At 29.6% G+C, this 71,318-nt stretch overlaps 6 protein-coding genes, 12 non-coding genes and 2 pseudogenes across 21 annotated transcripts in view; 3 read left to right on the top strand and 17 right to left on the bottom strand.

The window, feature by feature from the left end:
- Nucleotides 1-25,440: 25,440 nt before the first annotated feature.
- Nucleotides 25,441-30,601, bottom strand: LOC111309267 (Tetratricopeptide repeat (TPR)-like superfamily protein). 2 transcript variants are annotated; one of them, XM_022908283.2, is made up of 2 exons: nucleotides 26,726-30,601; nucleotides 25,441-26,133 (listed from the first exon to the last, which is right to left on the bottom strand). In XM_022908283.2, the coding sequence occupies exon 1, from the start codon at nucleotides 28,053-28,055 to the stop codon at nucleotides 26,769-26,771; it is 1,287 nt and encodes a 428-aa protein (XP_022764018.1). In that variant the 5' UTR covers nucleotides 28,056-30,601; the 3' UTR covers nucleotides 25,441-26,133; nucleotides 26,726-26,768. The 2 variants fall into 2 exon arrangements, with proteins under 2 accessions (XP_022764018.1, XP_022764019.1); XM_022908284.2 differs by lacking the exon at nucleotides 25,441-26,133 and having other exon boundaries at nucleotides 26,408-28,824; nucleotides 30,177-30,601.
- LOC149519981 (uncharacterized) lies at nucleotides 25,442-26,408 on the bottom strand (annotated as a pseudogene).
- On the bottom strand, nucleotides 28,845-28,951 carry LOC149519982 (small nucleolar RNA snoR97). The gene has a single exon (XR_016335381.1). It is a non-coding gene; the product is annotated as a small nucleolar RNA snoR97 (small nucleolar RNA).
- LOC149519983 (small nucleolar RNA Z278) lies at nucleotides 29,030-29,147 on the bottom strand. The gene has a single exon (XR_016335278.1). It is a non-coding gene; the product is annotated as a small nucleolar RNA Z278 (small nucleolar RNA).
- LOC149519984 (small nucleolar RNA Z278) lies at nucleotides 29,275-29,387 on the bottom strand. The gene has a single exon (XR_016335281.1). It is a non-coding gene; the product is annotated as a small nucleolar RNA Z278 (small nucleolar RNA).
- On the bottom strand, nucleotides 29,473-29,564 carry LOC149519985 (small nucleolar RNA Z223). Its single transcript, XR_016335512.1, has one exon. It is a non-coding gene; the product is annotated as a small nucleolar RNA Z223 (small nucleolar RNA).
- Nucleotides 29,610-29,701, bottom strand: LOC149519986 (small nucleolar RNA U36a). Its single transcript, XR_016335362.1, has one exon. It is a non-coding gene; the product is annotated as a small nucleolar RNA U36a (small nucleolar RNA).
- On the bottom strand, nucleotides 29,932-30,078 carry LOC149519987 (small nucleolar RNA snoR134). Its single transcript, XR_016335321.1, has one exon. It is a non-coding gene; the product is annotated as a small nucleolar RNA snoR134 (small nucleolar RNA).
- Nucleotides 30,602-30,743: 142 nt separating the features above from the next.
- On the bottom strand, nucleotides 30,744-34,142 carry LOC111309268 (uncharacterized). 2 transcript variants are annotated; one of them, XM_022908286.2, is made up of 3 exons: nucleotides 34,103-34,142; nucleotides 32,408-32,793; nucleotides 30,744-31,555 (listed from the first exon to the last, which is right to left on the bottom strand). In XM_022908286.2, the coding sequence occupies exons 2-3, from the start codon at nucleotides 32,766-32,768 to the stop codon at nucleotides 30,858-30,860; spliced, it is 1,059 nt and encodes a 352-aa protein (XP_022764021.2). In that variant the 5' UTR covers nucleotides 32,769-32,793; nucleotides 34,103-34,142; the 3' UTR covers nucleotides 30,744-30,857. The 2 variants fall into 2 exon arrangements, with proteins under 2 accessions (XP_022764021.2, XP_022764020.2); XM_022908285.2 differs by having other exon boundaries at nucleotides 33,859-34,142.
- On the bottom strand, nucleotides 32,814-32,922 carry LOC149519988 (small nucleolar RNA snoR97). The gene has a single exon (XR_016335181.1). It is a non-coding gene; the product is annotated as a small nucleolar RNA snoR97 (small nucleolar RNA).
- Nucleotides 32,997-33,114, bottom strand: LOC149519989 (small nucleolar RNA Z278). Its single transcript, XR_016335280.1, has one exon. It is a non-coding gene; the product is annotated as a small nucleolar RNA Z278 (small nucleolar RNA).
- On the bottom strand, nucleotides 33,203-33,315 carry LOC149519990 (small nucleolar RNA Z278). Its single transcript, XR_016335283.1, has one exon. It is a non-coding gene; the product is annotated as a small nucleolar RNA Z278 (small nucleolar RNA).
- LOC149519991 (small nucleolar RNA Z223) lies at nucleotides 33,404-33,495 on the bottom strand. Its single transcript, XR_016335501.1, has one exon. It is a non-coding gene; the product is annotated as a small nucleolar RNA Z223 (small nucleolar RNA).
- Nucleotides 33,541-33,633, bottom strand: LOC149519992 (small nucleolar RNA U36a). Its single transcript, XR_016335370.1, has one exon. It is a non-coding gene; the product is annotated as a small nucleolar RNA U36a (small nucleolar RNA).
- Nucleotides 33,860-34,006, bottom strand: LOC149519993 (small nucleolar RNA snoR134). The gene has a single exon (XR_016335332.1). It is a non-coding gene; the product is annotated as a small nucleolar RNA snoR134 (small nucleolar RNA).
- Nucleotides 34,143-34,701: 559 nt separating the features above from the next.
- Nucleotides 34,702-38,233, bottom strand: LOC111308124 (uncharacterized; annotated as a pseudogene).
- Nucleotides 38,234-43,617: 5,384 nt separating this feature from the next.
- Nucleotides 43,618-46,370, top strand: LOC111308437 (uncharacterized). The gene is made up of 3 exons (XM_022906760.2): nucleotides 43,618-43,822; nucleotides 44,680-44,819; nucleotides 45,463-46,370. Exons 2-3 carry the CDS (start codon nucleotides 44,774-44,776, stop codon nucleotides 45,732-45,734), a joined length of 318 nt encoding a protein of 105 aa, XP_022762495.2. The 5' UTR covers nucleotides 43,618-43,822; nucleotides 44,680-44,773; the 3' UTR covers nucleotides 45,735-46,370.
- On the top strand, nucleotides 45,915-51,575 carry LOC111309269 (putative galacturonosyltransferase 10). 2 transcript variants are annotated; one of them, XM_022908291.2, is made up of 4 exons: nucleotides 45,915-46,039; nucleotides 47,179-47,791; nucleotides 49,854-50,379; nucleotides 50,512-51,575. In XM_022908291.2, the coding sequence occupies exons 2-4, from the start codon at nucleotides 47,639-47,641 to the stop codon at nucleotides 51,303-51,305; spliced, it is 1,473 nt and encodes a 490-aa protein (XP_022764026.2). In that variant the 5' UTR covers nucleotides 45,915-46,039; nucleotides 47,179-47,638; the 3' UTR covers nucleotides 51,306-51,575. The 2 variants fall into 2 exon arrangements, with proteins under 2 accessions (XP_022764026.2, XP_022764024.2); XM_022908289.2 differs by having other exon boundaries at nucleotides 49,854-51,575.
- An 11,802-nt stretch (nucleotides 51,576-63,377) lies between these two features.
- On the bottom strand, nucleotides 63,378-64,475 carry LOC111308127 (uncharacterized). Its single transcript, XM_089742754.1, has one exon. The coding sequence runs from the start codon at nucleotides 64,061-64,063 to the stop codon at nucleotides 63,461-63,463; it is 603 nt and encodes a 200-aa protein (XP_089598880.1). The 5' UTR covers nucleotides 64,064-64,475; the 3' UTR covers nucleotides 63,378-63,460.
- A 4,891-nt stretch (nucleotides 64,476-69,366) lies between these two features.
- Nucleotides 69,367-71,318, top strand: part of LOC111308438 (formiminotransferase cyclodeaminase-like protein) — a 3,055-nt gene continuing 1,103 nt past the window's right edge. Inside the window, exons 1-2 of the mRNA XM_022906761.2 lie at nucleotides 69,367-69,794; nucleotides 70,290-70,710. Of these exons, the coding sequence (XP_022762496.2) occupies nucleotides 70,320-70,710 (391 nt within the window). The 5' untranslated portion in view covers nucleotides 69,367-69,794; nucleotides 70,290-70,319. The remainder of the gene's footprint in view (nucleotides 69,795-70,289; nucleotides 70,711-71,318) is intronic.

A 71,318-nucleotide genomic window follows, 5' to 3' on the forward strand; every position in this document is an offset into this window, starting at 1 on the left:
TAAAATAAGATAATACCTTAAGTAAATATAATTAATGAAATATTGCCCAACTATAAAATGACTCTTGATAATTATTATTTATAAAAGGAGCTATCTTAGTTTTATAGGACAATTTGAAAAATTTTAAATTAGAAATATTTTTGAAGCCCTACCTAATGGGAGAATAGAAAAAGTATTTCGATATTTAAAGTATTTTCATCTTAATCAAAAACAAAAAAAAAAAAAAAACCTTTTTGTTTTTAAATTTGGTTTGTTTTTGTTTTAAAAAAAAAAGTTATGGTTAAATTTGATTTATTTCTAGTTTAAATAAAAAAGAAAAAAAATGAATTAACTTTAAACATTAAGTAAATGTACAATTTTAATTAAAATTAAAAGATAACATACAATCAATAGTATCATTTTTAAAAGGTGTTGTAAGAAAGATACAAATCTTTTCCCATGCATGACCGACTCTTGAATTTAATTATGATTTCGCAAACCGTAAATTCATTTTTTTCTAAAACTTAAAATATTTTATTAAAAGGATAAAAAGGATAAAACTTTTTAAACCCATTTTAAAATATTTTATTAAAAGGATAAAATTTTTTGGGTGACCAATTACATCATAAAAAAGATTGGTAACAACTCATTTTGTTTTGTTTTTATTAAAAATATTTTTTAACACCCTCATTTTTTCAATATTTCCTCATGAATCCGATTTTCAAGTCAACCCACCCCTAGTTCCTAAGACATTGTGACAACTTAACAAATCTATTAGGGATACATTTAGAGAGTTAAGCCAAATATTGATTGCATGTTATTCTTAATTTTGGTTCAATGGTCCTAATTAATGTTTAATTTTAATTCCTTAATTTTGATTTTCTTGTTTTATTTAAAAGTGAAATTTTTTAAATTTAAAAAAACAAAAATAAAAAATTTGAAAAAATGAAAAAAAAATGCTTTGATTTTAATTTTTTTGTTTTCCCACAAAAAAATGAAAATGAAAAAAGTGAAAAAAAAATATTTTCAAAAAAAAAAGTTTGTATGTGTTTTACATTTCATACATATTTTAATTATATTATTTTATGCATATTTTAATTATATCATTTATTATATACTATTATTCTTAATTTGTTCTTAATGTAGACAATTAATTTTATCTAAATTATTTAAAATAAACTTTAATTTATATCCATTTAATATTTTAATTAAATTTTATTTAAGCTCAAATGAACTCGATTGTATGAATCAAATTAGATCCAATTCAATTTAAGTCAAACAAGCCCGATGTTAAAGCCTAATATCTAAGTCTAATTGAGGCCCACGTTGTTTCATTTTATTAATTAAAATTTTATCTGAAAGTCTAACAAAAAACAAAAAATAAAAAAGAGAAAAAAAAGAAAGAAGTAAGAAATTGAAGCTTGGTGCCATGCACGACGCCAGCTTCTCATACCCCTCTACCCTACCCTAGCCACCATAGTAATTGGAATTCAGCTGCCAGACACCTCCACCTTATCTACTGGATATTTGCTCGAACCTAAAACCTGAAAATGCCTACTAAAAACCAGTTGAAATTAGCACGAAAGAGGGGGCAAATCTAGACAGTAGAAAGACTTGCTAAAACCTTAACACAGACTCACCCATACTCGCAACCGAAAGCCATCCCTCGATTTCCCAAGTTCACCGCACCCCCGATCCATAATCAAGCTGCTCCAACCGAAAAACACCTAAATCCAGCCCCAAGAAACCACATCCATTTGGCCTCCCCAAGAACCTATCATTGCCAACAATAACAAAAACAAAAACAAAAAAACTACAGTCCTCTTAGAGAGGAACTAATCAAGCAGTATAAATAAAAACAAAAAAAATTAAAACAAAGAGGATTCGTCATTTTAAGATTTAAGGACTTTGATAGGGATTGTCGATAATTTAAGTTTTTGTGTAGAGTAAGAAAGAGGTGGTAAAGAACGAAAAGGAAAAGAGGAGAAGGGAACCACCATTGGTGGCTGGACGGCAAAGGTAGCAGTCAGTGGCGATGAGGAGCTTTTGGGAAATTTGAACCAATAGAAAGGATGACCAAAACGAGGGGAACAACATACTAAAATTTGGGGTCGTTTGGAGTATTAGAAGTTGGTGCTTTTGGGGGTTGAAGCCGTTGGCTTGGATATCGGATTTAGGATCATAGGAGGCAATTTGTGAAAAACAGAGGCTGGATTTGAGAATGGGGTATCGCGAGGAGTTTGGGGTGAAATTTTGGGGAAGATAGAACGCCAGTCAACCGGTGACGACGTGGTGAAGGCTTGCTAGATTCTGGAAAAACAAAAGGGTTGCTGGGTTGTTAAATTAAGAGAGTTCAAACTCTTTTTTTTTTTTAAAGAAGAGTCAAATGGTTTAACAAAAAAGTCTACTTTTATAACTAAAAAACCAGTGACCTAACCTATTATAGATCCAACCCATCTAATCCACAACTCAGATTCAGCCCGTGACCAGGGGAAGCCCAACCCATATTACTATTGGTTTGGACCTCACCATTTAAGTGGTTTTGGGCTTAAGTTTAAACCCTTAATTTAGGTTTTTTTTTTTTTTTTGTTATGTTTTATATTTATTTGCTTTGGTGCTTGTTAATATGAATTAGTGATTAAAAAAAAAAAAACCAATATGAATTAAGTTTTGACTTGAATGTCTCTAATCTACAAATAAAAATAATTTTAAAAAATTCCAAAATGTTACTTTTCATGATTCTCGTGCATGTCAGCATTCAAATATAAGTTTAATAAACAAAAATAGACAACGAAAAAAAAAAGATTATTTCTTCAAACAAGGAAAAAAGAAGTGAAAAAAGAAGAACCCTAAAAACACAGAAGACCAGAAGCTTAAAGGAAATAGGGTAGCCATTGAAACCCGTAAAGCTTTGCTTAAGAATAAGAGAATTGTCATTATAAAGTAAGAAGTAAAATTATGTTTGATCTTTCAAAAAGTCAAAAGAAATTTGATCTTCTTCTTTTGTGAACAATAAAAATAGAGGAGCGAGAAAGCTTCAAAGTTTTTCAGTTGATAGAAAAAAGAATACAATTGCTCATCTGCTTTGTGGACTTTAGATGTGGCTACGTTTTTAGGTGTAGTTTGTTGGAAAGACATTAATATTTCTAATCTATATCATGCTTGGTGGGATCCAATTTGAAGCTTTAGCACTTTTGGCAAGTAAAAAGTACCTCTACTCTACTTCTTTTTATATATATATATATATATATCATCTATATAGAGACACACATTTGAATTTTATTAAAGAAACATTTTTCTATTAAAGGCGTTTAATTCATGGAATTCTTTATTTTGAGAAAGAAAGTGATTTAAGGAGAAAGTAATATTGAAGGTAAATGTATGATATTAGGGAATGTAAGATTTTTGTGTTTGGTTCATGGGAATTTAAAATCACCTAATAAAGTCTTTTATTATATTATCCTCGATAACATTGAACATTTATAATGTTAATATATGAATAACATGTCATTGTTTCTACGTAGAGAAAACACATGGATCGACCTTAAAAGCTTGTTTTTTTTTATTTTATATGTAATATTATGAAATAAAAATATTTTACATTTTATTTTTTTCATGTTTTTAACAAAGGCTATGTTTTTATCATAAAAACATTGTTTTTTTAACAAAGATTGTGTTTTCTATCGTAAAAGCATTATCTTTATTAAATTTTAAAAAATATTTTTTTTCATATTTTCAATAAACTATTTTTTTATTTTTAAAAGTTCATCTTTTTAACAAAAACTGCATTTTTTATCTTCGAAATATCATTTTTGTTGAATTTTAAAAAATACTTTTTTATGTTTTCAACAAAAATTATGTTTTCCATCTTAAGAACATCATTTTTGTTCAATTCTAAAAAAACTTTTTTTCATATTTGCAATAAACACTATGTTTTTATCTTAGAAACATCCTTAAATTCCACAAATTCTTAAATTCCAAATATAAAATCAATATTACTTTCTCCTAAATCACTTTCCCTCTCTTAATTACTATATTTTATCAATTACTACATTTCCATACTAAAAAATGCGGTTGATATAGAGAAATATATTATTTATTTTAGTTTTCACTACGTTTCATATGTGAAAAATGTTATCAGTTTTAGATAATCAATTATTACAATTTGTTAATGACTACATTTCCATAACAAGAAACATAGTCATTAGTATAGAGAAATATAAGCCAAATTTTACTTTTATCAAATTCTATGTTTTTTACATAAAAAAGTATAGTTAAAAACATCATAAATATTATATACTGACTCTACAAACAACAATTATGTTTTTATATAAAAAAAATTATGTTTTATAATTATAATGTTTCCATACTAAAAAACATTGTAGATATTAAAAATATATATTTTATTTTATTATTATTTTAAATCATCAACTACATTTCATATGTTAAAAACATAATGCTTATGAAAAAAATTCAAAATCCTAAATTTGAAACAATCTACTACATTTTTCTTTTTAAAATGTTTGTTATTATAATTAATTTTCTAATAACATATTATAACATATGACTATGTTTCTAGCACAAATAACGTTGTGTAAATGATAAATTTTGATTTATTAAGATTTTAATTTATACATCCTTCAATTATGTTTATAACTAAAAAATGTTATTTTTCAGAAACTTTATCAGTCAAAAACAAATATTTAAGTTTATAAAAATTCAAATACATATGATCATTGCTAGGTATCCAATCGTGTGGTTGGGAATGCAATTTTGTCCAATCATATTGCTAGGAATGCAGCTTTTCGTGCTAGAATGGGTCTCGATTTATCTTGCAATTAAGTTAATTTTCAAAAGTAAAATAGAATGTAACAAATTATTATTAAGGTTAAAAGTGGGACAAAATTTACTTTCCCCAAAAAATATTAAAAAATTTCAAAGAAATATGGATTTTTTATTTCGAGTTATTTGGATACTATTGAAAATTTTAGAATACCTTAGGAGTCACTTTTTCCAAAATCAAACTAAAAAATCAAATTATAAAAAGTAAGATTCCAGTTAATAATCTAACTTTCCCCGAAGCAAATGCCCTCCTTAGTATTTTATCATGTGAAAAAAAAATGCTATATATATATTTATTTATTTTATTAAGACAATACCTCATACTAAAATATAGTAATTTTTTTGTTGAACAAAATTCAAAACTTTAAATTTAATTCAATTGATTCTTACAATCATATTTAAAAGATAATATTTAGTAAATTTAGAATTCAAATTTTAATTTTTTTTATCTTCAAATTAGGATTTTTTATATATATAAAAGTCTAAAAGATTTAAATTTTTTAAATTTCAATACCTTCAATTTTTTCTTCTATTCTCATATGACGGTTTATTTTGTATAAAAATAACTTACGATTATCAATGCTTTTATAAATTAATGTGTTATTATTAAAATTTAAACCATAAATAATTTTATTTCTTCTTATTATATAATTATGGTTTTGAACAACTATCCAAATCTTAAAGTATTTGCATTTATTTTTAAATACAAAATAAAAAGAGAAAATCCAAATGAGTACTCGATAATAATTAAGCATACACTACAAGAAAATGGAAGATTAGTTGCAGTTTTGTAGTGGCGTTTCACTTACAAACACCACTAGCTTTCGCGTTTTTATAAAACTTAAGGCTTTTATTATCAAAATGCCACTAAATATTCAAATAGCGGCATTGTTACTTATAAATGCCACCCAAGACTTGATATTAACAGCGTTTATCGACTAAAACACCTTGAATAATCCTGCCTTAAAAATTTGAGTGAATACTAAAGGTATTTTTGGTAGACAATGCCTTCAATAATCTTCTCATAAAAAATGTATGCAATAATTAAAGATGTTTTCTACAAGAAATGCCTTTAATAATTCTATCAAAAAATTTCACAAGCCTATTGAAGGTGTTTTTGGTCAAAAACACCTTCAATAAATATCATATCAAAATTTAAAGATCGTACGGATGTTAACCATAAAGTAGTAGGTTCGATCCCTCCCTTTAGCCTTTTTTTGGGCTTTTGTAGAGATTATTTGTAATTGATTATTCTAGGCATTTTCTTGGCAAAAACGCCTTCACTAATTGCTTTAAATAATTTTGAAGAGAATATTGAAGGCGTTTTTGGCAAAGAAACGCCCTTAATAATCCATAGGAAAATATATGGAACCAATTTTTGAAGGCATTTTTGACCGAACTCGCCGTCTATAATCCAATCAATAAATTTTTAGTTAGGATTATTAAAGGCGGTTTTTGTCAAAAACGCCTTCAATAATCCATAGACAAAAGTTAGAACGGATTCTTGAAGGTATTTTTGGCTCAAAACGCCTTTAATATTTCAAACGATAAATTTGAATGGTCGGATTAATGAAGATGATTTTTTCAAAAAATACCTTCAATAACATTTTGTTAGAGATTATTCAAGGCATTACTGAAAGAAAAATGCTCTTAATAATCTATTCAATTAATTTTTAGTTGGTATTATTGAAAGCAGTTCTTTTGAAAACGCCTTCAATAATCCATACAAAAAAGTTGAAACTGATTCTTAAAGGCGATTTTTGCCTAAAATGCTTTTAATATCCACACAATAAAATTTTATGTGAGATTATTGAAGGCAGTTTTAGTAAAAAACGCCTTCAATAACATTTTGTTATGGATTATTCAAGGCGTTTTCTTGCTAAATATGCCCTTAATAATTCATAAAAAAATATGAAATGGATTCTTGAAGGCATTTTTGGGTAAAAACGCATTTAATAATCCAATAAATAAATTTTTAACATAAATTATTGAAGGCAATTTTTTTCAAAAATGCCTTCAATAATCCATACACAATATTTGGTACAAATTCTTGAAGGCATTTTTTTTTCAAAATGCCTTTAATATTTCACACAATATATTTTTAAGTGAGATTATTGAATGTGATTTTGGTTAAAAACGTCTTCAATAACATTTTGTTAGGGATGATTTAAGGTGTTTTCTTGCTTAAAACGCCTTCATTAATCCCATCAAAAAAACATATTTGATATTGTATATGTCAAGTCAATTGTAGATTTATGCCCAAAAAACATTTGAAGTCAATTGTATATTTATGCCCAAAAAATATTTGGTTTATATATGTAATATTACGAATTACATTTTGGAATTTACATAATGAACATTGTTGTATTTTAATAAATTGACCACACATCCAAAATTAAAATAGATAACGTTGTCATATTAATATACTTTTCTGAAATAATCGTACTTAATAATATATTAAGCACACATAGTGTATTCATATTAAATATACCAATAATATTAAACCAATACCCCAATGTATAAACTTAAAGTTTTCATTCAACATGGCATGTTAAAAACATTATAACAAATTGTTCCTCATATATTTACATTCAACCAACAATGTCTAACCTCAAGGTTTATCAACATTGATAAATGATAATACAGACTCACATCATTCTTTACAGACTTCATCTAGTTCCTCTTTTGTGAAGCTTTCTTTACTCTTCCACTAAAAAATAAAATACTAGAAGTAAATGTTAATAAATGAGAACATAATGTACTTTTTTTTGAAGATATAACAAGTTTATGAAATTTATACTAACCTTAAATGGTGTGGTCATAAAATCATTTAACACTGTCTTTCGCATAAAATGAAGAACATAATATCCATATTCAATATTATCGGATTGACAAGGTACCTGAAAATTAAATTAAGTGGGTTTAGAAAATATTTATCTACATAAACTCAGCATAAAAGAATAAATTTCACATTTATCGGTAATGACACCCATTTCAGTTTCTTTGTCTTCTTATCAAATATAAATATTACCCTAAATTGAAAAGAAAAAAATTACTTAATACATAAATAAAATTACTTATGAAGAAACAGAAGATATATAATATAATAAAGTGTAATACCTCTTTATAAAATTTTGAATATCGGGGTTAGGTATCGCTATTGGATTAACTGAATTAAGTAAGTATGGCATTAAGGATTTGGTGTCAATCACAATAAACACCCAATGACAACTACAAAATAATAACAATGATATACTCAAATTACGCATCAGATCAGATTTGGATAAAGTTGGAATAATTAATGTTGGAATATAACTTACTGTGCATTATACGGGAGCAAATAATAATCATTTGGTCTTTTCATGCATTTGATCATATAATTAGCATGATAAACGACTATGCCACTCTGCTCACTAATAAAGTTGGGGTAAATGAATCTAAATTTGTTGGTCAACTGTCTCTCATTGAGCTCTTTATACAGGAAGCTACATGATAACAATCAACATTGCTAATTAGTATTACACCCTAATATAGATTACTACATTTTGAATGTGTATATTTGTATTTATAAGCTAACCTCATATAAGCAATAACATCAACAGCTGATAATTAATCCAGTTCACAAAATTCTTTAACCCCTTCACACCAATAAAAGAAAATGATGGTTATCAATAACCCTTCTTCAGACTCAATGGTAATGAAGTTTCCTCTGGATAAATGCTCCAGCGAATATTTGGATAACTCATTCATGGTAGCTGAAGCAAGGGTCATGCTGTGAGTCCCAACATCCTACTATAATATTTAATGAAATATAAGTATTAAAACCAAATCAATAAATATAATAAATAAATTAATATTAAAATTATAAAGAAAATCACATTTTTTAGGTGGTAGTACATGATGGGTTCACTTTTTTACTTGCAACGAAAGTTTCTCCTATATGGATGATGCTATCAGACCAACCTACTAGCATGTTATGTTGCATTACTGCCAATATGGACTCTAAAGCAATGAGTCTTTGCTGCTGCTCATTAAGATGTTGTTCCTGGTCATCAATTCATTGCTATTGTTGCTCAATGATTGCTTCATATTATGTATTTCTCATTCGTGGTGTTGATTATTAAAAAACTTTGATGGCAAGACAAATTTACTAACCTTGTAAACATAAACAGGCCTTTCTTTAGCACCTAATGCTAAAGACAAAGGATCTTCACCATACTGGGTTACCAGTTCATCATATTTGACTTTGGCAGCATAATCATCCTGAAAAATAAATATAAGATGGGTTGTAACAATAAATCTATACAAGCTAGCATACAGTCATACCTACAACCACAATGCCAACCATACATTATATTAAAAAAATAGTTATACATACAATCTTTTTTACCATTTCTTCAGTTACTTCATCTGCAAAGGATCTATCTTTCCATAGATGTCCTTGTTTCTAGACATCCCATCTGGAAACTTTAGTGCCAAAGTTTACTGATTCCTATTAAATTACCACAATAAAAGAATCAGAATGTATGAAATGAATGTTCACAAATATTCATTAATGAGTATAAAACAAGTTTACGAACATATACAAGCTCATACTTTACATTTGCATATCCCTTTCTCGTTGTCCGATGGTGATATTATTTTTTGGCCCGAAAGTTTTGTTGGTTTTCTTTGACTTTCTACAAAAAAAAAAAATTACGTCAATCACATATAAAGATCAAAGGCTATTTGCATAAAGACTTATAAACAATATTTTTGGTAATGGGTTTGTGTACTGAGAAATTTTTTGAAAGCCGATATCGAATAAAATTTATCCAATATTTAACACTATCACATCTGTATATGCCATAGGTAAAACAGTCAATACATCACCTTGATCAGCCCGCGGTAAAATATATTACATTATCAATATGCTTTTAAAATCTCTGAATGCTTTCCCAATAAATTGTAACATAATTTTTTTACAATCAATTAGGACGTCGAACCGTTCTTAAATTATTTAACACAATTAGTAAGAACACATTAAATTTCAATTAAATGATCATTTAAAAAATTTTACGAAATTTTTGAATAAACATATCACAACCAACTATTATATATCATCCTTTAGATCATTTAGAACTCATCGCCAATTGGTGTACATAATTGACATTTTATGATGGACGATGGCTCTAATATGAGTAGCCATCTTCGTAGCTCTTTCAGACACAGGCTGCCTACCTTAATTGAAGTCAACATGAATTTTTATATCACTCACTTTAATTTGTTTATTTGGGCCCCTTCCCTTTCTTTTTTGGTCTACAGGTGTCTTTTGCATGTTCAATAGAAAGAGAATGATATTGTTTAGAGTCCATAATACCTACGATTTTGATCATAATTTTACAAATTACGCAAAATGACTGTCTAAATTTAACACTATACATAATTAAATACAACCAATACTATTCTACATATAGAAACACCATTCAGCAAACCAATCAGCAATGTGTTCAAACACACCCTTCAACAAACCACTCAAAAACACCATTTAGCAAACCATTCAGAAACACCATTTAGCAAACCATTCAGCATACGATTCAGCATACCAATATCATACAATACCATTTAGCAAAACAATATCACATAACAAGATTCAGCAAACCACATTATTAATAGAAAACTACACAGCAATATCATACATGCAATGATAAGTGCTTGGACGACTATGCTTATGATGAAATTAATAAATATATATATCCATATGTAAATAGTAAGGAACCAAAAAAAATAGCTCTATTGAATAATATAAATAATACAGTAAAAAAAATTATAAAAACATACCGGTAAACAGAGAGGTGCTCGTCATTGATTTGTTGAAGGTTAGTGGTGACGATAGGAATAAAGAAACCAAAAGTCTGATAGAAATATGTTTGTGGGTTTGGTTTGGTTGATTAATGCAGTTTTTAATTATTCTGTCTACTAACAGTTTGTGATTCTAATGTCTAAGACAGGGAATGAATATAAAATTTATTATTAAAGGTATTTTTTTGGAAAAAATACCTTTAATAATCCTTGAAGGCATTTTTTACTAAAAGACGCTTTTAGTAATCTAAAAAATAATTTTTAAAGGAAATTATTAAAGGTATTTTTTTGGTAGAAAATCGCCTTCAATAATTATGTATAAAAATTAAAAAAAATTAGTGCAGGTATTTTTCTAGAATAAATGCCTTATGTATGTAAATTAGAAGAAATTAGTGAAAGCCTTTTTCTAGAATAAACGCCTTCACTAACTGTCTTAAAATTTGAGTTATGGAAAATTGAATGCATTTTTCATTGGAAGACGCCTTTAATAATCTTAAAAATTTTAAGAAAAAATTATTGAAAGCGTTTATTCTCAAAAAATGCCTTTAATAATTATGTACATAAATTAGAAGGAATTAATGAAGGTATTTTTCTAGAATAAAGACCTTCACTAAATGTCTTAAAATTTGAGTTGTGAAAAATTAAAGGCGTTTTTCACTGGAAGACGCCTTTCATAATCTTAAAAATTTTAAAAAGAAATTATTAAAAGCATTTGTTCTAAAAAAACATCTTCAATAATTATGTACATAAATTAGAAAAAATTAGTGAAGGCATTTTTCTAGAATAAACGCCTTCACTAAACGTCTTAAAATTTGAGTTGTGAAAAATTGAAGGCATTTTTCATTGAAAGATACTTTTAATAATCCCAAAAATTTTAAGAAAAAATTATTGAAGGCATTTGTTTTCAAAAAAATACATTCAATAATTATGTACATAAATTAGAAGAAATTAATGAAGGTATTTTTTAGAATAAACGCCTTCACTAACCATCTTAAAATATGAGTTAAGAAAAATTAAAAGCATTTTTCACTGGAAGACACATTTAATAATCCCAAAAATTTTAAAAGAAAACTATTGAAGGCGTTTGTTCTCAGAAAATGCTTTCAATAATTATGTAGTAAATTAGAAAGAATTAGTGAAGGCATTTTTCTAGAATAAACGCCTTCACTAACCATTTTAAATTTTAAGTTGTGAAAAATTGAAAGCTTTTTTCATTGGAATACGCCTTTAATAATCTCAAAAATTTTTTAAAAAAATTATTGAAGGCATTTCTTCTCAAAAAAATACCTTCAATAATTACGTACATAAATTAAAAAGAATTAGTGAAGGCATTTTTCTAGAATAAATGCCTTCACTAATCGTATTAAAATTTGAGCTATAAAATATTGAAGGCGTTTTTTACTAGAAGACACCTGTAATAATCCCAAAAGTTTTAAAAAAAAATTATTGAATGTATTTGTTCTAAAAAAATGCCTTCACTAACCATCTTAAAGTTTGAGTAATGAAACATTGAATGCATTTTTCACTAAAAGACATCTTCAATAAATTCCTTCAATAAAAAAAAAATTAGTCAAGGTATTTTTTTGGAATAAACGCCTTCAATGACCCCTTAAAACTTTAGAAGTGTAATATTAAAGGCATTTTGTATAGAAGATGCCTTTAATAATTTTAAATAATTTTTAAAAGAAAATGATTGAAGACATTTTTAGTAGAAAACTAACTTCACTGATATTTATAGAAAAAAATAAGGGAATTATTGAATATGTATTATGCAAAAAATGCCTTCAATAAATACACCATAAAAATTAGATGAAATTTTTGAAGGGATTTTCGAGGCGTAAACACCTTTAATAATCCTAAATAATTTTATTATGACTCTGTTGATGGCACCTATAATATATTCAAAAAATATATAAGAGAAAATTATTAAAGGTATTTTTCTTAATAAATGCCTTCAATAATCCAGTCCAATAAAATTGTCCCCAAACTTAGCTAATCCAATCACCAACTTGAAGCTTCATCTTCATTATTTTACTATTTCTCTTTTCAGACCAACTATAATTTACTTTTTTTTTTCTTCAGCCTTTTCTTATTTGAGCATTGTCTTTTAGAATCCTATTTTCACTATTCATTAGTTATTTACTAATATTTTTACTTAATTCGACTATTCCTTCAGCTTTTGCAATTGGTGATTTTTTTTTTTTGGTTTAAACAATTTTTTCCAAAACCCACTTTCTTCAAATACCCATTTGTAACCCATCATCCATTTCCTTTACCTTTCATTTTCTTCATTTTCTAGGTTTCCTCTATACCTATTTTACCTTATTTCAACCTTAACTACAAAAACTCTTGGGTACAGTATACATTAGTAGTAGATTTTAACATTCATAATATCAGGTACCTGATAAAATACTTCACAACAAGGAGTTCTCATTTTCTATAAGTACTGGTCTCGTTATTATTGTTTGTTTAAAACATAGTAAACTTAAGTATTTGATATGTTCATTTTAATATAAATTATTTATATATATTTGGTCTGATAATGTAGTAAGTACTAAATGGATAAGAGTTGGATGTAAAAGTCAAGATTAAGTTAAGAGTATAGAGATAGAGTGAAAATTTTTCTTAATTTTGCATTTGAGAATACAAGTGAATATAATATGATAATATACTCATGTGTGAAGTGTGCTAATATAGATTGGCAAATGCATCAAGTTATTTTTGAACATTTAATTTGTATTGAATTTCTCCTGGGTTAGGTTAATTGGTATTTTCATGGAAAGTCTGTACTGTCAAGCTCTTCCACTAGTTCTTTCAACTTTAAGGGCTCCCCAATACCAACATGATCCTTTTATAGTAGATGACATTAAAGGTATGTTATGAGATGCTTTTAACATTCATAACCAATATTTTCATAATCTTTCTCCCTAAAATGATGGATTTAATCAATCAAATGTTGAAATGAATGAATTTGGTGAACCTGGGATAGGTGTAGGTGACCAACAACCTAGAAAAGAAGCATCAAAATTTTATAGGTTGCTTAAGGATATGAATGAAAAACTTTATAAGAGCTCGAAGCATTCAAGGTTATCTTTCTGTTCTTGTTTTTTTCACTTAAAATGTTTATGTGGATGGACGAAAAACTCTCTGACTTTATTATTAGAGTTTATGAAAGAAATGCTTTCTTTTGTAAAAATTCCTGAATCTTTTAAGGAATAAAAAAAGATGATCAAGGATTTAGGTCTCGAATATAAGAAAATTCATAATTATCCCAATGATTGCATGTTATATTGGGGTGATAGAAAAAATAAAAAATCTTATTATGTGTGTGGTATTTCTCGTTGGGTAGATAAAAACCTCGATAAAAGGTTGAATAAGGATGATGATTAGGTCAGTGTCAAAAAGAAGCCTATTAAGGTTTTACGCTATTTTTTATTAATACCAAAATTTCAATAACTCTTCATGTCTTTCAAAACTATAGATTCAATGAGGTGGTATCATGAAAAGTAGACAGATGATGGATCATTAAGGCATCTTACAGATTTTTTGGCATAAAAATCATTTCATTCTAAGTTTTCAAACTTTGCATTTGATCATCGAAATGTTATGCTTGGACTAGCATCTAATGGATTTAACTAGTTCAAAATGATGAGTATTTCTTATAGTACTTGGCCAATTGTATTGATTCCTTACAATTTACCACCATAGATTGTTATGAAACAACAGTCATTTATACTACCAATGATAATTTTTGAGAAAAAAAGTCTGAGTAATGATATAGACATTTACTTACAACCTCTTATTAAAAAATTAAAGCAATTATGGGAAGAAATTGAGACTTATGATGCATAAAAAAAAAGAAAACTTTAATATGCGTGCTGCTTTATTATGGACAATCAATGATTTTTTTGCTTATGCAAATTTATCTCGTTATAGTACAAAAGGTCATTATGGTTGTCTATGTTATGCTGCACAAACATGTTTGAAGTGGTTACCTAATGGTAGGAAGTTCTGCTATATAGTACATCATTGATGGTTAGATGATAATCATCGATTTAGATTCTAAAAATATCTCTTTGATGAAACTGAAGAGTTGAGGAGATCACCTTTACCCATTAATGGGTTTAATATCTTGTCAAAGTTAAAAGATATCAATTTCACTTATGAAAAAATGACTCCATCAAAGTAAAGAGTGAGGGACATCTTTGAAAGTGTTCGGCCTCATATTATGCAAGTTGGTGATACTGATACTAACGTTGGTGATCCTGATGTTCATAGTGATGAAGAGAATGATGAAAAAGATGACCCCAATGAGTTTAAGTTGTGAAAAAAAAGAAGTATCTTTTTTGAGTTACCTTATTGAAAATATAATTTATTACGCCATAACCTTGATTTGATGCACATAAAGAAGAATATTTTAAAAAATTTTATCAGGAGAATTCTCAATGTGAATAGAAAATCAAAGGATGAATTAAAAACTCAGCTTGACCTAGTTGATATAGGGATTCGCCTTGACCTTCATCCAAAGTTACTTCCTAATGACAAATATCGATTGCCTGCTTCTTGTTTTGGGATTTCTAAATCTGAAAAAGATGTGTTTTGCAAGGTTTTGAAAAATGTCAAAGTTTCGGATGGTTATGCATGAAATATATCCAAATGTGTGAATCTGAAGGCGTGAAAACTTTCTTCATTAAAGTCACATGATTATCAAATTTTGATACAAGACTTACTTTCAATTGCTTTCGTTCATCAATGTCAAAGCAAGTCACTTCTGTGGTAATTAAATTGAGTAACATATTTAAATCTCTATGTGAGAAATATATGAATGTAGAAGAGCTTGACAAACATTAAGATCGAGTCGTGATTACTTTATATCATTTAGAGAAGATTTTTCTAGGAACTTCTTCACTATTATGATGCATATGATTATCCACCTTTCATATGAAACAAAAGTCGGTGGGCTAGTTTATTATCAATGGATGTATCCTATCTAAAGGTATTATTGTTTAATAGATTGATTAGGTTTTTATTGATGATCACGCCACTCTAGTTAAAAAAATATATGACTAATGTTTTATGCGATAGATTTTTGGGGACGTTAAAGTCTTATTGTCGCAACAAACGTATCCGAACGATTCTATTGCTGAAAGATATTTAGCAGAAAAAGTGTATGACATTTTGTTCTCTTTATTTGGAAGATGTTGAAACGAGATTTAATAGACCATCGAGAAATATTGGTATGCAGCAACATGACTCTGCCTACAGTTATCCTTTTCAAAGTTTTGGACAACCAATAGGCAAAGTTGAAATGGTGGAGTTAGATGATAAATCTTGAGCACAAGCACATCAATATGTTTTTTTTCATCATGACTCTATTGAATCGATTCGCACGTAAGTTTTTTAGCAAGTAAATTATTCATTACATTAAGCATAATTTATTATATTTTTTTTTTGTTAATACTTTATCATGATGTTTTATAGCGAGTATAAAAATAATTTGAGAGCTCATGCACATTATCGATGATCAAACCCTTGAAAGCTTGATAAGTTATTTATCGAAAACTTTCATGAATGGTTAGGAGCAATTGTAAGTAATGCCATATTTCCCTTTATGAAAAATCTACATAGAATGCTTACGGTATAATTAACATTAATAACATATATATATTTATTTCACTTTTATAGGTTTGAAGTGGAAGGCTTGTTAGTGAAGAGGTAAAGTGTCTTTTATAAGGTTCGAATAGGATTGTGAAATGATATAAAGGTTTCATCATCAATGGATTTAGATTTCACACTAAATCCCATGAGAGATTTAGCAGTACACAAAATTCAAGAGTTGTTACTTTATCAACTACTAGCTATGCTAGTGCTAGGGACACAAACCCTTTAGAGGGAAATGTTGACTATTATGACATGATTAATAACAACAATGAGTTGGATTATTATGGCAAGTGGAAAGTTATCTTATTTCAATGTAATTGGGCTCATGTGAATAGTGCGAGAGGTATTAAAAAAGATCAGTATAGATTTTTTCGATTAATTTACACTAGACAACAACTCATCGATGAATCTTATATTTTTTCATCTCAAGTCAAACAAGTTTTTATTTTGAAGATCTCAAAGAATTGAGTTGGTTTGTTATTTTTTAAAACACACCTAGAGACTTATTTGATATGGGGTTAGATACAAGAGATGATGTTGAACATAAAACTAAATATTATCCTTTTGCTGAACAAAACATGGATGAAAATATCTCCAATACCTACGCTCAGTAGGTCCGCGAAGATATTAATTAAGACATTTTATAAACCATGATGGATCATCTATATTTTGTAATTCGAGTGTTTAAGACATAATATAGCATTCACTATTGTATATTTATTGCATTGTAAATCATACATTATCTTTTGATTTAATTAAATCGATATGTTCTTTTTGTATCATAGGTTATGATTTCTTAACTTTTCAATGTCTTTATATATGTTCTAAACTAATATCTTTTATATATTCGTTTTTATGATGCAGATAAGCTACAATGCGAAAGAGTAGACTAAAAGAAATACATATAAGAGATATTAGTTCAGAACTGTCTGTGGCACCTATTTATATTGGCGATGAATTGAATTCTTTGAAGGAGAATGAACGCACTGTCAGATCTAACTTAGTCACTTCTAATCTTTTAATTGATATTGGATCAGCAATACTGGAGGTCTAGGTTTAAATAATATCCCGTCAATTGATTATGCTTTTAAATTTGAATGCAGGTATCATATACCCTATATTTATAAATTGATTATAATGATAAAAGTATTACCATTTTACAAATTTATTTTTTAATTTTTACAGTTGATAACAATGATCAACAAAGGATCAGAGGTCGGATAACTTTGAAGGAATTATTTGCACAACCTCCGAACGAGCGAATTGTAATGTCTGTAAACTCTTATAGGTAGCTAATTGGTAAAGAAGCTCAACTATTGGCTGGATTTCTAGGCATGATTGCCCGTAATGGAATGAAATTGCCTATTCATTATAAAACATGGCATAAAGTTCTAGCAGAAGTAAAGGTCGATGCTTTAAACTTTATTGAGGTATTAGTATAATTAATTACATATAAAAAAATTAATTATTTTAAATTTGGTTTATTGATTAAAACTTTTCTTTTTTATATTATTATAGTCAAGATTTGTATTTGAAATATCAACTTCATTTGTGCTTAAGTCATTGGGAAAGAAATGGAAAGATTAAAAGCATAATTTGAAAAATAAGTATTTCAATAGAAATACAACTGTAGAGGCGACGATGAAAAATCTACCATGTAATGTGATTAGGTGGCAATATGAACAATTAGTTAGATTTTGGTTTTCAAGAAAAGGAGAGGTACTAATTTATAACTTTGTATAGTATAATGAAATAATGAAAGTCTTTTATGCTTTAAGTTGGTAATATTTGTATTTTTACGATATACCCAATTATTTTTTATGACAGGAAAGAGAACAGACTGGGATTGATAGCAGAAAGCAACAGAAATATAGCCACACAAGTGGATCAAAAAGTTTTGCAAGAAAGCAAAAAGAAATAGTAAGTTTATGATTTTAAACTTATTCCAATAAATGAACTTTTTGTCCCGTTAAAAGGTAAATATGCAAATTAACAATTATTGTACTATTTTAATAGTTTTGATAGTTTCAATACATGATATTAAACTTATCGAAAGTTTTGAACTTAGTTGAAATGGATGATTTGTATGAAAAAGGTATTTTTTATGTCTATTTAGGTAAAATTACAAATTTTTTGTTATTGTTCTATTTAAACAGTTTGGATAGCTTCAATACTTGATATTAAACTTGTCCAATTGATTGAACTTGGTTTCTAAGGTTGATATGGGTGAAAAAGTTGTCGTTTATGTCTATTTGGGACTATTTTTGCCTTTAAAAGGTAAAAATACAAATTAAATTTTTAGATGGCTTTCAACAGTTTGAATGGCTTCAATCCATGATATTAAACTTATCTAAATAATTGAATTTGGTTCCCATGATCAATATATGTGAAAGGCCAAAATGATTTTATTGTTTGCGTCTATTCAAGACTATTGTGCTATAAAGAGGCCAAAATATAAATATATGATATTAAAATTATTTGAAATTTTTGAACTTGATTGACAGGCATGATATGCATGAATAAGTTGCAGTTGATATGTATCCTATCAAATAACATATGTTTTTGTATAGGAGATTGAGATGGGTGGTCAAATTGGATGTGTGAAACTTTTCGTTTAACACACACACAAAAAGACAAATCTTACATGAATATCAAGACACAAGAAATTATGGTAATTTGTAATATCTATTTTAACAGAAAGTAAATATCTACTCTTTTTAACATATTATCAATTAATCATTAAACTTGATAGTTTTATATGACTAATTTATAAGAGAAAGTGAAAGAGAAAATAACTACTGAGATTGAAGTAGCATATGATATTTCTCTCAACATACAAGAATTGAAAAATCTAATATTCATAAAAATTGCTAGAAAAGAAGGCATGGATGGGTCTGAGGCCTTAGATTGGGCCCAACACCGTTTACCTACTATGGACGTAGCTCTCAACAATTTACATTCTTAGCAAGTTAGTCTTCGCAAGACATTTTGATATTGAAAGAGGAGTTGCAAACTATGTAACAACGTTTCCAGCAAATTGAAGCAGAAAAAGAATAGAAGTATGCCAAAATTGAGGAAAAACATGCTAGAATAGAGCAAAAACATGCAAAATTTTAGCAGTTGCGTGATCGATTCGATCATCTTATGAATTTTGTGCAACAACAATTTCCAAGAACTAACTTCGATGGTCTTTCAACTTAGGTATTATATTTAGTAAATATTTATATTTTTTAATATAAAAAAAGCTTACAATGAAGTGTTAAAAATTGTATGTTATTATTCAGTAGGTTCTTGAGCACGCTAGTGATCAAGGTGAAAAAATTCCTTCATCAATTGGCAGCCTTCAAAATGCATGCAATTATCAATTTCATACATTTTAATTTTAATTTTGTTAATGTATTAAAAAAATTTGAATGTTATTATACTAATTATTAAATTTTGTGTTAATTAGATGCATATTTAAACGTGAATTAAGTTTATATTAATTTTAGTATATGAATTTAAGCTCGTTTATAAAAATAATAAATATTAACAAAAAATTTTTATTTAAAAAAATACATTTCTTAATTTTACGGCATTTGTGTTCAACAATGTCGCTAAATGAATAATTTAGTGGCGTTTGTACCATAAAATGCCACTAAAAATAGTAGCACTCTTGTTAGAAAATGCGTTAAATTAGTGGTATTTTTCTAATACAAACGCCATCAAAGTAAATGTATTTTTTTGATAAAAATGCTACTAAATTAGCGGTATGTCAAAAATACAAACTCTACTAATATAGTGGTATTTTTCAAATACAAACACCACTAATGTAACGGCATTTTATAGAAAACACCATTATTTTTCGCGAAACATGTATAGCCAGCACTCTAACTGACATTTTTCGCAAACACCACAAATCTTTTTATGGCATTTATAAACACTGCTAAACGTAAAAAAAAAAAAAAAAAAAAAGTCACTAAAAATCAAAACCCCTATAATGATAGTGAAAAATTAGAAATATTTGAATCAAATTATATATTTTTATTAATTAATATAATTTTTAAATTTTTATAAAATAAAATAATTATTTTATATCTAAATCTATTTAAATATATTAAAATAACATCAAAATTTTTAAAATTTAAAAATTTAAAAACTGATGAACTAAATCCAATTGGTAAAATTGATTTGAATCTAATTGGTTTTAAAGGAAAATCAATTCGGATTCAAATCAAATTTTAAAAATTTATAATATTATGTATTATCTTAAAAAAATAAACAAAATCTAATTTGATTCGAACTGTTATCACTTTTAAGTATAGTATTGCCAGCAAAAAAAAAGTAAAAACAACTTGAAGATGGATGACTTTTTTTGGTTAAATTATGCTAAAGGTCATTCTATTTTATGAAAATTTGAAATTTAGTAGATGTACTATAATTCATACAAGTTTAATTCTTGTAATACTTTGATTTGATAATTTTAGTCCAATCAACTCGTTAAAAATGTTGACATAACCGTTGATTTGATGATTTGTGCATTGACTTTGCTGACGTAGCATTAACTTACTAACGTACAGTGACAGATCTTAATGTTTGATTTTTAGAGGGCTAATTAAAAGTTTAAAATTTTAATATATTTTTCATTTGAGTTATATTACTATATATTTGATTATCATGAAACATATATGTAATAATATACCAAAAAAAAAAAAAACAAACTTATAAAATCTTATATTTTATTAATTCAAAATACAAGTATAAGAAAATAAAATATAGCCAACAAATAATTTTATTTAAAATTGAGAGTAATGTTCATTTTTGAAAAATTAAAATTTTCAAGAATTGAATTTTAACCAAGTCTTTCTTTCTATATTGACAACATCATTATTTATAAGAAACACATCTTTCATCTTATTTTATAGTCTTATTTTGATTATTTTCATAGTTGAAAATGTTTGCTTAGCTCTCTAGTTATCATAGATACTAAAAAGAATTAGAATAAACTTAATCAATTTATTAATGAGATAATATATTTTTTATTTTTCAATTTCTATCAAAATAAGTCATAATTGTGATAAAAAAAAGAGATAAATTTTAATGTTTCACATCATTGTGCATATCACACTCAAAATGTTTCAATTGAAATTTTAAATTCAATTTATCTTACTCAATATAAGTTAGAATTTAAAAAGTTAAATTGGATTTTTTCAAAATTCATATGAATTATGATAATATTTTAGACAAATCAATCGATTTTAAGTATTTGTCAATAGTGATTAATAGGTAAAATAAATAGACAAGATATCAATATAATTTTGTCCTTTTAATTTAAAAAGTCTAAATTAAAAAAAGTTCCAATTTAAATTATTTAATGCAAATATACATATCCATATATGAATAAAAGGAAATTTTCAAAAATCTTGGAAAAGACTTCACCCCTTAGCCATGCTTATGATCCGTCCTTATTGACATGGTAACTTCAATAAATGAAACTAATTATTAATTTATACAAATGATCTTTACATTTATACGAAATTTAAAATTTAATCCCTTTCATATAATTTCATAAAAATCTCATCCTCATACAAATAAAAATTAATAATGTTAGTAGAATTACTAATAAAAATCTTTTTTTTTTACTTTTTTTAATAATCAAATTTTATTTTTAAAAAAAAAATCAAATCTCAAAGTTTTTTTTGAAATTTTTTATATTTTTAAAATATTAATTTATTATTCTTTAAATATTTAAATTTTTTTAATATATTTTCGAATGTTTTTAAACTTATATTTTAATTTTTAAAAACTTCTATATTTTGAATTTTTTTAATTTTTAAAAAATATTAAATGTACTTGTTTCAATATTTTAGTTTTTTAAATAAAAATCATTTTTTAGTTTTTCAAATTTCAACATTTTATTTAATCAAAATATTGAATTTTTTGTTTTTAACTTTTTAAAATTTTTATAAAATTTTTTATATATTGAATTTTGTCATCTTATTTAATCAAAATCTAAAAAATATATTAAAATTTTTGAAATATTGAAATTTTTATACTAGAAGGATTAAATTTCAAATTTCATTTGAGTATGAAGATTAAAATTTCAAATTTCATATGAGTATAAAGACCATATGTATAATTTAATAATTGATTTTATCCATCCAAGTTATCACGTTCATAGGTTAATGTCATATCAGCAAAGTTAATATCCACGTTATCAAATCAACAATCATATTAACGTTTTTAACAATAAAAATTTAACAGAGTTAGTGATTAGACTAAAACTATTAAATTAAAATAGTATGCTGCTTAAATTTGTATAAATTATAATATATGAATTAAATTTTTAATTTTTATAAAATATAAAAAAACTCTAGTAAAATTTGACTTTTTTTTTCCTAAAAGTCTAAAGATGATTGAGTTTTTAAATTAAAGGTATCTTTCATACTTTAATCGAAAAAAGAAAAAAAATACCTTCCTCATTTACTTTAATCACTTGAATGCAAAGCAAATCATGTATATGCCCAGGAGCGAGCTAGAGGGAAAAGTAAATATTTTGGTAGGGTTTGATAAGTATTGATTTCTTAAAATAATCATAATGATTTATGAACTATAATTAGATTATCAAGTTTGATAATCACTTAATGATCGTATATGAAGGTGATCTTGGATTAATAAAAGTGATTAGTTTACTGTTTTGAAAAATAATCAAATTCAAATATAAAAAGGGTGAGAAACTTTTGTCACTAAAATGAAGTGATATGTAAAATTAACAATAATCGATATTACTCATTGAATATGTCAATTAAAAACTTACTTCTAATCAAAATTAATTGCAATTATTTTATATTATAAACTTTTATATTTTTAAACTAATATTTATTGTAACAAGCTCAAAAATAATTTGTGAAGTTTTTTAAAATTTTTAACTTATATATAATAATCTTTTAGTTTTAATAGATTAGTTTTATTTTTTAATTCAATTTTTTTTTATAATTTATATTATAAAAACTAGTTTACTTATCATAAACATATTTTTTAATTTAATAATTTAATTATATTTTATTATTAAATAAATAAAATGTTACTAGTATTTTATAAATTATTATTTTTAAATAACACTAAAATCATTCACTTGTGCATAAGCATAATTATTGTGATAATTTTAAACAAAATAATATTTGATTTTTAGTAATACCAAATACAATAATCTCTAATTACTAAAAGTTAATAATTCTAAACCAAACAAAATGATTTCAAATCACAAGTAATAAAATCACTTTATTATAATGATTTTCAAAATGATAACAAATGCTATTTTTTAAAAAGTGATGCTTTTATCTATTAGCAAATGATAGTATTTCTTTTGGATAATATATTTTGCATGTGAACTAACTTGAATTTTGAATATTATAAGTTTGAAAAAGATTATATTAGATCTATCAAATTGTCTATTTAAATATATTATATTATATAATGTTGCCTTTGCTAACTAGAAAACATTTTAAGTATTTGAAATGAGTGATTGCGCCAAAAAAATGACGAATTATTATGGTAATCTTATGATATAATTATGAAAATATTCTTTATTTCGTAATTAGTTAAAATTATTATAATGTTCTTCACATTATAATTAAAGGAATGTTTTTATTATCATGATTGATCAAAATTATTATAATGTCTTTTTATCATAATTATGAAAATACTCTCCTACAAAAATTGATCAAAATAATTATAAAACTCATTTATCATAATTACAAAAATATTCTTATGATTGTTTCAAAAACGTTGACATGTATCATTTTATTTAAAAATTACTATAATATATATTTTAATTTATGTATTAATTTTTGACATAATAATATAAAATTAATCACATATTAAATTACTAAAATACTCTTATTATCATTTCATAAAAATATTACATATGAAATTTTATTTCAAAATTGCTATAATACTCTTATTAAATTACATATATTAAATTTTAACATAATATGAAATTAACTACATATTAAATTACTAATCTCATTGAAATTATTAGAATGATCTTATGATTCTATGATTAAGAGTTCATAGGTATCCTAAATAATTTTAATATCCTTTTATCATAATTATAAAAATGCTCATCTTATCATAAATCAGTTAAAATTATAACGATGGTCTTTCGACCTTAATTTGGTAAAATTATTATAATATCTTTTCTATCATACTTACAAAAATGCATTACCTATTATAATTGATCAAAATTATTATAACATCACATATCATAATTATAAAAATGCTTTTTATGATTATTTCTTAGAAAATTCACATATAGCATTTTTATTTTAAAATTATTATAATATTTTTATTGAATTACGTATTAAATTAATTATAAATATTTAGAATAATAAAAAATTGATAAATAATAATAGAAAAATAGTTCATGCTACGTTTCTAGTTTTTATAGATTTGAGTGAATTTGTTTGATTGGGCAGCAACCTTTTCTTTCTTCTCTTCGTGAGTGGCTCATTATCACCCTCACTCGCTTTGGCTTTTTGTTCCGTAGGCTTATACGCCTATATTTTCATGAAAGGTCAAGTAAAAGCGAAGATGATACTTAAATCAAGTCCATGGTCGAATTAAATGTTTTTTCTAAGTCTTTTTAATTATTAAGACATGAAGTTGAAGACATCTTAACTTTAAACTTTTAAACCCTTCAGTACTTTCAATTTTTATCGAATCATGAACTTATACGTCTTACTTTAAAATTTAAACCTTTTAATACTTTAAAAAAAAAAAAAAAAAACTTTTTAATATTTTATATTTCTATCTAATTGTGACCTTATTATGTTATTAAAATGTTCTGTTCAATATAATTTTAGCTTTCAAACCCCGCAGCTAAGCGTGAAAATTCCACTTGTACATTTATAGACATGAGCTTTTAACATTTTTATTTTTTAAGCTATTTTTGTTGGAAATACTGAAACTATATACCTTGGCAGTTAACGATCTTCCTTGTTCCCATTTGTGGTAAAATATCTGTATAATAACGGCTGTTGAGGTGTAGATCAAAGAACAAAGTAATACCGGATTAGCCGTTAGAAAACAGACAAGATCACTGTCTTTTCAAACAACGTTTGAAACAGATTCTTTGCCCTCATTCTATCATCCATGTCACATGTTGGTAACCAGCCCAATTAGCAGCGAGATGGATTTCAATTGCCAAGGTTGTGCCTAATAATGGCATTGGGAGCCAAGCCGACTCTCTATGGCTACACCATCCGTTTGCTCCTGCACTTCTGAAAGCTTCTTTGGCGAAAGATAGCTAGAGCTAGAGAAGAAGGAAGCACCAGGATCCTAACCCAAGGCTCCCAGATGGCAACAATTACAGCTACAACAGGCAGTGCTGATGTCATCCTCACACTTTTTAGTTAAGCATGAGAATCCATATTATTCCCAATAGAACAGTCCAGTAGAGTGGCATGGAAATGTAGCCAATCGGAGCAGCATAGCCAATTAGACCAGATGTTTCGAGCATCTATGGTCGACAGTTTATAGAGTTTGGAACAATAGCCTACGATTGGGAGAACTGCTGAAGCAAGCACAATGATCATAGTCAGCTATTGAACAGAAGCATATGCCACAATCCCACAGTAGGAAGCTCTAATACTGTAGATCATAGTCTATTCATCTGATTAAGGAAGTGATTGGATCTCAAATGAAATGGAAGATAAGCGCGACTGCAAGTTTCAGGAGGAATCCCACGAAATGAAGAATACACAATACAGCCTTTCTCCAACAAGAAACATCCAACAACCACCCTCCATGCACGCGGAAGGAAATCTAGGGCTGCACATTAATCAAAAAATGAAGGTGAATTAGGTAGCAATATTCTGAACTTTTGCTTACAATCCTTTGATTTAGACTAGCTTGAAATAAAATTCATATAATGTTAATTATTAGATGCTTCCTTTGAACCAAACAAGTTCAATAACTTTCTTTGCAACAAGAAAATGTTTTTCTTTCTTCAACAAATGAAGGCCATGAATTAATGGTAGTAATTACAGCCTTTAACAACATCCTAAACTCATCCTAAAGCTTACTAGGACATGTAAGACAAGCATGGCTCAAACCTCAAAGTCTTTTGTCAATTGAAAAAGGCATAATGAGTACAACATAAGCTCTCAAACTAACGCAAAATTTTCACTTTAAGTCTATACTCTTTTATTTGTGTTAAGTCTCTACCCTTTTCTACCTCCAAATAAGTATACTCAAAGACTTGAATCACGGCAGAAATGAAGGTAGCTGCACCTACACCTCTCTTGTCTACCTCCAAACTCACTACATTCCAAGTTTCAAGCCAGCATGTCAAAATCTCATAAGGGCCAAAGTAACATCAATCTATTTTCAAATTAGGCTCAATTAAAAACGATCATTTCACCTCTTATCGCATGGCATGTAAAGGAAAATCAACCAGAGTTCCTTTAGTCTTGATTCACAACCCAACTGCTACCAGGTGCTACCTTCACTCCCCTCTCCTTCATTTCCGTTCTCATCCTCTGAGCTTCCTCATATCTTCCTACACTAGCATAAATTCTAGCCAACAACACATAATTGGCTGCATTAGATGGCTCTATCTCAAACAACGCTCTCCCAGCAATCTCAGCCAACTCTACTTCTCCATAAGTTCTACAAGCACCAAGTAACGCTCCCCAAGTCTTTGCCGTTGGCTTCATAGGCATTTCATTTATAACTTTATAAGCCTCGTACAATCTCCCTGCTCTACTCAATGCGTCAACTAAACATGAATAATGATCAGCACTGGCTTCAATTTTATAGTCCTTACGCATTCTATCAAAAAAATCTGATGCCTCATCAGCTAGTCCAGCATGGCTACAGGCCTTTAATACCCCAAGAAAAGTAATGTCATCAGGCCACACTTTTGCTGACTCCATTTGTTGAAAAACTTCCAATGCAGCCCTTGCCTCACCATGTAAAGCGTAAGCTGATATCAAACTACTCCAAGCAACTACATCTCTTTCTTTCATACATTGGAACGCATTTCGCGCATTAACAAGACTTCCACATCGCCCGTATGCTTCCACTAAACCACTCGTCAACTGCGGGTGAGGTTCTATGTTACTCCTAAACGCGTAGCCATGAATTTCTTTAATCAAACTCAATGCAGCTACGCCAACGCAAGCAGGTAACAAAGCAAGAAGTGTAATCAAATTGGGCCTCAAGCCTACTTTCTGCATTCTTCTATAAAATCCAATGGCCTTAAAAGGTCCATCTTCCAAAGCACTCAATCCCGATATGATGACATTAAACGTGGACTCGTTGGGCCCAACATCCATAGACTGAAACAAATCCAACGCTGCATCCATGCGCCCGGAGCGCGTGTAGAGAGAAATCATAGAATTCCAAGAAACGACATTTGGTTGAGGGATTTCGTCGAACAATTTGCGTGCTGAGGAGATGGACAAGCATTTCCCGTACATGTGAATGAGAGCGCAAGCGATAAATGGGTTGGAGAGGAGAGATGACTTGATGCCATGAGCGTGAATTGAGGAGCCCAGTTGAGGGCGGTGGATGGCAGTACAGGATTTGAGAAGGAGAGGGAAGACGAAAGGGTCGAGAGTGAGAGCAGGCGAGGTTTGCATGCGGTGGAAGAGAGAAAGGGCGTCGACATGGCAGCCTTGGTTCACGTAAGAGGTTAATTGTTTTGTTAAAGACAGTAAACGCAGGTGGTTTGAAGAGTAGGAACTCATGCTTCAGTGAGTGGAATGTGAATGTAACAGATTTGTTCTTTATAAAATTGAAAAAAACCCGAAGCAATGGGTGTAGGCAGATCCCATTTCCCACCAAATATTAGCCTTTTGTTCCTTGTGGACGCTCAGATAGTTCCCAAAGGCTTGAGATCCACCTGGGAAATTAGGAACCCTCTCTCCGATCCTTCAGCTGCTGTTCCCAACCAACATGAACATCTTCAAAGATTGAACTTGATATTCTGTCCGCTAAAAATAGGCGCAAGGCAAGGAAGTGATGTTATACGCGGTAGCAGATGAATAAAAACCAACTGCAATTAAACCATGATAGAGTGAAACAAGATTTTGTTAGTCTCCAAACGAGGTGTTTGAAGAAGTCGCTGAAGATGTTAGACCTCGTTTTTTTGTTTTGAAAACTCGTATGCTAATTACTAAGAACAATTAATTGTTTTTTCTTGGAGCACTTTTTCAGTTTTTTGAAATAAAAACTTCCAATTACAAGATTTTGTCCAAAAATCATGAATGTAGCTGTTAAACCCAACATGGACATTTAAACAGTTAATCTCGGTTTCATCTGAAACTAGCCCAGTCGGTTAGTCAATCCAGGTATAAAGTTAAAGAAATCAACACAAATCTGATGAAACAAAGGAAACTTGCATTTCATTGCTACATTGTTTGAATACAACTTCCTCTCGGAAATACATATCATCAAATCTTACAATCTTTGTCAATAGACTACAATATACCCAATTTGAAGTACAACAAGCCATACCTGCAAAATTTACAAAAGAAAGATTTAGTGCTGTTATTTAACTCCAATCTCGTAAAAAATGCATGAGAAGCTGATGACAACACAAAACTATTTGAGTTTTTCAGACTCTAAACCAAAATTAGTAAAAGATTTAGAGTATAGTTGAACTCAATTTAATACTATATAAATCACACCAACTAGCCAAGTATTTCTTAAACAAGATATGGCCTCAGTCGAATCCATTAATATCAAGGAATTGCAGCTTATACCAAGCAGGTTCTCCCTGTTAAACAGGGTCTTGACTCCACTGCACCTCATCTAAAGTGGATTAAATCATCATTGGCACACAAAAATTATATATATATATATAGAGAGAGAGAGAGACACACACACACACACAAACACTGTAAATACAACACACTTCAAGTTAATAGAAAAGAAAACACTTTTCATAAAAAGATCTAAAATAAAGTCTCAGTAAAATCCAGTAATTTCATGAATGATGTAGCTCCCCAAGTAGGTTCTCCCTGAAAACAGGGCTTGAGGAAATCTACATCTCATTCGACGGATAAATCATCATAGACTACTTTTATTAAGTTAGGTTTTATGCAGTTTTCCAAATTTAGTTTTAAAAAGAAAAGAAATTAGTTAAAGTTTGTTTGTAAATGAGAGAGGCTCAGAAAATAAAACAGCTTATCAATCAAGAATTTTCTGAAGCAGAACTGGCATTAAAAGCTGTATACTAATCCTCATAGCCAACTACATAATTAAATCCAAAAAATAAAGAATTTTCCTATGAAGAAAGTTGGCTCATATCAAGATATTCAACCATTTTATCGTTTATATGCTTCATGGATTACTCTCAGAAGCGCGGATAAAATAAACGTAATCACCGCCAACACTTTTTGCACAAAAATAAAAAATAAAGAATATACAGAAACTATGGCGGATGTTTTTAGAGGCGAAATCATGAAAAGAAATGCCCCTACATTTAACACCGCCAGATCAAGGAAACGCGTCGATGACTAGCCTAGTTTCCAATAAATTAGAATTAGTTTTTTGAAAACAAGCTAAAGGTGTAGAGAGGCAAAAACCAAAAGAAATAACAACTGAGAAACTGAAAAGATGGAGTATAGCCGCCGATTTGACACAGAAGAGCCAGTAGAAAATAAAGGGCTATTCCGCAACACGTAAAACGGCATGGGTTTAGCACCAACATTGGGGCTTTGTTCTTCAAAGGTAGAGATTCAGATAAGCCCGGGAGAGTTCGTGCAGAGATGAAGCTTTGCAAACAAAGACTCAACTGTTTATGACTTACCATAACAATTACTCCTATACAACAACAGATAAACGAGGAAGCTGAGGACATATACCTTTGGGGCTGGAGGTTCTATGATGAGACAGTGAAGAGGGGAGGCGATCTTGAATCGTTTATATAGAGCTCCTTTTAAACCTAGATACAATTTTTCCTTCGCCGAAAGATACAAAGTTGAAACCCTAGTTTGGATAATTGGTTTGGGCTCCAATCTGACTGGGTCAAGTTAGGCTATGTTTTTGTTCTTCAATGGTCTAAACTTTTAGACCCACAACTTCTTCTACTTTGTACCTTCAGCCCAGCTAGAAGTCATCTCGGTTTTGCTATTAAGCTATTGCCGATTCGTTGTCTACATTTCATTTTTACTTTTCACTACTTTCATTTCTCCCCGTACTTTTTCTTCTTGTCGGGAACCTTTTTCTCCCTACACCACCACTAACAGGCAGGGGCGGAATCTTTCCCACTTGAATCATTAAATACCGCCTCACGGTTTCCTATGATATTCTTGTCATTATCAAATTGGAGGAATGATGCCATTGCTGATACTGTATAGTCCTATTTTGTCATAACACACAGCAAAACAGAAACAGGGGGAAATAAGGTACTCTACCCAAAATCATGAAAATAAGTTAAACAGGCTACAAATTTATTTCCCAAAATATACATGATACTACATTGGCCATTAGAAAACAGACAAAAGAACATTGTCGTAACAAACAGTGTGAAAAAGACTTTGCTCTCATACTATCATCCATGTCAAATGCCGATAACCAGCCCACTTAGCAGCAAGATGGATTCCAATGGTCAAGGCAGCACCTAATAATGGCATTGGGAGCCGCTTCTTTATGGCTACACCTTCTGTTTGCTCTTTTACTTCTGAAAGCCTCTTTGAATGGTGAAAGATAGCTATAGCTAGATAAGAAGTTATCACCAGCATCCTAACCCAAGGCTCCCCAATGGCAGCCATTACAGCTGCAACAGGTAGTGCTGATGTAACATCATCACGCTTTTTAATTATGCGTGAGAAACCATATAACCCCAATAGAAGAGTCCAGTAGAGTGGCTCGGAAATGTAGCCAGTCACAGCTGCATAGCCAATTAGACCAGATATTGTGAGCATATATGGTTGACAGCTCATGGAGTTTGGAACAGTAGCCTCAGCAATGGCAAGAACTGCTGATGCAAGCACAACGATCACTGTCAGTTCACGAACAGGGGCATATGCCACAATCCCAGAGTAGAAAGCTCTAATACTGTAGATCACTGTCTCTATACATCTGATCATAGAAGTGATTGGATCTCCTATGAAATGGAAAATAAGGGCAAGTGCGAGTTTCAAGAGGTATCCCACAAAACGAACAACACCAAAAGCAGCCTTTCTCCAATTAGAAAGCTCCAACAAAACTGCCCTCCATGCATAGAGAAGGAATGCCAGTGCTACACATAGTTCAAAGAAAGTTGAATTAGTTAGTTAGCATTATTCTAAACTTTTGCTTATAATCCTTAGGTTAGACTTGAAAAAAACTTAAGTATTAGTAGCCTTCTTTGAACGAAACCAACCCCCCACCCCCCAAAAAGAAAAAAAAAAAAAAAGAAAAAGGAAGAATGAAAAATGATCACTTCTTCACTCCTAAAGAGTCCATTAGAGATGAAACTATCAATTATCAGCCATTTCCTCATTAATTCTCTTCACAACAAAAACATGTTTTCCTTTCTTCAAAAATGACGCAATGGTCACCCAATGGTAGTAATTACATCAGCCTTTAAAAACATCCTAAAGCTTGTTAGGATAGAATACAATCATCTCATTCCCATTAATATGGTAGCTAACAGAGTTATCAGCCAATATTTTGTTCACTACAAATGTAAGATATGCATGGCTTACAAGTCTTCTTTCAATTGAAAATCTGTTCCAGTTCTTCCTCTAACTTTCTATGAATATATCAGTCCTTATTGTCTATTCAAGACACACAAAATGTTGAGTTCCATAGCTGAAACTTTACAAGGAAACAACAGGCGATGACAAACACCATAAATTTCCTCTTAAGAATAGATAATAATATAATCTAAGCAGGCATTTGGCCAAAAAAACACACTAAAAAAGCACCGTTAGCTTCTTTGGAAAAATCATGATGTAACAAGAACCCAATACTGATATAAATAGATCGTTATATACTTATGTTTTCCAATAATGGTTTTCATGGGATTTTCACTAATTACATTGTTAACAGAGATATAAATTGTGAAATGTCCAATATTAAACTCAGTAGGGCAGTTGAAGAAGCTCACCAACAAATAAAGGCCACCTATGAGGAGGCTCAGGAACTTCTTTGGTCAAGTATCTGAACCTCTCAGGCATTGTACCCTCTCCTGTTGCCAATCTGTCTGCTTCATCAGCGCCGCCATCTTCTACTCCATTTCCAGCATTAACACAAAACTCGGATTTTCCCTTGCGAGAAAGCCCCAAACGTTTCCCGGAAAGAGTAGGAAACTTGAGAGCCGGCTTGGGGTTGAAAGCTTGGACTTTTGAGGGAAATGAAAGAGGGATTTGGTGACGGGATAGGACAGTGTGACGAGAAATTGAAGTAGTTTTGAGAGGAAAGAGAGAAGGGTTGAGTGAGAAATTAGAAGCAATCGTGGGGATTATCATTGAAACCGAAGAATCCAGGCAATTCCTGCAAAATTTACAAAAGAAAATTTTAGTGCTGTTATTTAACTCCAATCTCGTAAAAAAATGCATGAGAAGAAGCTGATGACAACACAAAACTATTTGAGTTTTTCAGACTCTAAACCAAAATTAGTAAAAGATTTAGAGTATAATTGAACTCAATTTAAAACTAAATAACCGACTAGCCAAGTATTTCGTAAACAAGATACGGCCTCAGTCGAATCCATTAATATCATTGAATTGCAGCTTTTACCAAGCAGGTTCTCCCTGTTAAACAGTGTCTTGACTCCACTGCACCTCATCTAAAGTGGATTAAGTTATCATTGGCACACAAAAGCTATACACACACACACTGTAAATACAACACTTCAAGTAATAGAAAAGAAAACACTTTTCATAAAAAGATCTAAAATAAAGTCTCAGTAAAATCCAGTAATTTCATGAATAATGTAGCTTCCCAAGTAGGTTCTCCCTGAAAACAGGGCTTGAGGAAATCTAGATCTCATACAACGGATAAATCATCATAGACTACTTTAATTAAGTTAGGTATTAAGCAATTTTCCAAATTTATTTTTAAAAAGAAAAAAAAAAACTAGTTAAAGTTTGTTTGAAAATGAGAGAAGCTCAGAAAATAAAACAGCTTATCAATCAAGAATTTTCTGAAGCAGAACTGGCATTAAAAGCTGTATAATAATCCTCATAGCCAATTACATAATTAAATCCAAAAAATAAAGAATTTTCCTATAAAGAAAGTTGGCTCATATCAAGAAATTCAACCATTTTATCGTTTTATATGCTTCATGGATTGCTCTCAGAAGCGCGGATAAAATAAACGTAATCACTGCTAACACTTTTTGCACAAATATAATAAAGGCAATACAGAAACTATGGCGGATGTTTTTAGAGGCGAAATCATGAAAAGAAATGCCGCCACATTTAACACCGCCAGATCAAGTATACGCGTCGATGACTAGCCTAGTTTCCAATGATTTAGTATTAGTTTTTTGAAAACAAGCTAAAGGTGTAGAGAGGCAAAATCCAAAAGAAATAACAACTGAGAAACTGAAAAGACCGAGTATAGCCGCCGATTTGAGACCAAAAAGCAAGTAGAAAAGAAAGGGCTATTCCGCAACACGTAAAACGGCATGGGTTTAGCGCCAACATTGGGGCTTTGCTCTTCAAAGGTAGAGATTCAGATAAGCCAGGGAGAGTTCGTCCAGAGATGAAGCTTTGCATACAAAGAATCGACTGTTTATGACTTACTATAAGAATTACTCCTGTACAACAATAGATAAACAAGGAAGCTGAGGATATACCTCTGGGGCTGGAGGTTCTAAGACGGTGAAGAGGAGAGGCGATCTTGAATCGTTTACATGGAGCTCCTTTTAAACCTAGATACGATTTTTCATTCGCCGAAAGACGCAAAGTTGAAACCCTAATTTGGATACTTGGTTTGGGCTCCGATCTGAGTGGGTCAAGTTAGGCTATGTTTTTGTTCTTCAATGGTCTAAACTTTTTGACCCACAACTTCTTCTATTTTGGACCTTCAGCCCAGCTAGAAATCATCTTGGTTAGCTATTGACCTATTGCTGATTTGTTGTCTACATTTCATTTTTATATTTTTACTACTTTTATTTCTCCCCATACTTTTTCTTCTTGTCGGGAACCATTTTCTTCCTACACCATCACTAACAGGCAGGGGCGAAATCCTTCCCACTTGAATCATTAATACCGTCTCATAGTTTCCCATGATATTCTTGTCATTATCAAATTGGAATAATGATGCCATTCCTAATACTTTCTAGTCCTATTCGTCATAACAAACACACAGCAAAACAGAAACACGGGGGGAAATAAGGTGCTCTACCCAAACATGAAAACAAGTTAACAGGCTACAAAATTATTTCGCAAAAGATACTACATTAGCCATTAAAAAACAGACAAAAGAACATTGCCGTTACAAACAATGTGTGAAAAAGACTCTTTGCCTTCATACTATCATCCATGTCAAATTTCGATAACCAGCCCACTTAGCAGCAAGATGGATTCCAATGGTCAAGGCAGCACCTAATAATGGCATTGGGAGCTGCTTCTTTATGGCTACACCTTCTGTTTGCTTCTTTACTTCTGAAAGCTTCTTTGAATGGTGAAAGATAGGTAGAGCTAGATAAGAAGTTATCACCAGCATCCTAACCCAAGGCTCCCCAATGGCAGCCATTACAGCTGCAACAGGCAGTGCCGATGTCACATCATCGCGGTTTTTAATTAAGCGTGAGAAACCATATACCCCAATAGAAAAGTCCAGTAGAGTGGCTCGGAAATGTAGCCAGTCACAGCTGCATAGCCAATTAGACCAGATATTGTGAGCGTATATGGTTGAAATGGAGTTTGGAACAGTAGCCTCAGCAATGGCAAGAATTGCTCATGCAAGCACAACGATCACTGTCAGTTCACGAAGAGGGGCATATGCCACAATCCCAGAGTAGAAAGCTCTAATACTGTAGATCACAGTTTCTATACATCTGATCATCGAAGTGATTGGATCTCCTTTGAAATGGAAAATAAGGGCAAATGCAAGTTTGAAGAGGTATCCCACAAAACCAACAAAACCACAAGCAGCCTTTCTCCAATTAGAAAGCTCTAACAAAACTGCCCTCCATGCATAGAGAAGGAATGACAGTGCCACACATAGTTCAAAGAGAAGGTGAATTAGTTAGCATTATTCTAAACTTTTGCTTATAATCCTTGGATTAGACTGGCTTGAAATAAACTTAATTATTAGTAGCCTTCTTTGAACAAAACCAGCCACCCACCCCACCCCCCCCCCCCCCCCCCAAAAAAAAGAAAAAAGAAAAATGACTTCACTTCTAAAGAGTCCATTAGAGATGAAACTATCAATTATCAGCCACTTCCTCATTAATTCTCTTCACAAAAAAAACATGTTTTCCTTTCTTCAAAATGAAGTAATGGTCACCCAACGGTAGTAATTACATTACAGCCTTTAACAACATCCTAAACCTTATTAGGATAGAATAAGGGATTTAAATTACGGTCGTAGACACGTTTTCAATCGTATTACATTTATCGTGGTTGCAGATATAACGAATATCATCGCGGTCATTACATTCATTATGGTTGTGAATTTTTTTTCAAATTTGCACAACTTATTATAAAACATAGTAATTACAATTATAATCATAAAAATTTCTTTTTCATGATTTTTAAAGTAATTAATGACACTTTATGTTATTTTATTTATATAAAAAAATTATTTACAATTTTTTAATATTATAGTAAAATATTCACATTTAGAAAATTAACAACATACAAATATTAAAACAATAAAATCATTAATAAAATCCAAATAAAAATAGAAATCAAAAATCAAATTAATATATTAATCATTTAATATTTTATTTTTTTCATCTAAATTATAATATAATATGCGTTTCAAATTTACATTAAACTCTTTTATCTAAAATTTCTCAATCTAAGTCAAAATTAATTCTTAAAACTTTTCAATTTTAACCAATTATTTCTCCAAAAAATTTTGCCCCTAAATTAAAAAAAAAAAGAAAAGAGAAAACTAATTTTTGTTTGGTCAAGCATTGACCAAACTTAATGCCTACCAAACTCCCCACTACACTCAAATATTTCTTTCAATTAAAAATGCAAAATTCTCTTGCATCATCATCTTTTGACCCAAACTTCTTTCAATTTTTTCTCAACCCTTACTTTCTACAATTCCCACAAACCATCCACCAGCCATACAGCCAACCAACCTCTAAGCTTCCACCTTTATCCAACTTTCCACCCAATCAATGCCATGATTCATCCGAATTCTTCTTCAATCCAACTAGCATAGACCTAAACCCACGCCTACAGAGTGCTCATAAATGGGTTTTTTAAATTTTAAAGTTTCAAGCAAAATCTCTATAAGATCTAAGTTTTTTTAAGTCCTATACAACACAAATTTACAAACATTTAAATAAGGAAGAAAATGTAATTTTAAAATGTTTTATTATTACTTGATTTTTATAAATTTTTCTTGATTTTTAATTAGCCTTTTTTTTACTGAGTCATTGTAAATCTAGGATTTCTTTTCTATGTTTAGGGCTTTATTTCGTTAATTTCTATTGAAATTTTAATGCTTGATGATGACAAGAAAATTCTTCTTGTATTAAATTATGAAAAAAAAATGGAAATAACGCCAATTATGTCCCATTATTGCCACTATGGCCTTTTTTTTTTGCAAACGTAATGAATCGTTAGAGATGTAAATTTTCTTCACACTTAATATCGATTGAATAACAATGGTAGTAAGTGTCAATTTCGCTAAATAGCGACCACGATACCGTTATTACGCCTCTATTTAAATCCATAGATAGAATACAATCATCTCATTCTCATTAATATGGTAGTTAACAGAGTTATCAACCAATATTTTACTCATTACACATGTAAGATATGCATGGCTTACAAGTCTTCTTTCAATTGATAATCTATTCCAATTCTTACTCTAACTTTCTATGAATATATCATTCATTTTGTCTTTTCAAGACACAAAATATTGAGTTTCATAGTTGAAACTTTAAAAAGGAAACAATAGGTGATAACAAACACCATAAATTTCCTTTTAAGAATAGATAATAATATAATCTAAGCAAGCATTTGGCCAAAAATAAAACACTAAAAAAGCACCGTTAGCTTATTTAGGAAAATCATGATGTAACAAGAATCTGATACTGATATAAATAGATAGTTATATACTTATGTTTTTTAATAATTGTTTTAATGAAATTTTCTCTAATTACATTGTTAACAGAGATATAAATTGTGAAATATCCAATATTAAACTCAGTAGGACAGTTAAAGAAGCTCACCAATAAATAAAGGCCATTTAAGAAAAAGATCATGAGCTTTTTTGGTCAAGTATCTAAACCTCTCAGGCATTGTACTCTCTCTTGTTGGCAATTTATCTACTTCATCAATGCCACCATCTTCTCCTCCTCCATTTTTAGCATTAACACAAAACTCGAATTTTCCCTTAACATTTCTTGGAAAGAGTATGATAATTTAAGGTTGGCTTGGGGTTGAAAGCTTAGACTTTTAAAGGAAATGAAAAAAAAAGGTTTGGTGATGGATAGGACTATGTGACGAGAAATTAAAGTAGTTTTGAGAGGAAAGAGAGAAATGTTGAGTGAGAAATTAAAAGTAGTTGTGGGGATTGTTATTGAAACTATAGGATGGTGAGTGAGTGATTTAGGTTTAGAGAGGTTTTGTCATTACCAAAGGAATGGAATTTAGGTTTTTGCAAATGTTTCCTTTTTTTTTGTAACTTCAGCTTTTTGGGTTTTACAGGCCCGTGTCTAGCAAAAACCTTTCTCCTTACTTTTCTTGGGCCCTCTTGTTTTAAACCGTGAACTTGAGCCAGTGAACCTTTCCATTTTGTTAATTTCATTGAAATGGGCAGCCCTCTTCTAAAATCACCTTTGGTCCCACATAGAATTTAAAAACCTATCATTAAGTAATATACTATAGTTTTATGCCTACACCATAAGTTCTAGAACAACCCATAAACAAACGTTATTTCTCTCAACATAAATGACAGGCTCTGAAACTTTGGCATCTGCTAGGCCCTAATTATAAATTCTATGTTTCTTACATGAAAAGCAACATTCTTTTGTTAAGAACGTGAGTCGACCCATTGTTTTAGCCAATTAAAAAGCCCAAAACCTTTGTTTTTGAATAAAAAAAAAAAGAGCCGAGTTGGTTTTGGCATAAGAAAAAGAAAATGTTGAAAAGAAGAAAGAAAGAACCAAAAAAAAAAAAAAAGAATGAATGAAGAGCTGTCAATTGAACAAAAGTGGATCAATGATCCGATTGAGCTAAAATTTTGTTAACATATTCATGATTCAGTGTTTTACATTCTAAACAATAAAAATTGAGTTTAAAACTCTCTAGAAATAAATTCAAGATGTATTTGTTGAGTTACTTATTTAGTGAAATTTCTTTAATTGTCTCTCTACACTTGAAAAAAAAATTTTATATCTATTATTTGATAGTGGAGTTTTTTTTAATGGTATATAATTTTTTTCTTCTATACTGGAGGGTTATTCATATAAATCTTTGTGTGCTTTTATTTTCTTGCATTTTGGATTATCGATTCTTGTCTATTTATTGTAGATTTATTGCGATATATTATTTTTACATTATTGTGTTTGTCGTTTTAGACCCAACAAGTAATATCAGAACACTGATTATTTTTTAGATATCAATACAATAGCAACCTAGGATAAAAGTAAATTCTCTTTAAGATCGTGAAAGATGATACGATTTTTATAATAAAATTGATAGCATCAAATTATTCAAATTGAAAAGCCAATGATGAAGGATCATTTATACTACAAAGACTTGTATGAGCCAATATTGAATGATTAGGTTAAACTAGTAGATATAAAAGATGAAAACTTGAAGAAGTTAGGTAGAAAGAGATTGGCACAATTAGAAAATGGGTTGATATCATTATGTTCCATCATGTAGTACAAGAGACAGATGCCCATACCATTTGAAAAAAATTAGCAGCATCGTGTGAGAGAAAAACAAGCATAAATAAAGTTACACTTGTTAAAAAGTTTACAATTTTACAATACAGGGATGGGCAATTGATTATAGAGCACTTGAGTGATTTTCAAGATATATTCAATCTAATAACTATTATGGAGCTTAAAATGGATGATGAAATAAAAGCATTATTTTTTTTAGGTTCATTATCAAACAATTGAAATACTACAATTGTGACTATTTTAATTCAACTCCTTACTACAATGGGACATTAGAGATGGTAAAGGATAGTATGCTTAATGAAGAAGTAAGGTAAAAAGATTCAGACTCTGGGAATCGAGCTCTTATCATAGAGAACAAGGTTAGAAACATCGATAAAGGTCAAAACACAAAAAGTCATAGTAAGTCAAAACATATATCTAAGTTCAAAAATAAAATCAAGTGTTACTATTGTGGTAAACCAAGTCATATAAAGCAAAACTGTAAAATCTTGAAACAAAAGTGAAAAAATGAGAAAGGTAAAAGTTCAAATGATTGCTATATCGCAATAGTGAAATAGTAATTCAATTACTATGATTTGTATATCATATTGGTGATCTCGACATTGAGTGGATAGTTGACACAGAAGAGGCATATCATTGTGTTCCTAAGATTGAGTTGTTTACAACTTATAAAGTATAAAACTTTGGTTGCACCAAAATAAAAAATAAAAATGTGTCACAAATTATTAGAATTGATGATATTATTATACAAACTAATACGGGTTATATATTGACTTTGAGGGATGTCAAACACATTCTAAATATGATAATTAACTTACTTATTATTAATATCCTTTATAAGAAAAGATATGAGAGTCGATAAAATAATGAACACTGAAAACTTCTCAAAAGATTTATGGTAATTGTAAGAAGAAAACTATGCTGCATAATGTACAAAACATAGATACAATTGAATGACAACCAGATAAATGTTGTTGAGGATGATGCTTCAGTAAATTTGTGGTGTAAAAGGCTAGCACATATGAACGAGAAGGGGTTATAGGTTTTAGTAAGCCGGTTTCTTATTTTCTTGACTAAAGGTATGTTTTTCAATTCATATGATCATTGTTTGCATAGTAAAGATTGTAGAGTTTCTTTTTGTAAACATTCTAAAAAAAATATATTGAAATTGATTCATTACAATGTATGTGCTCTTATTGAGGCTGAGTCATTGAGTAGTAATAGCTATTTTATTACTTTTATTGATGATGCTTCACATAAAACTTAAGTGTATATGTTGAAAAACAAAAGTCAGGTACTGCAGTAATTTCAAAAATTACATGTCATGGTGGAAAATATAATAGGATTGCTTTTGAAATATATTCGAACTAATAATAGTGGCGAATACACATCCAAAGACTTTAAAAAATACTATTTAAAGCATAAGATGACAGAACTTGGAATACCACAACATAATAGTGTAGCTGAAAGGATAAACTGCACCATTATGAAAAAAGTCAGATGTATGCTAAAGAAACAAAATTATCAAAGTCATTCTAGGGTGAAGCAGTCAACATAACCTATTATTTACTTAACAAAACACTATTAGTTCATTTGGGCTTTGACATTTCAGAAAAAGTGTGGACCAAAAAGATACTTCATATTTTCACTTGAAATTTTTGGATGTAAAATATTCATGCATGTACCAAGAGAGTAGAGGTTAAAGCTTGACATTAAAACCATATAGTGTGTGTTTATCAGATATGGTAATGAGAAATTTGACTATGGGGTATAAGATCCAGTGAAGAAAAAAATAGTTAGAAGCAGAGAGTGATTTTTCATGAAAAAGAAACCATAGTAGATTTTAAGAAAAATGAGAAGGCTACACAAGTTATTATTGAATATGATGCTTTAACACTGATAAGAGTTTCACCGAGAAGAGCCAGAGATGGTAAAAATGTGCAAGAGATAGAACTTGAGGATACAAATAGGTTAGTGACAGTTAGTTATGAGCCAGATGCAATTAGTTTTGAGTAAGGAGAGCAATCTTCTCACCCAAAAGTGTTAAGCAGAGGGAGTTACTTTTGACATCAGGTAATATAGAGTTTCAGCCTAAGAGATCTACTAGAGAGCATCAATCATTCATTAGGTATTCAAGTTCAAATTTTATTTTAGTTACCAGTGAGAGGGAGCTAGAGAGCTTCTAAGCAGACTATTCTAGATAAAGAACATTGGTTAAAAGCAATGAAAGAAAAAATAAAGTTATTGTGAAAAAATGACACATATGATCATGTTAAACTTCTAAAAAAGAAAAGATCAATAAAGAATAAACGAAGACTCAAGCTAAAAATAATGGTGATAAACTAGTGAGATACAAAGCTCAATCAGTAGTGAAAGATTTTTCTCAAAAATTTGATATCGATTTTGATGAGATCTTTTCTCCAATTATAAATATGAGTTTTATTCAAGTAATACTGGGATTAATAGTTAGTTTAAATCTTGAGCTTGAACAACTTAATGTTAAGACTACATTCTTGCATAGTGACTTGTACGAGAAAATTTATATGGATAAACTTGAGATTTTTAAAGTGAAAATGAAATAACACTTAGTTTTACAAACTAAAAAAAAAAAAAAAAAAGCTTGTATGACTTAAAATAAGCTCTATGACAATGGTATAAAAAATTTAATTCTTTTATGGTAAATCACAATTATAAAAGAACAATAGCAAATCCTTGTGTATATGTAAAAAAATTCTCAAATGGTAACTTTATTATTCTTTATTACGTGTTGATGATATGTTGATTATGGGACAAGATGCTGGTTTGGTTCACAAGTTAAAAGAACAACTATCTAAGTATTGTTATATAAAAGATTTAGTTCCAGTAAAATAGCTTCTTGGTATAGATATTATCCAGAATAGAAAGGCTGAAAAGTTATGATTGTCACAAGAAAATTATGTTGAACGGGTGCTTAATATGCAACATATTAAATCAGTTAGCAGTCTATTTGTCAACTATTTTCATTTGAGTAAGAAATCTTGTCCAATGATAAAAGAAAAGCAACTAGCTATGTCTAGTATTTCTTATTCTTTTGTAGTCGATTCTTTTATGTATCTTATGATTTACACACAACCTAATATTGCTCATGCAGTTAGTATAGTGAGCATACTTCTTTTTAATTTAAAAAAGATTCACTAAAAAGTAGTAAAATGAATTTTTAGATATTTGAAGGGCACTTAAAAAATATGTTAGAGTTATGGAATTATACAACCAATTCTTGAAAGGTTTATTGATGCCAACATGGTAGGTGATCTTAATGGTAAAAAATTTACTTTGGGGTATTTGTTCACTTTTGCAAAAAAAGCTATGTCTTGGTTGTTTAAGTTGCAAAAGTATGTTGTCTTGTTAACTACAGAGGCTGAATATATTACAGCAACTGATGTATGTAAAGAAATGCTTTGGATGAAATATTTTTTTTTTGAATTGGGATTGAATCAGAAAGAGTATGTAGTATTTTGTAATAATCAGAGTGCTTTAAATTTGAGTAAAAATATCTTGTATCATGTTAAAATGAAGTACATTAATGTTAGATATCACTAGCTATATTCAGTGATTAAAGAGCAGTAGATGTAGTTAAAAAAAGTTCATACTGATGAGAATGTAGCAGATATATTGAAAAAGACATTTCCTAAAGAAAAACTTAAATTTTGCAATAACTTGGTTTAAATGAATTCATTGGCTAAAGTAAGTATAGTGATGAATTTCCTCCTAATGGAGTTGGAGGAGAAAATTATTAGGAACGTGAGATCCAGCCTTATTGTTTTAGCCAATTAAAAGACCTAAAGCCTTTGTCTTTTAACCGAAACAAAGAGCCTTATATAATAAACGTAGGGGCTAGTTTTAGCACGAAAAAAAAATGTAAAAAAAAAAAAAAGAAAGAAAAGGGAAAAAATATAAGTGCCAATTGAATGGAACTCGATACATGGTCGATTGAACTGAAATTTATTAGTAGGTTCACGATTCAATGTTCTATATTTTGAACGGTGAAAATTGAGTTTTAAACTCTTTAGAAATAAATTCAAAATATATTTATTAAGTCATTTATTTGATAAAATTTTTTCAATTGTATCTCTAATTGTTGATTAACTCTAATTTTAATTAAAAAATTTTTATATATCTATTATTTGATAGTAAAAATTTTTCAGATAATCCCTTTATAATGAAGGATTTTTCGTATAACTCTGTATTTTATTTTTTTTACATTTTAAATTATTGATTAGCATGAATTTATTGGGATATATTATTTCTGCATCTCTGTGTCCATTTCATACCCAAGACTTTTTTCGTCAGTGCGGTCGCCCTACCTAGAGTGAAGACTCCCAAAGATGGCTCCCCCAACAGCTATATTGTCTCTGCCCCGAGCTGTCCCAAACTCGCCAAACCTTCTCCTCTTCTGGCTCCCGCCTTATTCTCATCCGTTGCTGCTCTAAGGTACTCTCTTTTTCATTTTCCTTCTTTTTTTAAATTCAATATTATTTACTAGGGTCCTTTTGTTATCAACGGGATCACAGCTTCTCATTTAGCGTTTGATAAAAGATTTTCGTGGTTCAGCAATTAATCGACAAGATCATATATAAATTGGTTCCGTTTTTTTAGGGTTTTGGGCATACTTTTTGTTTCTTTTCTTTTTGATTTGGTTTTGTTTTATTTCTCTCTGTCTTCACAGACAAAAGGAGTCCGGATATCTTTTTCTTTTCTATGTTCTTGGGTCTTTTTTGAGGATTGAAAATGCATATTTATTTCAACATTAGTAACCAATGACTCAGAATTGTTCTACAAAGTAAACAACCAACCTAGTGCATTGCCCTTGTCCTAAATACTTTTCCTGCAAAAATTTACATCTCTCATCTATGTGATTTCCTGAGGCTTTTATTTTTCTAATGACTCTTATTAAACAGCTTAAGTCCAATCTAGACCATTAATACTTGATCAGGGTCCTTCGCTGATAGTTACGATTTCTTTACCTAACTTGGTGCAAATAGTTTTTAAGCTTTCTAATGTCAACTTTTTCCCCCTTTGAAGTAGTTTGTAAAGGTAAAAAACTCAATTTTCACATTGAGATTTGAATGAGTTGTTCATTGTTAATTATGATACTGTGATGGGATATATTCTTGCGCCTGCTTTTGGCCATTATAATTCCATCCCCTGTTCTAATTTATGGGGAATAATTGCTAAAATTGGAAGGCTTTGGTTATTTAATCAGTTAGACCATTCAAATATATTTGTTTCTTATTTGCCTTCTTTATGTTGAATTATGTGTTGCCCTGGTAACATTTGCATTTAACCAGGTCTAAGGATTTAATTTTAGACCAACGCAACAGTATCCACCTGGGATTTAAGCCCTCAGTTGTTGCATGCAACTCAAGTTTGCGGTCTAGTCTTATGTTGTCAAGCAATATTGGTGCACACGGTTTCTTGTCTTCTACAGGTATGCAAATTTGCATAAAGTTCTTTATTTGAAATTTTCATTTTTAATGAAGTTTTGATTACTGAAAATTTGATCGATGCTTTTTTTGCTGCTGTGGTAAAGGAAAAAGAAACTACTTATGAAACTAATCTTTTGCTGTTGAATAATATATTTTGTGGAGAACAAATGAGATTTACTCTCTGAATCCATTGCTCTTCTCCTTACTACTTTCTCCTTTCTTTTTTTTTTTTTAAAAAAAATTTAGTGGGTGCTCTGTGTCTGCTAGGTTGCTACATCATTGAGATTCATGAAAAATCTGTTTATTTCAGAAAACATCTTGACATATTGTCAGGGAGAACTCTGGTCTACCAGCAATTTTGGCTGTCGCTTCATCAACATTTTGTTAACGCTCAAAGCTCCTCAGAATTTTCATTTGAGTTATATTTCTAGGGGCGGAATAAAATGATGCATCCTTTATTACTTGAGATTAAGCATTGAGCATTATTTATGAAGTTTTATCATATTTTCTCTCTTCCTCCCTTTTTCTTTTTCCTCCATAAAAGGTCGTTGCTTTAAAAGTTTTGAAAGCCATTTACATAAAAATGATGCTGAAGTTGTAGTTTTTTTTTAATTTATATCTTAATAATTTATAATCCATTGGCAGGCACACAGTATAACCGCCTTACTGCCTTATCATCACAATTTAAAGGTGAAGATGCAGATGACTTGTTGTATAAAAATCATGCATTACTGAGACTGCAGGGATGCCATTTTTCACCACGAGCATATAAGGATGATATATTCAAAAATAGCTACGCTGTGATAACTGAGAAGCCAGAATGGTGGTGGTGGACTTTGGCATGTGTTTCATATTTAATAGCTTTGCAGATTTCTGATGCAGGATATTTTCTCCAGCCCTACCTAGAGCAATTATGAGATTTTCGAAAACTTGGTTTATTTGTCCCAGGAGCCATAAAGAGATTACCTCAATGGTTCTCAATGATATATTGTAACTTTGTGTATATTGGAATTATCAAGAACAAAGATTGGCCTCACTGCATTAGGTTCCATCCTATGATGGGCATGTTATTGGAAACTGCTTTGCAGCTAATATGGTATACGAGCAATTTTTTCCCACTCATACACTAGAATGGCAGGTTTGGGATGCACTTTTGGGCTGGCATTGGATTCTGCTACATCTTCCTCTTGTTGGAATGTGTTAGGTCTGCTCTTGGTGGCAAGTATGCTCACATCTCTTTTGTTAGTAATGCTGCATATATACATACTCTGTTTAATATAGGAAGTTTTCAGAGGCCATTCTAAGAGTTATGTTTCCAGATTTCTAATAGCAAGAAAGCAACAACTGCTCAGGCTATTTGAAGAGTACTAGAGGATTAAAACATAGGAGTTTGATTCTACATTTTTCTTTCTACGTTCTTGTTGGTAAAAATGTTGTATCAGAAACAAGTTTTTTTTTTTTTTTTTTGCAGTGAAACTTACGGACTATGAATGCAGATGGAATAAACTCTGTAGATTTTTTGACCTTAAATGAGCAGATTATATGTGGTACTATGTGCTCTATAATCCTTTGTTTAGCCATTACAAAAACAATAAATTCGATTGGTATATCAACATCATGGAGTTGTCCTTAAGATTTTACGTGCTTTAGATGGCTAATAGTTTCCCCGAAGAGAAAATGAGGTCGGTGCAACATCTCTGTCTTGTTGCAGGTATTGAATGATGGGTGTTGGTTTGTTCAGACAAAAAAAAAAAATCAATGTTAAGGTGTGATACATGGCCGCTAATTTATTGCATATGGAAATCATGTGCTTTTGATTTTGATTTTACTAGTCTGAAATGTACAATTATGGATAGTAGAGTTGAATGTGACTCCTCACCTAAAATAATTGAAGTCAGGTTGATTTTCTTCTCCTGTTTAATGATTCTCCCCCTTGATTTCCATTCTCTTGTTTGAATACCTCCATAAATAGAAGCATACAATTGGACGCCATTAATCAATAAACATTATATACGTTTATTTTATGGCTTATTGGAAAATCAAACCCCAAATCTTGATCCATTATGAATATTATAAGTTGGTAATCATTCATTCTAAACATTATCAAATAAATAGAGCACTTACAATTGCTTTGAAATTTTTAAAATTTTAAACTTTAATTTTTTTTTCTAACAAATCAAATTTGATTGAATTTAAATTTAAATTTTTTTAGTAATTTTCTCGGCTCTATAACATAAGATTTAAGTTCGAATCAAAGCAGTCCTTTTTCAAATATTTTATGCTATTGTAAAAGAAAAAAAAGAGCTAAAATCTCCTAATGATTTGTCAACAATTAATTTTTATTTTTAAAAGGACTTGCAGGAAAAAGGAAAGGCATATTCCAGGAAAAATGAAAAGTGAAGAACCGGAGGCTTATAAGCGTATGAGCATCAATCAGAGATGGCAGCCAACGCTGACATGGCAGGATCAGAGCCACCGTTTTGGAAAACGACCAGCTACAATGACCTTCACTTTATTACACAAAACAAACACAAAATCTTAGACAAACAATAAACTCTTGAGATACAATACAATCCTCCGCTGTACTGCCCAACAGTTTCCTTTCACTTAAATCCACATAAAAACAAACAACTCTTACTCTTTCATTTCCCATTTTTAGTTTTTTCTTTTCATTACCCAAAACCTTTTTTTTTTCTTAATTGAATTAATTATATCTCAGACAATTACTGCAAGGGAAGATCATAAAATATCCTGGGAAAAGTAGTGGTTTGTAGGGGGAGTTGTTGTCCCTGGAACCAGACGGGAGCTGTAAGAGTTGTGAATGATGAGGCGCAGAGGAATAGATTTTAGGAGGCCAGTGCGGAGGAGGCTTTCCAATGTGGTGTGGTGGACAATGTGCGGGATTGTGGTGTTGGTCTTCATCGTGCTTTTGAGCAAGGAGGGTCAGATTGAATCAAGACCTTCAATTTCTAGGGTAAAGATCTACTCTTTTTTTTTTCTTCTTTGTTTTTTCCTGTAATGAATTTCTTATTGAGATTGAGAACTCCGCTCTTTTTTTTTTTTTTGGGAAATTGTGGACCTATTTGAACAAATATCTATTTTGGGTGACGCTTAAATTAATTGATTGACGTGAATTTAGGAAAATTAACTAGCTTCCTATCATTGGAACCATTAGTTTTCTCCAGTTCTTTGTATAATGTGAATGGAAAGTGAGTGTTTATGTTTTGCTTGATCTGTTGCTGCAGTTTCTCATAGGATCTCGGACATGTCTCATCTTTCAGAGATGTATATATACTACATAATTCTAACTGTTCCGTTACTGTTCCGTTGGGACACTTTTGTCAGGAAGAATTGTGTAGGATTTTTTCTTTGTTTGACACATTACTTTGGATGGATCTGTTTGGCTAAAGCGGTCTTTTGTTTTAATAGCTAAATGGTTTTGATTATGCTAATGTTAATTTTGGCCAAAAAGAAAAGTTCCTTTGGCATGTTAATTATCATCCATGCCTTGAACAACATTCTTGTGAACATGCCTTGAACAACATACGAGTGTTTTAAATGAAAAGGGTCATATAATGGTCAGGTATCATATCTTGTTTTCAGGACTAGCTTGGGGGTTTAATCACCTCATCTTCGCTGTGACATTTGGCTTGTTTCTGTTTACAAAAAAATCAAATGTGGTTTTTTTTTGGCCAAGCATCCAATATGTGGTTTAGAAGACGTATGCATGTCAATTATTTGCAGTTGAGGAGAAATAGTTTGGTATATCGTTTTTATTCTTAGCAGTTGAGTGAGCATATTAGGGTCATACTTCTTTAGTGAAGAGGATTACTATTTGGCCCCTGTATGCATCAGTGGTTTTAGGCATCTTTTGAGTTGTGGGACAGAAAGACGAGAAACAGGTGTTTAAGAACCATGCATCATAACTTTTTGGGAAATGAATTGATCCTTAATAAGAGAAAGAGAAAAATTGGATAACCAAAAGGAATGCTTATCAGAAATGATGTGCTTCAGTCATGCTACAATTTGCTTTGTGCTATAAGTCACCATGATATAGAAGTAAATAGTATATGATCATGAGACTGGGGGTGGATAACTGTTACTGTCGAGAAGCGATGTAAAGCAACAATTTAAAAGATATCCTTGATCCTGTAAAAATTATGAGTGGTAGTGTTTAATATGCAGTGGCAACGTTTATGGGGGCAGGCTATTCGAGATGAGATGGTCTAACGCTGGATATGCCAAGTTGCATAATAATGCTAAAATTTTTACTTATTACCATTTACTTTTGCCAAGTTCCTTCTAAGTGCTTGATCTATATGGACTTTGTTTACATTCTCTATTCACTTTAAATTGAATTGTAGCTGATAAATACTGCTGTAAATCATATAGACTAACTATTGCATGGACAATATCTTGTAGAAAGGTTGTACTGGCATGTAGAAAAGCCCCTTAAGATACTATATTCCTTTAAAGGCAGCATGGTGTAAGATCTAATGGATTATTAATTTAGAAACAGTAACCTAGTTTCGAAGGTTGTTTTGCACTTTTTCTACTATTTTGAATATGATGTGTCAAGGGACCTCAATGTCACATTGCATTTGGTAATTCCTTCGATTTTGTAGAAGATAACACCAAAATCATTTGTGTTTTTTCCCCATCTCTCTCTCCTTTCTTTTGTCTAGTAGCAGCATAAGGTATTTAATGCCATCTGTTCTTTTCTTTCATGCGCACACTGCATTGACACTTAAACTCACTGGAAAAAATTAATTATAAAAAATGAACCCTTTCAGTTTTTTTAAACCACAGAATAGTTGGAGTGCTTTGTCTTACATTTTGAATGGAAAATTAGCATGACTCAAATCATATGACTAGATAATATTGTTAGGATGCCTTTGTTCTCTATTGGCACTAATTCCATTTATAGTCATATTGCTAAAAAGAAGTACAAATTCTCTTTTGTTCCCCACCATTCAACCATCAACTTTTATCGTTGTGAAGTTCACAAAATATGTGTTTGTGTTCCTTGTGTGCAGAGAAGTTATCAGCATGAGAGAATTATGGAAGGCCTAAACATCACTGATGAAATGCTAAGCCCCAACTCTGTCACCAGGCAACTTAACAACCAGATTTCTCTTGCAAAGGCTTTTGTTGTGATAGCAAAAGAAAGCAACAATCTCCAATTTGCTTGGGAATTAAGTGCCCAGATCCGTAATTCACAGGCCCTTCTGTCAAATGCTGCGACTAGGCAAACTCCTTTGACAGTTGGAGAATCAGAGACTGCAGTTCATGATATGGCACTTTTGCTCTATCAAGCCCAGCAACTCCACTATGACAGTGCAACAATGATCATGAGATTGAAAGCCAAAATCCAAGCTCTTGAAGAACAGATGAGTTCAGTTAGTGAGAAAAGTTCAAAGTATGGACAAATAGCTGCTGAGGAAGTCCCCAAAAGTCTATATTGTCTCGGTGTTCAGTTGACTACTGAATGGTTTGAAAACCCAAATTTACAAAGCAAACTCCAGGAAAGAAAGCAATTGGGAGCTAAACTTAAAGATAACAGTATGTATCATTTCTGTGTCTTCTCTGATAACATCCTTGCAAGTTCTGTGGTGGTTAACTCAACAGCTTTAAATTCCAAACATCCAGATAAGGTTGTCTTTCATCTTGTAACTGATGAAATAAACTATGCAGCGATGAAGGCCTGGTTTGCCACGAACAGTTTTCGGAGAGTGACTGTTGAGGTTCAGAAGTTTGAGGACTTAAAGTGGCTTAATGCTTCTTATGTTCCAGTTCTTAAGCAGCTCCAAGATTCTGAGACTCAAAGTTATTATTTTTCTGGCCATAATGATGACAGCCGTACTCCAATCAAGTTCCGAAATCCTAAGTACCTTTCAATGCTTAATCATTTGAGGTTTTATATTCCTGAAGTTTTTCCAGCACTGAAGAAGGTGGTATTTCTTGATGATGACATTGTGGTTCAGAAGGATTTGTCTCGCCTATTTTCCATTGATTTGAATGGCAATGTTAATGGAGCGGTTGAGACATGCATGGAGACATTTCACAGATACCATAAGTACCTAAATTACTCTCACCCTCTTATAAGAGCACATTTTGATCCTGATGCATGTGGTTGGGCATTTGGGATGAATGTTTTTGATTTGGTTGAGTGGAGGAAGAGGAATGTGACTGGCATCTACCACTATTGGCAAGAAAGGAATGTGGACCGGACATTGTGGAAACTTGGGACACTGCCACCTGGACTGCTGACCTTCTATGGATTGACAGAGGCATTGGATCCGTCGTGGCATGTTCTGGGGCTGGGCTACACAAATGTTGGTTCCCAGTTGATAGAGAAGGGAGCTGTACTACACTTCAATGGAAATTCAAAGCCATGGTTGAAAATAGGGATAGAGAAATACAAGCCCCTTTGGGAGAAGTATGTTGATTATTCTCACCCTCTATTGCAACAGTGTAATTTTCATTGATGAATTGCCATGGAAATCTGGAGTCTTGCACGACGAGTTCACTGCCTTAGAAGCTTCAAATTTTGAGGTCAAGTATGCTTGTACAATTTTAAAGAGGTCAAGCATGGCAGGTGGTTGTAACATGGTATTTAATTCATTTCAACTAGCTTGTTGTAGTTTAGATTGTTCATTCATATCAATTATTTAAACGTCCAAAAAGAAACCAATTTTGATTAGGTCAAGCTGTAAACTTATAGCATCTAATCTGCAATCCAATCGACCGTCTTTCCAATTTTATGCCTGCTAAGCATGGAACCTATTATCTGATCTAATGGATCATAATAAATGCTGTTATTGGTTTAATCCAAGGCGTGTTTGGACATCATTTTATTTATTATGATGTTATGATTACATTTCCCTTGGAGAAATGGATTATGATATTATTTATTCACATTATTATTGTTTCAAGATAGTTGAACATGCATCACTTAATTTGGAGCACGTCTTTCCCACCCTATCTCACTCACATAGGAAGTTTGCGGTCATTCGCTGCCTTAAATTACCAAGTTCCCCCATCGACCTTCTTCATTCTTATGTGAAGTGAATGACATTATCAAATCCACCATAAAATCACCCCACATTCTGAACAGCCAACTATTTATGACAATCAATTGGTTAAAGTTGAATTTTGCCATTGTTTTTATTTCACCGAGTGAAGAATCGCACTGCAAAACCTATTTTCTTGATTATTATAAGAATGGAAATGAAAGAAGTGAGTCCTGTCAGCATCCAAGTCGTAAGTATTATGCAGAGTACTAAGTATTCCCGTCTGTCATGCGCGCCAACATTTTGTTTTTTTTTTTTTTTCACCCGAATGATGCTAGATACTTTAATCCTTCCTCCGGCTCAATGGACCAGATAAACAGTGTTTTACTTCTACCTCCAATATGTAAAGGAAAAATCACAAATCCAAAAAATGACTATGGGGGTATTATAATAATTTTGGTCAATTACATTAAGAAGAATATTTTTGTAAGTATGGTATGAGGAGTTTATAGTAATTTTTGGCTAAATATAGTAGGGGAGATATTTTATAATGATAATAAAATAATATTATAGTAATTTTGATCAATTATAGTATGAGGGATATTTTTGTAATTATGGTAAGAGGATATTCTAATAATTTTGACTAATTATGAGAAGAGAGGTATTTTTGTAGTTGTAATAAAAGGATATTATAGTAAATTTGAATACATATCAAAATCATATCAAATAAACAAAAGAATGTTAAAGTAATTTTCATGAGAATATATGTTATTTAACATTTAATAAGTAATTTAACAGGGTTATATAGTAAATTTCAAGTAAAATTTCACATGTTAAATTTTTATGAAGTAATGACAATGATATTTTAATAATTTAATATGTAATTAATTTTATATTATGTTAAAATTTCATATGTAATTTTTAAAGGTATTATAGTAACTTTAAAATAAAATGTCATGCATCCAATTTTTATAAACCGATTGTGTTGAAATTTTAATAATTTAATAAGTAGTTAATTTTATATTATATTAAAATTTAATAATAATTTAATAGAGGTATAATAGTACTTTTAAAATAAAATGTCACATGTCAACTTCCTATAAAGTACTTATAAAAATATTTTTATAATTATGATATGAGAAACATTATAATAATTTTTGGCTAATTATGGTAGAGCATTTTCATAATTTTGGAAAAAGGGCATTGTAGTAAATTTAGTCGATTATATTATGAGGGATATCTCTTTAATTATTTTATAAGTGTATTATAATAATTTTAACTAATTATAAGAATATAAATATTTTCATAATTATAGTAAAAAAGTTTTATAATAAATTTGAACATACGTCAATATCATATCAAACAAGCAAAGAGTTATTATAATACTTATAAAAGGGAATGTTTTAATATATGTTATTGATTTTGAAATAAAGTGTCATATGTCAATTTTTTATTAAGCATTTATAAAAGTATTTTTATAATTATAATAGGAATGAGTATTATAATAATTTTGATTACTTATGAGAAAGATATTTTCGTAATTATAATAAAAGTATATTATAATAATTTTGATCAACAATAACAAAAAAATATTTTTATAATTCAATAATAAGAGAAAACATATTTTCGTAATTATGATATGAAAGTATTATAGTATATAATTATAAAAAAATGAGTATTTTTATAATTATGATATAAAAGTATAATAGTTAATTTAAAAGAAAAAGTATTTTTGTAATCATGATATAAAAGTATTATAATAAATAATTATAAGAAAAAATATATTTCATAATTTAATATAAAATGTATAATAGTTAATTTAAAATAAGGATATATTATAGTAAATAATTATAAGAAGATAGATATTTTTATAACTATGATAAGAGAGCATAATAATCATTTTCACCACATGTCAAATTCTTGTGGAATCATAAAAGGGTAGTTTAGTCATTTCATAAGAGATTATTTTCAATATTTGTACTACACTAGATTAAAAGTATCCCTAACAACTTACATGTTGACACATGTCCAAACGTTAAATTATTATTTTACCCCTTAGTCTATAGCAAATGAAGAAAGAGCTATTGGATATAATGGTAAAGCCACTAGAATTTTGCAAAAATAAAAAACAAACAGATAGATATAGAACACAAAAACTCAAAAAAGTAAAAACCCCTAAAAAATATATCTACACGAAGGTAGAACTCAAGAATCTTAAGATTAACCATAATCAAATAATCAAAACTATCAAAATACAAATAAAACAAAATTTAATTGAAAAAATATATTAAATAAAAATCAACTAAAAGATGCACAAAAAAATAACAAAAATTGTTTAAAAATCACAAAATCACAAAAAAAAATTTTATAAAAAAATTTTCTCCTAAAAATATAATAGTCATAAACCAACACAAGTCATTATAAGAAAAGCTTTTAAATATGAGATATTTATAAAGAAAATAGATTTGAGATTTTCAATCTCTTTTTTTCTCTTTGAGTCTAAAAAATTTAAGAACACTAAATAAAGGATAAGATTAGTGAAACTTTTGAGACTTTTGAAGGAGTTTTTTGGGTTTCTTTGGGAGCTCAGTGTAAAAAAAAAAAAAAAAACAAAGATAAAAGTAGGTTTACTAATTAAAACTCAAAAGAAAACTTTGATGGAAGAGTCAAGACAAAGTTAGAAAAAGCTTTTAGGAATGAGAAAGGAGCATGTGATGGATTTAGACACTAGCGAAGGAAATAGTAGAAGAAATCAAAGATAGATTTTTAGAGAGAATGAAAGCGGCTGTAGAGAAAATAAAGTAAAGTGAAAAAAGAACTAGGGTTAGTTTTTAGTAAATATTTAAATGTTTAAAATAGTAAATTTAAATAATAAGTAGGAAAAAATGTTAAAAAAAGAAAGATGAGATTGGTTTTTAAGCCTAAAAAGGAGGTGGGTTGGATTTATAAAATTAAGCCCAAATCTCATGTCTGTTTAAAGTTGCTTTGGATTCATTAAATTGGGTATATTTTCTGTTTATTTTATTTTTGTGCAAAAATTAAAATTATGGAATTGTTTAAAAAATAAAGATAAATAAGTTTTTAAGAAAATAAAATTGTTACTGGTAAAAAAGAAAATAACATTATGAATTAAATAATTTTTTAAAAAACAAATAATAATAAAATTATAAAAATAAAAATTATTTATTTAATATTAAATGTTAAGTCACATAATAAAATATAAACATTTTAACAACTAATGAAATGGATATCAATTTATCTATTGCACTTCAAATATATATGTTTATATTATATAGTTTATGAAAAAAAATTTGGACAGCTTTTTAGGTAAGATGGTAATTCAAAAGGGGAAGTGAATTGGATCTCTCCAAATTTTTTTCAAACAAATTATTTCAATATAATTAAATGAAAATTAAAATAATAAGCACTTTTGATGAAAATATTATGTAAACAATAATAATTAATGAACCTAAAATCAAATATAAACAATAATAAATTATAAAGAGATACAAATAGAGAAATCAAATACAATGATTTACAATCTTTCTCCACAAGGCACCTACATTCTCTCTCTTAGTTATCTACACTAAGACTTCAATTCATTAATTGAAGAAAACCTCTTACAAGATACAAATATATCTTATACTAAATCTCTTTTTTTTTTCTCAAAGCTTAGATATCAACCTCTACTCTTATAATATCAAGAAGATACCTCACATCTTGTTTACAAGATATCCCGAATAATTTTTGTGAACTAAAAAACCTCTCAAGGTTGAGTGTTTGCTTAATGAAGTACAAAAAAAATGATGAATGATATACAAAAATATTTTGGATACAAGAAATACAAAGGATATTGAATTTAAGCTTTAAACTCTTGATTTTTTTTAGAGAATGAAAGTATGACTTGTTTTATTATCTTGCTCTCTTAATTCATCAACCTCTTTAGTGTGTTGGAGTAGCCAATATATAGAAAAATTGAAGAACTAGCCGTTGGGAAAGGTTTGGAAGAAGAAATGCCCGTTAGAAGCATGAAAAACTAACCGTTGGAGAGTTTTTGCCTAGACCCAATCGATCCTCTCGATCCTTTCCATGAGGAGATCGATTAATTTAAATTTTGTGTCATTTTTCACTTAAAAAATATGACCCGATCGATCAGGTAAGGAACCTGATCGATTGGTTCAGCTAGAGGATTGATCCTGTAACCTAGGGGATTAATCTGGTCAAGCTATTTTGTTGTATCATGTTTTGCACTTTACTTACTAATTTGATCATATCTTAAGTTATACAAATTCAAATCATAAACCGTTTGAAAGACTTAGAAACTACACTTAAAGGGCTTTCTATCCATATAAAATTTATCACTTAATTCATTGTGTACCAATTATAGTGAATCTTCAAATCTATACCTTGTGTAGTTTTTAGACAACTGCAAAATGTTTAAAAAAATTCAGAATCTTTTCTTAGAAAATCTGGATTTTGATTTTGTTTAATCCATTAGAAAGTAGACTTAAAGAGCTTTCCAACCATATAAAATTCAAATATTAAAGCTTTATGAATTAATACAGAAAAATAAAACAAATTCAATATTGAAAAACTTTATTCTTGTAAAGCAACTTTCTTAAGTTAATTTATTTCTCAAAATCAATATTATTAAAATTGTATTAAGTCCAAAATGAATAAGTTTACTTTAAAAAACAACAATTGGACTTTCATTCAAGTTTAAATAAATAATGCTTAAAAATAGTTTTGATTTAAGAAATATGAAAACATAAAGAAATGTTTGTTTAAACTTTGAAAATCATATTATTTATTTAGTAAAAAAAAATAATAAAACTTAAGAACATGTACTAAATAATTTTTTTTCAAAACTTGATCAAATTTATTTAGCCTAATGTTTTGTTATTTCAAAATAATGATAAATTCAATGCTAACAATATTTTTAATATATTTAATTTTATAATTAATAAATATGATTATATTAACTAGTATATATTCAAATATACAAAAATTAAGTATTTCTAAAAATAAGTTTTATTAAAAAAAGTTTTACTTTCACAATAATACATAAGGATGGATTTACATTAGGAGCATCAGAGGCGACTGCCTCTATTAAAATCCTATAACCCTTTTTAAATATATTACAATATTAGATAAAAATTTTAATATTTTTACATTTTGGTCCCACTAAATTGAAAAAGGAAAATTATAAAAGAGAATGATTTAAAATATTATAAAGCATAGATATACCTTAGTAAAAAATAATGACTCATTTCAAAAGAAAAGAAAGTATTATATGTAAATATTAATAAATTTGGCTTATAAATAATTATTTCATATAAGTTTCAGTTTCACTTTAATTAACTTACGTTATGTTTGGATAAATATTAATAAAAGAAAGGAAAAGAAAGTTTTTAAAGGAAAGAAAATGATATATGTAACCCTTGTTTGAATAATTAAAATTAATAAAAGAAAGGAAATGAAATGAATTCTAATAACCATTGTTTGGATAAAGAGTGAAAAAAAAAGGAAATTATTCATTATAATAATTTTTTTCAATTATAACCTTTCATTGCATGTGATTTAAAAGCATTCATGGATCATAATATGTTTGTTATCTTGTCTGGCCTCACAATTGTTACTATATCAATGATTTTTAAACAAGTGAAACATGAAGATGTTTTATGAATATGCATTGATGAATTTTGAGCTAGTTTGACATCTCATAAACCAAAAAAATATATCTATTTATATTCAACCATTCATTAAAATTAAATCACCAAAAAATTATAAAAAATTTTTATATTGAAAGATATATATGAACTTACTTGAAAAAAAAAGATGGCTTCGAAAAATTACAGGATGGTTATGATTTGTTTAGGTTTTTTTTATTTGGATTTTAGTATTAATAAAAAGATGGACATAATAATTTTTTTATAAATTTTTTTTTCAACTTTCATTTTCTTAGCTTTTCCTCTAAATTGGAGTATTAAAAAAAAATGAATTTACAAGGGAAACCAAAGGTTGTTGGGTTTTCACTTTTTTCCCTTCCTTTAAATTAAATATTTATCCAAACAAGGGAATAAGGGTTTTGTTTCCTTCACTTTCCTTTCCTTCCTTTCTCCTCAATCCAAACACATTGTTAAGTCACAATCTAGTATTACTTTTCTCTTTTTTGGCCCCATCTATCTATTCTTCTTTTTTTCCATTTGTAGACTTCATTTTTTTTTACTCATGTGAAATATCATTATATTATTGAAAAAATGTCCAAGTCAAGCATAAAATAATAAAATATTTGTAAAAAGAAAAGAAAACGTAAATTAAAGCTAAACTAATCTTGTATAGCAATAGATAAGAAGTAAAATGAAACTACAAAACACTCATCATACAAAAAATTATTTTTTATATATCAAAGAACTTTCTTTTCTTGTTGTTTTTCTTTTATATTGATAATGTGATAAGGTTTTTTTTAACATTACTTAGAATTTATAATAAAATGTATTTGATGTAAAATAATGTTGCAAAGATATAACTTAACAAACTTGTAGATATGTAATATACTAAAATCTAAAATTTAGAAAAAAAAAAAAGCTAGTATCAATTTTAAAATTATTAAAAAAGTTAAAATATATATAAAAGTAGCTTGTTGGTGGTCCTATTTTGTATTTTCATATCTTATCTTATGTCTTAAAAACTATAGAGAAATTAAATTAGTATTTGATTTAAGTTAATAAAAAACAAATATCATTAGTAAGAGGAAGTAAATTTTAAGAGAAATATCTAAAATTGAATAAAGTTATATATTTTTTAATATTGACAATGAAAAAAAAGTCCTACATTTTTTTACTTATTAAAACTATTTACTCAATTATATAGTATTATTTTCATTTGAAAAATGATAATATTATGTGTTTGTATTTATTTGATATTTAAATTTTCAATGTATTTAATATTATAAGTTTTTGTTATATGTGTGTTAATTTCTATTTAAACTTTTTATATATTTGATATTGTAAAAAATATTTCTAATTGTTTTATTAAAACTACATTTTACATTTAAAAAACATTCATTTACATTAAATAAAAAATTTTAAGTAAATATATTGTGCAATAAATTTGACCTCACTGAAAAAAATCCTGGATCCGTTTCCTAATAACACATAAATAAAAACTTAGAAACAATATTTTAAATTAAATATCTTTGATTCCTGATTATTACTATTATTTATAATACATTTTGAATAAGCTATTTACATTCTATTTTTAGTTTAAACGAAAAATTTATAAATATTTACAAAAAAGTCCAGGCGAAGCGGGGTAAACATTCTAGTATGTATGGATATGATCCCGTTGTTTTTGAATGAATCTACCGTAAAGATATATGATTTTTAGCCATATCGCACAAGCTCCAGATTTCCAGCACCAAAAAAAAAAATACAAAGAGAAGAGTATCCATGTACAACCACAAACACTCTGCCACTCGTCTGCTAATAGTGCCTGCCCAATGCTGTTTCCAAAACTCCAACAACTGGAAGTGCATATATAAAAAATTTCTTCAACAATCCCTATGACCATGCAAATATCCCATGTCACACGCCGGCCGAACTCTAATCTAATCTAATCTAACAATGTCTATTTTGCGGTCAGTTTCAAATGTTTGTTTTCCTCTCATCCGTATCGTTTCCATATCAAAAGCATGCATTCGGAATTCTCTGTTCCGAAACCATGAAAAGCGACAATGAACCACCCACAACACAGCAATCTCTGAAGCCCAGAAGATCCAAGTCCCGTGAGGCTACCTCTCGCTTTCTTTCTCCTACCTCAACACCGACCCATGATTCCGGGCTCCACCCTCCAAACAAAGCTTTATCCCCTCTCCGCCGCAAATCCACCTCTATTGCCACGAGAAAGCATCGCAGCCTTGAAGACCCCAGCAGCTCACTTCGAGGCCTATGGCCTTCATCAATCACTACCACCTCAAGTCCAAAACTTGATACTCTAGCTGATCATATTGGAAACGAGAGGCTAAAAGAATTTATCGAGCGAAAAAGCCGTGAGAAAAGAACAAATACCGGACCCTTTTCACTTAGCAAGCAAAGAAGCATACAGAACTCGGTTGGTTGAGAATGAGAAAGAAATTAGTGCCGAAGAAAATCATAGGCCTTGTATGGGAGGATCCATGAGGTACACAATTAAGCTGGGTTCTCCCAACAAATCATCTCACCGTTAACATCATCATCATCATCTTCTTCTTCTCCGAATATTTTACCTGGAAGATTTTCTGTTGACGAGAGTGCTCTTTCTAAAAAATCATCATCTTCTCAGAGGAAATCAGATTTTTTGACGGATACTTATATTGATCTTGATTCTGAGTCTGAGTTTACCGACCAATGTTCAGCCTCAAATAATGATTCTACAGCTATAACTAAAACTAATTCTGCTCTGAGTTCTAGAAAATCGGGTATAGAGGTTTCTTCCAAGTATTTGCTAGGCCTACCGTCAAGGAATAGATCGAGCGGTTGCAGGTTGATGCACAATCAGCTTCAATGGCACTTCGACATGCTTTTGATCTCACTGCTTCCATCAAGTCAATGCTAACTGCTTCCTCATCAGGGGTATGGAGATTTCCAATTATTATGCTAAACCAGTATTCTCTGTAGTTTTTAAATGGCCCTTACCTGGCAGATGTTATCTCAGATTGAGAAGACAGTGTCATTACTTTCGGAATTAGCAGAGGTGGTCGCACAAGAAAAGCTACTGACAGAGGAGTGCCTTGAACTTTTAAGGCTGATATCTATCCTAGAGGTAAAATTGATTTGTTAAATAACTTTTAGCTATCATTACATGAGTTCGATAGAATGATATTGAATCATCAATTAGCACATGATACAACTCTATATAGTTTGCTGTGGACTGTGTTTTATTCAGAAATCAAATATGATTTTCATCTGATGTTTAATCTGGCAGATTCAGGACAGAAGCATAATGTGCTATGTTATTCAACTCAATTCACAACAAAGGTGCGGCAACAGCAACTAGTACAAACAAGAAATAATTCCGTGACTTCATTCATGCATCTACAAATAGGAAAAAGGAGCAAAACATTTACATGGACCGAAAAGAAGTGTCTGGTGATGGTTTTGCAATATCGCAACAACATCCAGATGAATTGTTGCAATATCTAATTGTTTAAAATTGGAGGTTACTTGGAGATGTCATGTTAATCCGATTATATGTGACTAAATGAGGAAAGAGAAAACTCATATATTCTACTACGACCTCTTGTTCCTTCATGGGATAGTCTCTTCACAGTGATGCACGTATTTCGCTCACCCATAACTGTTCAGGGGAATGGCACTAGCATGTTTACCAATGAATTGAAAAGTTATCATAACACCCTTCTTTTTAGACCAGGGAAGAAAACGAATGACTGGATCTGCCTTTTTGGCAACCTCTTTGTATCCTTCTTTATCTTCCGAATCAGACATAAAGTCGCTGGAAAGGTCATCGTTATCTACTTCTGCCTCTGGCTCTTGTTTATCTGCAACCTCCATATCTTCTTCCCTTTCATCTCTGTTTCCAGAATTTAGTTCTGCTTTCTTCACCAGTTCCTTGACGTCCCTGCTATTCATACTCTGCTCGAGGTTGGCTGCTTCTTCAACTTTCAGCTGCTTGGCTTCATTATCTGTATAATTATTGGCTTCTCCATTGACACCTATGTTCTCTAGTAATTCTCTTGCCAGATAGTTATCTTGGTTTCTTGACATTGCATTTTCTCCCTCCACCTGATGATTTGTCTCAGCACTACCAAAAGATCTTTTGTTTACAATCTTACATAATCTCGAATGTTATCACGTAGACCAATAATATTATGCAAGCAAAAGTTCGTAGATTCATGGGGATATAAAACAGCATAAATGTTATCATGCTCACATATCCACCATTTGAGTCTCCAACAATTATTTCAATAATTACATATCCAATTTGACCTATGGACGAATGTATTTTCTCCTTCCACCTGATGATTTATCTCAACATTCCCTTTTTTGTGTTTCATATTGAGAATAGTAATTCAAATCTCATAAAAAATTTACTTGAGATTAGTTATTTATTATTTGATAGATAAAAAGATTTATAAAAAAAGAATTCTAATAGAAAATAAATTTTGATAAACAAGTTTGTATACTTATAAATAGATGAATCTATATAGAGTTAAGTATGAAAATAAAATGTAAAAAAGTTGTAGAGTTTTATTGGATAGACATTTCATAAGAGTACAAGAGATTAATGTCTTATGGGAGTGTGTGTTTGAGTGGATTAGAAGAGAATGAAAGGGTCAATATAGATATGTATATGGGTATACATCGATATGCGTTTATTTAGGTTAAGAATATTATATAAAACCAGAAGAGAAGGGGAAGATTTATACGTATTGATTGTTGAATGGTTGACTGAGATTATATGTTTATAATTATTTATAACTAATAGATTTTTTTTTTTATCGTGTATATAAATCAATTGGACTAAACCATTTTAAATTATTATCTTACATATAGTTGACTGATTGTTTAATTTTGTTTCCGTTGACTTGGATGTTTAATTGATTGGAAGCTTTTGGCTTAATGAATGGTATCAAATGATAGGTTGGAGACATGAGAAGAGCCAAACCCAAAGAAGTTTGATTTACTTCAATTTAATGGAAGAGTTCAAGTTCATATTTTAAATCTCAATATTCTTATGAGACTTCTATTATAGATAAAGTCAAATATATCTAACATGAAAAATGATGATCGATAGAATTTGAGTTAAAATGAATATTGTTAAGAATAGTGATTCAAATCTCATAAAAAATTTATTTGAGATTAATTAAATATTATTTTATGGATAATAAAACTTGTAAAAAAAAATCAAAAGGATTTTTGATAGTCAAGTTTGTATGCTTATAAAAAGATGAAGTATAGATATAAAAAAAATGTAAAAATTACAAGTTTTTTTTTATAAACACTCTATGAAACTACAAGAGATTAACGTCTTTATGAAAATATATATTTAAGTGGATTAGAAGAGAATGAAAGGGCACACATAAATATGATGCATAAATACACATAAATATGTGTTTGTTTGGATTAAAAATATTATATAAAATTAGAGGAAAATGAAAGGGTATATAATTATTTATCTTCTCTTTTGGCTTTCCCTTCGTAAAAGTTTGCTCCCTCTTCCTTTCTACTTACTCTGTCTTTATATTTGTTTGAAAATCTTCTACTTCTAATGCTTTCCACTCCATCTACTTTGGAATTTACATTCGTCTTTGGGAATCTATTTCTGGCAAGAATTCTCCATCTTTTCCCCTTTGTTCTGCTTAAATGGCCAAATCTCCGTGGCATTGTTGAAATTCTAGAATTCTCATCTATTCCCAGTTTCTTCCCACTATCATGAGTTCGTTGGAGTTTTTTAATATCACCTTCTTGGCGAGGATATTTTAGTTTTTCAAGCTGCCCAGTGAAGCTACTTTTCTTTTCTTGTTCATCCATGTCATCAATTGTTTCATTAGCATTTGCGGGATTCTTTTCCCCAACTATTCTAGAAGTATCTGTATGTTTAGAATACTCATTTTTCATTTCTCCAGTGGGTCACTCATTTCTGACATTTTCTCTCGGACTTTCCAGTTTCTGCAGCTGTCCTCCTCCAGCCTTGTCCATTCTAAGAGTAGTTTCACCCTTTTTCTCATTTTCATCTTCAACCCCTTGTCTGCTATCTTCCTCTTGAGAAAAGTAGGATTTAGTCTCATTTCCATCCTGACCTTTTGTTGAATTGTCACCACACTCGTATGCAGAAGATTCATGCACTCGCCCACCCTCCTCGTGGCTGAACTCTGTCTTTTTCTTTGGTTTTGTTATATTTACTGGCGGATTTGATGGGTCTTCAGTGCTCACTGACCAAACTCTAACTGAGGAATTAAGACGGTGCTTTAAGTTCTCAAGTTCAACTTCCTTTTGCTTCAAAGTTGCTGTTAGAGCTATCGTCTGAGGATTTTCATTTCCTGAATCTATGTCTTTATTATCTCGTAGCAGTTTGATCTCATTTTGTTTCTCCTCCCGTTCAGACTCCATGGTCTTCTGCTCATCTTTAAGGGAATCAATTATAGGTTGCCTTTCCAAGAGAATAAATCTTTTGGTTTCTAAGGGAATGAATCTTTGCTTTTGTCTCTTCAGCTTTCTTTTACATTTCTTCATTGGTGTACTCTATTTCCTTCTATGATCGAAGACAATACAACAGGGTTAATACTTAAGAAACTTAACAGCTTTAAAAACATCTCTGATTTTATTTAACACCAAAGTCTCATCCATTGTTCAGCTTTCTCTTTGTATGTACGCCTGTATATACACATTTGCATGCTTATATTTGTAACACAAAGCATAAATAAACAACTATCTGGACAAAAAAGTACTTAAAGTTTCGAATTATTTTGAGTACTTTTGATCAAATGAAGGCCGAGGAAATTAGATATAACAATTCATATTTCATTTCATATTAAATACGTATAAAATATAAAATTATTATATTAAAATTTATATCGATACGCTAAACATCAAACACATTTCTTATTTTTCTCAAACTCATATATGTTTTTTTTTTTTTATTTTAAATTGTATCTTTTTCTTTTTTTTTTCATATTATTTTCATATTATGTTGTGTTCATATACATTTTTATTAAAATATTAAATCATACCGATTTTATATTTTTTATCATTTTTATATTATGTCATCTTGTTTAAAATTATTAGATCCGAAAAAAATTAACTATTTAGTGAAATACAAAATGAGTACCAGCGTAATACTTTTTTTAAAAATTATTTATTAGCATTTAAGTATTTGATTCAATAATTGTTAAGCATCTCTCAACTGTGTGACGATCTCAGTACTGCCATATCCCGAAAGATGACACCGTAGCAAATGTAAGCGGAATAACAATTCCTAGCTGCCTGCAATCACAAGGCAAGACTTGCATCTCACTAAATTAATGTGAGAAAATATCAAACCATTATTAAGTGGACGCAATATTGGAGATAAACTAGATATGCATGCTGAAGAACTTTAAGAGCCCATGCGATTCCTCATTCCGATATTCTCAAGCGTTTTCATCTCCAAGAATTATAATTATTCAATTACAACAAGGCATGTACTAATTAGGAACATTTTAGCTAGGCTAAAGTCCCTATCATCATTTTTCATTCATCATTTACCACAAATTGCCTTTACGATTCCAGAATGCACAAATGTGTTTCACTAAACATTTCTGCCATGAATTGCAGAAGCCTGAGATAACTGACTCTATCAGAAAGGTTAGCCCTCTTTTACCAAATCAAAGCATGAGATGGTCTTTCTTATTTCATCCATGGAACAATCTTTTTGCTGTTTAGATGGTGGTGACCAAGAGTTTGTTATTATTTGATTAATAAATATGTAACCAGAGCTTTTGAGTAATAAGAAACACCTCATTTTCGCTTTTTGAGGTTCACATGGATGTGGATTCTAGCGGAAAAGTTGCCGCCCATTATCAGGTAATAGACATGTTAAAAATAGTTACAAGTCCAATATAATAATAATATTATACAAAGATGAAGATGTTCTATTATTACAAGCCATTTTATGGCTTTATTTTCCAGCTAATTTGTCCATGGTGTTTGGAAGCTTCAAGCAGATACCAAAATTAAGCTCTAAAGGGGTGGGGATGGCAAACAGCTCTATTGTTTGATAAGCATGTTGATCTTGTTCAAAATGGGGCCTTACGAGTGGCTGCTGTTGTGCAGCTTGTCTGAAATCAAACAAGAATGTCAGCATTTTCATCCAAGCATAAATTGCTGATATTTTTTCTTTTGTTTCAGGTATACAAGGCAGCATCTTTTCTCTTCTTGCTCGTTTGAGTTGCTTGATCAATGATAATTGAAATTTTGTATCTTAGATTCTCAAAATCAAGTTGTAAGTTTGATTTTCACTTACAACATTTTTATAAATACTTTAAATGATGTTCTGTATTAACATTATTGTATTAAAAAATTGTCCTCTACATTATATTAAAAGTTGTCTTCAAGTGTTGATTTTATCTTACTTTTGTCAGAAATATTAATTGGTGTTAGATTTTGTGAGATACATAACTGTATCTATATTTCTATCTTAATTCTTTTACTCTTTTTTGTAGATTTTATTATTTATATTTTGGTTCACTAATTCTTTCTTTTAAAATTGTTATCCTAATTGTTATTATGAAACTTTAATAAATTTTGAATACAGATTTTATTATTATTTATTTCTTCTTTCAAGATGTAATCGAAAATTAATAACCGATTAAAGTATTGATATATATATATATATATAATTTTTCTCTTGAATTTCAATTTGGACCCTTCGATTGGTAAGTTCAGCCTGCAGTATGTTTTCCTTATATCAAAAACCCAGTTGAAAGGTCTAGGATTTATGCTTTCAATCAACTATTTTAGTGTACTTGATATTTTGCTTTGGGATCGCACTTTAAGCAATGAGTTAAGTTAAATCTTATTATGTTATTAAATTTTGCATTGGATGAGGATGCAAGTTCTGATGCTTGGAAATAACCATCTTATTGTCAGATCCTTTGGAATTACTGATTGTCTAACTTTACTTCTAAAAAAAAAAAAAATTAATTATGATTCGTCCATAATCAACAAATTTGAAGATTTTTATTGTATTTTTTTGTTAGTTCTTTCTTAAATTTTGAGTGAGGATTAAGAGAAAGGAATAATGATAACAAGTTTGATTTGATGCTTTGGTGATTCGATTGACGACGAATTACAATGCAAGTTAAGTAATACTCAATGGATTAAACTTGGATTTTGTATAATTGTTTTGTAAGGCATTTTCACTTGAAAAGCCCTGTTTTTCTTTTTAATGGATTTTGAAAAATTTTCTTGGTGGTAAGTCACATTGTTGTATAAGTATATGATGAGGAAGAAAATGCTATGGAAAATTGGGTTTCTGTAAATGGTTGTAGCTATTATTAAAAAATAAATTTTTTAAAAAGATTTTCTGGAAAAGAAATTATTTTTCAGTGTTTGGATCACTTTGAAGAAAAATATTTTCTGTACTATTCATCCTCTTCTTCCTTTATCTTCTCTTGTAAATCTTTTTTTTAAACTCAATATGCTACATTTTAAATATATAAAAAGCCACAAAATAAGCAAAATAAAATAGCCAAATAATAATATTTGAGAAAAAAAAAGAAAAGAAAAGAATTTTCTTAAAATACCCATAGGCTACAAGATTAGCTTAGAGATTAAAGCTTGAAAAGGAAGATCTAGCGAAAGCTTGTGGAGAAGGAAATGAATTTTATGAGATCTTGTGGAGAAGAACGCTTTCTCGTTGTTGCCATGGGGAGCTTTCTGCTTTTTTGGTTTCTTATTGTATTTACCAGAAGAGAAGAAATCGAGAAGAAATGGAGTGAAATCAAAAGTTTAGAAGAGAGATTTAGTGTAAGAGAAAGCAATTAGGGTTTTTTTTTTTTTTTTGCTGGATTTGTGAAGATTAAAATTAAATAGTTGTGCTTGACTATTTAGAGAAGAGATTAATAGAGTTAGTTGGAAGAAATTGTCTTTCCTTCTTTTAGAATGGAAGACAATTTCTCTCGTATGGTTACTATTACCTTTTAATTTTAAAATAATTTTTATTGATTTTAGTCATGCAAATTAGGATCGGTAACTTAATCTGGCTCCAACGAATTTAGATGTGACCAAATCCCATAAGGTTAGTTTTTTTTTTTTATTAAATTGAGTTTTGAGTCAGGTTCAAAATTTGATTTGATTCATTTGATATTAATATAAAAATTATTTTTTTAATTATTTATTTTAGTTTTTTTATTTATATATATTTTATATAATTATATATTTAAAAAATAATATTTATATTTTAAAAATAGTAATTTATTAATTTTAGATAAGGTCAAGATGGGTACAAATTATACAATGTGAGGTCGGATCAAGATGGGTATGATTTATATAATATCGGATCGAATATAAAAAAAAAATTTCGAATCGGTTCGCGTTCAAATTTGATAGATACAAAATCAAATCGAATTCGAGACGAACAAAAATCCCTCCGGATCTCACTCATTATCAACCCTAATATAAACATTAAAAAATGCAAAAAATCATTTCTGGAATTGATTTTTTGTTGTACCAAACAAAGCTTCACTTTACTTAGATTCAGTTCGTGAATAATAATTTAAAATTTTTTTTTATATGTTTAAATATTTATTTGATAGAAAATAGATTGATCAATAAAAATGATTTATTGATTAATAAAAAATAAGATTATTTTTTAAAAAATTATTTTATAGATTTGAAAAAAAAATATTTTTTCAAAAAAAGCTATTTATGAGTAAAATTATTTATGAATATTTTTAAACATAATTTTACTTATAAATAATATTATATTAATAAATATAATATTAATAAATAAATAAATTAATATTAGTATAATATATTATTAATAAATAATATATTAATATATTAATAAATAATATAAACAATAATAAATAGTTTTATTTTAAGTATTTTTTATATTAACATAATATTTTAATATCAAAATTATTATTAAAATATAATTAATTTTGAATATCAATAATTTTAATAATAAATAATTTCAATATATTTTAATAATAACTCCTTTTTAATATTTTAATAATTATATTAATATTATTTGAAAAAATATAAACAATAATAAATAGTTTTATTTTAAGTATTTTTTATATTAACATAATATTTTAATATCAAAATTATTATTAAAATATAATTAATTTTGAATATCAATAATTTTAATAATAAATAATTTCAATATATTTTAATAATAACTCCTTTTTAATATTTTAATAATTATATTAATATTATTTGAAAAAAAATTTCAAAAAATAACCAAATAATGAAAAGCATTTTTCATTAATTCATTTAAATAATAAAAAATCTTTTTAATTGAAAAAATATAAATATTTTTAAAAATTTACTTTTAAAAAATATTTTTCATGAAACAAACCAAATCTTAGTGTTCTTCATCCTTTTTGTTTTATCCATTTTATTAGTGTAATTTTTTTTTGGTTTACTTTTTCAAATTTGATTGGTTGTAATTTTTCATTATAATTTGATTTAAACTTTATAATACTTTTTATTGTATTTTTTCTGATTTATTCATAAATGTTTAATTTATTATATTTATTATTTTTAAATATTTTGTTATTTTCTAATTAAATATGTTTAAGTGAAAGCATGTACCACAAGGGGCAATTTTCTAATTTTATATAAAAAGAAAGGACGGCTTTTCCTTAATTATATAAAATTTATTAAGTAGAAAAATCCATCCAAGACACAGAAGAAGAGCTTTTAATTGTCCATCAACGACTCAACAGAACGGCTCAGTCCAAATAACTAGTTGTCGCCCATTGGGCAAAGGCGAGGAGTTCAGCCCGTTGAACTTTCTTGGAACCACTCCAAGGCCCCCACGAAAAATACTTTAAAAAAAAAAAAAAAAAACTAAACCAAATATTCTTCTCCCATTACAAAGAGGGCTTCAACAGCGGCAAAACCTCCGGTAAGGAAGAGGCAAGGAAAGTGGGTCTTAAAACGGGCTTCGAAACAGGCGAACAGCTGGGTTTCTAAAAGGGCTGTGTCGATGTGTTGAACTCCGCCATCCAAATCAACGCAAGCCGGTTCTCCAGTCGATTCCAAAAGGGTATTAAGCAAATGCAGGAATTGATAAAAAATACCCTGTTTCGGATCCGGCAAACGAAAGCGTCCAAGAAATTGTGGAAGCCTTGACTCTTTAAGTTTGGATTATACGTGCAGCTTTGGGTGTTAAATTGGAATATAATGACACCCAAAACCAAAGGATATTGAATTTTGATTTGGGCCACTTCATTTTTTTAGGTATTTTAAATGCCAGGTATGAAATGTTCTTTTTTTTTTTGTTTTTAATTTTCTATAAAGATAATGAAAAGAATTTTTCATTGAATTTGAAAACCAATTATCCAAAGCTTCTTTTGTTTTTGGTACAAACAAATAAACCTGGGCAAATATACACCAATAATGACATTAGGCAGATGTATTATTAGTATCCATATCAAGCACTTGATCCTGGCTTCTTATTATGTGCCTTTAATTGCAGCCCTGTTTTCCATTAATCATTGAGTTGGCATTTTCCCTCGTTTTAAGTAGTGCTAAAATTTTTCATGCTTGATCTGTTTCCCATTTATGTTTGGATCGGGTTTATTTTTTCCCCATGTTTTTCTGTTGTAAGCAAACTTGATGTAGTTTATTTCTTGCAGCCTTTGTGGTCCCCATTCCCAACATAAAATGTGGTTGCGCATTTTCCTTTTATCTCATTTTATTATCTCTATCTATCAGTATGTCCTTTTATTTATTATTATTATTTTTGCAGTTCTTAAGCAAGCTGAAAGAGCAGAAAAAAATGTTGAACAAGATGCTGGCTTGTGGCAAGGTGTACATTTCTGAAAGCCGAAATAGAGCAGCTTTGGAGTGTATAGAACAAGCTGCCAAGCTATTCCCTGAGGCTGCTATTGCGAATAAGTTTATAGATGTGACGTACAATAGAGTTGGTTATACAGTCGTCTCCAAATTGACTCCAAAATCATCTCAAGATTCATGTCCTCTGAAAAATGCAGTGTTTGCTATTGTTAAGGCTGCTTTGGAAACCATCGACTTTGAGTTGCATTCTGGGACTCATCCTCGACTTGGAGTTGTTGATCATATATGTTTTCACCCCTTGGCACATGCTTCCTTGGACCAGGCAGCCGCGATTGCAAAGTCTTTGGCAGCAGATATAGGCTCTAAACTTAAAGGTTTCCTCCTTTTGAACCAAATGTGATCTAGATGTTGCCAGTATTAATATTAGTGTTAGATTAGTGAGTGGAACTTTGGAAAATGATTTAGCAAAAAAATTTGTTCATCTGCAATATTTATGTGAATAGTGAGTTTTTTACCGTCCTGGAGCCTGGAAGATTCCCTTTTTCAATCAACTAGTCTGTTTACAGTCAGGCACGGTAGACATGGATTTAAAGTTGGTGTTTCTCTGTTATTTTGTTATAGTTATTTGGCTTTCTAAATGACTGCAATGAACAATTGCTTGTTCTCTCTCTCCATCTGGAATAGCCCAGAGGCATGGTCTGCATGTTGCTTACTGTACAATGACTCAATATAATTTTTTCTAGTTTTTCTTTACTGATTTAGTGTCATTGTATCATCTTTGTTACCCTCCTTTATTGGAAGTTGAAAAATGGTCTATTAGAATCAAAGTTTTATGCATAAGAGAAACTGTATTTTTCTGAGACTTCCTATGTGTGCTTTATCTCTTCAATTACATGAGATTGCGGTTTGGTACTTAGTTATGGTAATAGTTGTGTCAGAAAGTATTATTTATTTCCTGCTACTAAAATTTTACCATTTTATA

This window comes from Durio zibethinus, chromosome 2 (assembly GCF_047325235.1).
Source record: "Durio zibethinus cultivar Kanyao isolate XHJ-2024 chromosome 2, ASM4732523v1, whole genome shotgun sequence".
Lineage (NCBI taxonomy): Eukaryota > Viridiplantae > Streptophyta > Magnoliopsida > Malvales > Malvaceae > Durio > Durio zibethinus.

Coding starts and splice junctions, on each gene's coding strand:
- LOC111309267 (XM_022908283.2), bottom strand. CDS start 28,055: ATGAGTTCCTACTCTTCAAACCACCTGCGTTTACTGTCTTTAACAAAA.
- LOC111309268 (XM_022908285.2), bottom strand. CDS start 34,022: ATGCAAAGCTTCATCTCTGGACGAACTCTCCCTGGCTTATCTGAATCT. Junction 32,794..33,858: donor CAAATCGGCGGCTATACTCG/GTCTTTTCAGTT, acceptor TAAATTTTGCAG/GAATTGCCTGGATTCTTCGG. Junction 31,556..32,407: donor TAGGTGGCCTTTATTTGTTG/GTGAGCTTCTTC, acceptor AACTATGTGTAG/CACTGGCATTCCTTCTCTAT.
- LOC111308437 (XM_022906760.2), top strand. CDS start 44,774: ATGTTGTCAAGCAATATTGGTGCACACGGTTTCTTGTCTTCTACAG. Junction 44,820..45,462: donor CGGTTTCTTGTCTTCTACAG/GTATGCAAATTT, acceptor ATCCATTGGCAG/GCACACAGTATAACCGCCTT.
- LOC111309269 (XM_022908289.2), top strand. CDS start 47,639: ATGATGAGGCGCAGAGGAATAGATTTTAGGAGGCCAGTGCGGAGGAGG. Junction 47,792..49,853: donor CAAGACCTTCAATTTCTAGG/GTAAAGATCTAC, acceptor CCTTGTGTGCAG/AGAAGTTATCAGCATGAGAG.
- LOC111308127 (XM_089742754.1), bottom strand. CDS start 64,063: ATGAAGAAATGTAAAAGAAAGCTGAAGAGACAAAAGCAAAGATTCATT.